General features: G+C 36.4%; 6 protein-coding genes across 8 annotated transcripts; 2 read left to right on the plus strand and 4 right to left on the minus strand.

The window, feature by feature from the left end:
- Window positions 1-5,856: 5,856 nt before the first annotated feature.
- Window positions 5,857-8,711, minus strand: LOC104732423 (uncharacterized). The gene is made up of 9 exons (XM_010451964.3): window positions 8,333-8,711; window positions 8,183-8,243; window positions 7,941-8,087; window positions 7,661-7,830; window positions 7,391-7,574; window positions 7,106-7,293; window positions 6,886-7,011; window positions 6,688-6,800; window positions 5,857-6,485 (listed from the first exon to the last, which is right to left on the minus strand). The coding sequence occupies exons 1-9, from the start codon at window positions 8,355-8,357 to the stop codon at window positions 6,036-6,038; spliced, it is 1,464 nt and encodes a 487-aa protein (XP_010450266.2). The 5' UTR covers window positions 8,358-8,711; the 3' UTR covers window positions 5,857-6,035.
- Window positions 8,712-8,845: 134 nt separating this feature from the next.
- Window positions 8,846-13,255, minus strand: LOC104732422 (serine/threonine-protein kinase MHK). Of its 3 annotated transcripts, XM_087478273.1 has the most exons (19): window positions 12,827-13,255; window positions 12,224-12,301; window positions 11,993-12,138; window positions 11,817-11,895; window positions 11,658-11,726; window positions 11,468-11,557; window positions 11,229-11,367; window positions 11,034-11,136; window positions 10,874-10,926; window positions 10,669-10,735; window positions 10,346-10,454; window positions 10,193-10,258; window positions 10,043-10,111; window positions 9,888-9,945; window positions 9,689-9,793; window positions 9,566-9,600; window positions 9,432-9,477; window positions 9,261-9,339; window positions 8,846-9,171 (listed from the first exon to the last, which is right to left on the minus strand). In XM_087478273.1, the coding sequence occupies exons 3-19, from the start codon at window positions 11,998-12,000 to the stop codon at window positions 9,030-9,032; spliced, it is 1,317 nt and encodes a 438-aa protein (XP_087334399.1). In that variant the 5' UTR covers window positions 12,001-12,138; window positions 12,224-12,301; window positions 12,827-13,255; the 3' UTR covers window positions 8,846-9,029. The 3 variants fall into 3 exon arrangements, with proteins under 3 accessions (XP_087334399.1, XP_087334398.1, XP_087334400.1); XM_087478272.1 differs by having other exon boundaries at window positions 11,993-12,301; XM_087478274.1 differs by lacking the exon at window positions 12,224-12,301 and having other exon boundaries at window positions 11,993-12,157; window positions 12,827-13,246.
- A 462-nt stretch (window positions 13,256-13,717) lies between these two features.
- LOC147930888 (uncharacterized) lies at window positions 13,718-14,904 on the plus strand. The gene is made up of 4 exons (XM_087477832.1): window positions 13,718-13,929; window positions 14,016-14,289; window positions 14,367-14,513; window positions 14,592-14,904. The coding sequence occupies exons 2-4, from the start codon at window positions 14,246-14,248 to the stop codon at window positions 14,782-14,784; spliced, it is 384 nt and encodes a 127-aa protein (XP_087333958.1). The 5' UTR covers window positions 13,718-13,929; window positions 14,016-14,245; the 3' UTR covers window positions 14,785-14,904.
- An 880-nt stretch (window positions 14,905-15,784) lies between these two features.
- Window positions 15,785-17,998, minus strand: LOC104732421 (chloroplast envelope quinone oxidoreductase homolog). Its single transcript, XM_010451961.3, has 4 exons — window positions 17,659-17,998; window positions 16,976-17,117; window positions 16,710-16,801; window positions 15,785-16,614 (listed from the first exon to the last, which is right to left on the minus strand). The coding sequence occupies exons 1-4, from the start codon at window positions 17,722-17,724 to the stop codon at window positions 15,925-15,927; spliced, it is 990 nt and encodes a 329-aa protein (XP_010450263.2). The 5' UTR covers window positions 17,725-17,998; the 3' UTR covers window positions 15,785-15,924.
- A 14,972-nt stretch (window positions 17,999-32,970) lies between these two features.
- LOC104732420 (serine/threonine-protein kinase OXI1) lies at window positions 32,971-34,303 on the plus strand. Its single transcript, XM_010451960.3, has one exon. The coding sequence runs from the start codon at window positions 33,072-33,074 to the stop codon at window positions 34,215-34,217; it is 1,146 nt and encodes a 381-aa protein (XP_010450262.2). The 5' UTR covers window positions 32,971-33,071; the 3' UTR covers window positions 34,218-34,303.
- Window positions 34,304-59,626: 25,323 nt separating this feature from the next.
- Window positions 59,627-60,427, minus strand: LOC147930889 (uncharacterized). The gene has a single exon (XM_087477076.1). It carries the CDS (start codon window positions 60,416-60,418, stop codon window positions 59,627-59,629), a length of 792 nt encoding a protein of 263 aa, XP_087333202.1. The 5' UTR covers window positions 60,419-60,427.
- Between the last annotated feature and the right edge of the window lie 11,662 nt (window positions 60,428-72,089).

Genomic DNA, 72,089 nt, shown 5'->3' on the forward strand with positions numbered 1-72,089 from the left:
CTCAAAGATGAAACCCTAAAATGAAAACCAACCGTTAACTACCAAATCGCTCCGGTGAAAAGCTATCCCTAGACATCACCAAGCTTCCCACAAAGTTTCAGCACGATCAGGAACCAGACGAGACCACGATCTCAATTACAATCCCCGATGGTTCCAACTCGCGTCTGAGAAAACGTGACTCACAAAACTGCCAATAACTCATCGAGTTTAAATCCAAAACTATTTCTGTAAAAAGGAGAATGACGATGAAAGACTTGAGAATAAACCTACCAAATTTCATTATCTCATAGATTTTATATGCCAAAACTATTTCCTCCCAAACCCTAACGATTCTGCTCTTTCTCCTTTAATCTCCTTCACACCACAATAGGCTCTCTCCTCTCTCTCTATCTCTGCAAACGGCGACCAGACACTCTAGAACCCTTAATTTTTCGCTTCTCCACTTATATACTCGGTTTAGATAACTAAACCAAACCAACCAAACCAAAATCAAGAATTAAAACAAACCCGACAAACCCATAAATAGTGGTGTCGATCGATGCCACAAGGGTGTCGATCGACACTCCTACCAAAACCGCATAATCCGGTTCGCGGATGTTACAATTCTCCCCCACCAATAAGGATTTGTCCTCGAATCCCGCAACACCGTCCATCCATCAAGGACCTTCGTGCCACCATCAACACGGCCCGCACGTCCTCCGACCGAACTAAATACCGTCAGCCAAGGTTTCCCGTGCACTATCGCAATAGCCCGCACACCTCCGACTGAACCATGAGGTCTCCCTCTAGTCAATATACTCACATCCTAGACATTATTTGCTCACAACTCAGTGCTTCCCCCGTCCGTGGTCGCAACCAACGAATCATGCCGGCTTGCTATCAGGCTAACCACCTTAAGCTACAGCATCCAGGAAGTCACTCACACTCCTCCCGCTCTCAGGTTGCAACCTTCGAGTCATACCGGCTCACTGCCAGGCCATAGCCTACAGCTACGGTATCCAGGGAGTCTCACATGCCCACTCCCCCCGCTCTCGGGTCGCAACCCTCGAGACATACCGGCTCACTGCCGAGCCGCGGCTCACAGCTACGGTATCCAAGGAGTCTCAAAATCCCGCTCTTGGGTCGTCACCCTAAAGCGTGCTCTCGGATCGTCATCCAAAGCAAACATACCACTTCCACTCTCTGGCCACAAAGTCCATCGAGCTATCGGTATCACATGAGTTGGGCCCACACACTCTTGAGCAAACAAGTCTGATGTCATCATGTATCTCCCGACTAGATCTACCTCAACTCTTCCCATTAATAGGCAAGATTTAACTATTCATAAAACTTCCCATTTCTAGAAACTTTCCTTTTTTGACATTCTATTTATGGAAACTTTCCATTTACAGCAACCTTCTATTTCTGGAAACTTTCCATTTATAGCAACCTTCTATTTATGGAAACTTTCCATTTAAAGAATTCCCGAGCTATTTCCTTTCTACATGATACACGAGTCAAAAATCCAAATGAACTCCATATGCAATACATCCACTTCCACAAGTCACCGCCAACGGTATTTCCCGATACCGGCTTGATCCACGACTTTCTAACAACTTCCAATAGCCAACTGCACCTTCCGCACAGAAACTAAAAACACTAAACAACTAACAACATATAAAAAAACAACTTACCGTGGAATCTCATTGAAGGCTCGAAGAGGATGATACTAGGACTCAATACCACATGCAAATTGACTAACTACTCATAATCAATTCCATCACACAACATCATGCATCCAACAATAAGAAAATAATTCAACCAATTAAATTTCCTTAAACCACTCTAAACAATCCTAGAACCGTAAAGGCTCTGATACCAAAATGAAACAACTCGATCTTTATTTTTTTTTTTTAACAATTAAATACAATGTAAACAATTATGCAGCCTATACTACTAAATTAAACCAACCCAAACCACAACTCCTCATTAAACCAATAACAACCAGTACACACAGCGGAAACATACCAACCATACAAAACCATTACAACATCAATACAATAACAATCCTAAGCATTATATCCATCAACCTAGCATATCTCTATCCAAGGTTCCAACAACATATCCAACAATCCAAAAACACACAAACGAGACCCTAGATCATCATCCTCCTCCTCATCGCCATGATTCCACAACACAAACCTGCACACCACAAACAATTGAGATGCGTAAGTATTATCACAAATACTTAGTGAGGCAATCCTCCCATCTACTGGGCTATACACACAAGCAACTGAGAAACCAATGATTAACAAACGACAACCAAACACAAACAAACCAGGAAAAATCACAAAACAAGCAACTTGGTGTCGACCGACACCAGAGAGGTGTCGATCGACACTGGCCAAACATGGTGTCGACCGACACCTAACTGGTGTCGATCGACATTCCCTTCGCAGACGCGAACTGCACGAATCCGAATGACGAACCTCCATTTCAATCCGCCTACAATCTGTCCCAAACTCTCCCAAAAGCCTCAGGAACCTATAATAACCATAAGACAACCACCACAAGCAAGAACAACACCACAAAACACAATAAATCAAGCAAACAAAGGATTCTCAGGCTTAGATAAGCCATGGTCATGCACTCACCTTATCAACTGATTATAACAACCAATACAACCAGTTGAGACCCTCCTAATGTCTGAAACAGCCCAGAAACGCCCTACAACAAGCCACATAACCAAAAACGACTTATAGCAAAACTGGACAGAAACATTAGAAAAGAACAGTCTCAAAGACGAAACCCTAAAATTAAAACCAACCGTTAACTACCAAATCGCTCCGCTGAAAAGCTATCCCTAGACGTCACAAAGCTTCCCACAAAATTTCAGCACGATCAGGAATCAGACGAGACCACGATCTCAATTACAATCCCCAATGGTTCCAACTCGCGTCTGAGAAAACGTGACTCACGAAACTGCCAATAACTCATCGAGTTTAAATCCAAAACTACTTTTGTAAAAAGGATAATGACGATGAAAGACTTGGGAATAAACCTACCAAATTTCATTACCTTTGAGAACGATTTGATATGCCGAAATTATTTCCTCCCAAACCCTAACGATTCTGCTCTTTCTCCTTTAATCTCCTTCACACCACAATAGACTCTCTCCTCTCTCTCTCTATCTCTGCAAACGGCGACCAGACACCCTAAAACCCTTAATTTTTCGCTTCTCCACTTATATACTCGGTTTAGATAACTAAACCAAACCAACCAAACCAAAATCGCGAATTAAAACAAACCCGACGACCCCAGAAATAGTGGTGTCGATCGATGCCACAAGTGTGTCGATCGACACTCCTACCAAAACCGCATAATCCGGTTCGCGGATGTTACAATGATAATCATGTTTATTTTTGGTACTGGTTGGAGTATTCTACTTATACACTAAACTATTGACAAAACACCGTAAAAGAGTGGCCAACTAATTTTTATGGAAAAATACTACTATTATACAATTAAAAATTTACGACCTAAAAGGTTTATTATTTTATTGAATATATGTTTTACCATTGTATTTTTGAAGTAATTTAATTTACTAATAAAGTATATATACTTTAAAAACAATAATTAAATTTTGAGAAAATTTAAGTTTATTTATGGTATTAAGACGAGAAATTGTATATGTAAACTGAAACGGGTAAATTCGAATAATGAAAAACAATATATTAAATATATTTTTTTAAAAGAGGGACATAAATTTTAGATAAAAGTACGAAATCAAAAAATATAGGTAGATAAATTCAAGTGTCAAGCTTTCACTAATATGGATAAGAATTGATTATGCGACATGTAATTAACGACTTTGGAACGGACACTTTGAAAATTTTGGTATTTTTGAAAAATAATTATATAATTTTTGGATAATTTAAACTAATTAAAAAAGTATTCAACGGAGAAATCTGGTATCCCGACTAAATTTCTTACCTAATCTTTTTTAGTAAATATAGTTTAACGAGTAATTATTTAAAAGAGAACGAACATAAGATAAAAAATTCTGATGTATACGGGATGAGAGGGACAAAAGGGGATGGGTTAGGACATGAGGGGTTGTGACAGGACTTGACGTATTTTCCTTTCCAAAGTAAATACGTGTTGGTTTAAATGTTTTAAAATTTACATAAAAAAATAACGCACCTATGCTTAGCACCTGGGTTAATATAAGTTTTAGTCATTTTACGAATTTAAAGTTTGTATGAAATATATTGTCTCGTGCTTTGGAACGGATTACTACCTTGAGACGGGTAATTTTAGAATTTTGGATATTTTTAAAAATATTTTGAGAGTTTTTGAGAATTTTAATTTCTACTTACTATAGAAATTATATTAAACGTACAAATGGAGAATACATGTATTTCATCTAAATTTCTTAGCCAAAATTTATTAATAACATTATTATATTGATAATTATTTAAAATAAAATGTTTATGGGACATAAAAAATCAAATGGGATGGATCAGGACGGGATATGATGAGATTGAACTGGACGAGATTTAACACCCCGTAACAATATTACTTTAACATTTTCAACAAACAAGGGCTTATCATTGATTATTATGGATGGATTGCAAAAAATTATATATTTTCTAGCTGATGAAGATGATGATCATGTTTATTTTCGGTACGGGTTGGTATTCTACATATACACCAAAATATTGACAAAACACCGTAAAAGATTTGCCAACTAATTTTTATAAAAAAGTACTACTATTATACTATTATTTCACAGAATATATGTTTTACCAGTGTTTTTTTGAAGTAATTTAATATACTAATTAAGTACATATACTTTAAAAACAATAGTTAAATTTTGAGAAAATTCCAGTATATGTAAACTGAAACAGGTAAATTTTTTACTCAATCTCTTTCAGTAAAGATTATCTAACAAGTAATTATTTACAAGGAAACGAACATAAGATAAAAAAAAATTCTGAGGAATATGGGACAAGACGGGAAGAGACCATACTCGATGAGATGATACAAGATGAGACGGGATGAGATAGGAAGAGAGGAGATGGGTTAAAACGTGAGGGGATGGGATGGGACTTTGACGTGTTTCCCGTTCCAAAGTAAACACGTCTAGGTTTAATTTTTTTTTAATTTACATAAAAATAATGCACATATACTATAGCACCCGGGTTAATATAAAATTTAGTTATTTTACAAAAAAATAATGCACATATACTATAGCACCCGGGTTAATATAAAATTTAGTTATTTTACAAATTTAAAATTTATATGTAAATATTTTTCCCCGTGCTACAGCATGGCTTACTACTTAGGGGGTGTATTCAAACCATGATTTTGGAGAATTTGATGGGATTTAGGAAATTTAGAATTTTGATAGATTTTAGAGAAGTTCATATGATTTTCTGTAAAATTCTTCCAAATCTCACCTAAAACCATGAGATTTGGATTTATGTATTTTTAACTAAACAAATCCTTCAGAATCCTCCAGAATCCTAAAAATTATTAAAATCCTAATCCACAAAACTGTTTTGAATAACAGTAGATTTTAAAGTAGATTTTTAAATCATCAGTTCAATAACAAGAGATTTTAATGGATTTTAAAGTAGATTTATAAATCATCAGTTCAATAACAGTGGATTTTAATAGACTTTTTAAAATCTATGATTGAATAACATAGAATTTGTAAATTTCAGACAAATCACTTAAAATGTCAAGTTGAATACACCTCCTTTAGTTTTAATGGTATTAATGAGAATTACCCTTATTAGTTATTATTATATGTCCAAATTCTTAAACTTTTCTCAATGCATCTTTTTAATTAATTATTTTGCTGAGATTTGCTTTTCCAAAACTCCATTTATTACCATATACTACAGTTTACTAAAACAAAATAAGAGAATCCGATCGAACCGGTGAGAACTGAGAACAGGTCAAGTTTTCTAAACATCCTGTTTTATATTAGTTTATCACACCGTCAACTTTATTTTTAACATATAAGATGTTTGACGCTTGCATACTTTTCACTCTACATACCACAAGCGTCGAGTGGTTCGCCAATCTAAGCTTGGTTTCGCCTCGGCCACTTTCCCCTCGTCAAACCACAAGCGTCGAGTGGTTCGCCAATCTAAGCTTGGTTTCGCCTCGGCCACTTTCCCCTCTTCTAACCACAAGCGTCGAGCTATGTGCAAATCAATGCTAGGCTCACTTTCAGTCACAGACTCAGACTCAGGATTTGGAACACGCGCAAGTTTTGGCCCTCCAATGAACTTCTGAGGCCCAATGCAACGCTTCGGCGAGACCTTATGCGTGAGGTTGTTTAACCGGGGACTTGGGAACGTACGCAGTTTGTGCTGAGCCTCATTCGCTACATTTTGGCTGACTACGGAAATATGTTTAACAACCCATATTGAAGCCAAGGTCATGAATACAACAATCAGAGCAACTGATATTATGTCTAATCCTCCTCCCACCTGAAATTATTTCATTAACCACAAATTAAGCACTAATAATAATAATGGATTCCCCAAAATCTAAACCGGTATGCGATATATGGTCCTAAAATGTATTCAATGTGGATCAATTAAACCGATCCAAAACAAACCGGAAACAAAAAGATCTAACCGGCTGTCACATCGATCATGTTTTAAAATCAAAGAGGTACTAAGCACAAACCTTGGGTAGTGTGAAGTTCCTTTTAGGCAGAAATACAAGATTCTTATCAGCATGGTCAAGACTATAGCATAGCAAGTTGCAGATTGTTAGCGCCGTAGCTGGGTCCCGGCTTGCTATAAAACAAAACACATACGCAATTCATTTTCATAACCAAGAAAGATGCATAACCATCTGAAAAAAAAATGTGCTTGTTGTTACCTGGAATGTCGAATATCTGTTTGTCAGGTGGGATACCAAGAAGCTCTCCAAGGAATACTCGGGCTCGGGCACGTTCCTCCCGAGAAAGCAAATCTCCATGAGTCATAACTACTGCTGGCTTGTCATCTAGAAACCATATTCAAGTTCTTTGTTGAGATCAAAACAAAGTAAAAAAGACTGTTTTGAAGCTTACAGTTAATATAAAAACTGACTAACCAACCTTTAAACGATAGTAACGGACAGTTAAAGGCAGTGGATACCATATGAGCATAGCTCGTTTCACTCTCCATCGATTTCAAGATTTCGACCGCATCAACAACAAAGATAACAGAGTTCACTTTCCTTATCTCAGAACCGGTACCACTATCTCGGATCAGTCTATCCTTTAAATCCGAGCTATCCGATGCCCTGAACATATGAAAAAGCTCACCAAGTTAACAAAAAAGAAGTAATTAAAGCCTACAAGGTTTAAGAATAGTCAAAATAGTAGAATAAGAATCAAAACCAGATGACAGGTTCGCCGTGATGCACGCCTCTTGTCATCCACTGCTCAATCATACTAGTGTTATCAGATGATGATGAGATATGGCTCAAGCCACGCGTGTCATATAAGCAAAAAGAAGCAGAACCTCCTCTTGGCATCTCATATTCCTCAAGAAAATATGTGCCTCCTTTAGACTGCTTACCAACTGCGATTCGAGAGCACAGAAAAAAAAACATGATTTAATCAATCTCACCTCTAAAATAGAAACTAAATCAAACATATATACTTTACATGATTCTTGAGCTCTATCTGGAGAAAACTCATCATCTTCAATCACTCTTGTGATCCGATTAACAAGGCTACTCTTCCCGGCCCCTTTCGGACCAACAAGGATGATCGATGTCGTCTTTTGAACATCGTAATCGCTCACTTTCCCATCAGACCATGATCCAGGAGTATAGCTATATCAACCATAACAGCCAAAAAAAACATCACCAAGTAGAACTAACACAGAATCTTTCCCTAAATAAAATGAATTAATTAGAAGAAAAAGAAAAGAAAAGAAAAAAACCTCAAAATATCGTTTCTGGCTTGTCTAAGTCTCCGTTTGCTGCTTTTGAGCAACAGATCATGACTTTGTAGAATCTCCTGGTAAGCCTTATCTCTCCTTCTCAAATCAGCAACATGATTCGAGAAATCCTTAAACCCTAAATCATCACTGCCACATAAAAAGAAAGCACATAATCATCACTTTCTTGATTATATATGATCATCCTCAATAAAAAAACAGTGATAAAAGAGTATTACTAATACCTGAAACAACAAGAACAAGGAGATGATGATGATGATCTTGAAGATCCTTCCTCTACAACATCTTTTAAAACAAAAATCCCTTTTATCTTTTCAGTTAAATCAAACATGCAAACCAATTTTAGAAACAATGAAAAGATCCGTGAAATTTACCATCTTTGATAGTATCACCACCCATGGCTTGCCTACAAGGGTTCTTATTTTGTACTTCGTTGCAGAGTTTTCTCAGACTTACAACTTCAGAATCTTGTTTTGATAGAAATTCATTTTTCAATATCTATCCGTATTGTTGGACTTGTTCGCTTTACTATTTAGGGAATATTAATATTCACATCAAAATCAAAATAAAAAAGAGATATTAACGAATCTAAATTTCTTGAAATTTTCGTCTAGATAAGCCAAGATAAATATAACTAAAAATATCGAAAAGACGAAAAATCCAACATTAATTATAAACGAACTCAAAGATTACATATTAATATTTTTATGGTGAAGTACCACATCAAGATTTAAATGATTGATTCGTTTGGTTGATTCAAATGATTGGATTAGTTTGGTTTTTATGATGAGTCCAAGGAAAAAATTGTGAACTTTTTTTAATTTGTTTAATATTATGATTTTTAACACAAAAGCTCAGAGGGGAAATTTGTATCACCCAAAACCCAATTTTTACAAATTAAAAAGGGGATTTAAGAAGAATAAAATTGGTGACAAAAAAAATTTAACAATCTTCCTCTGTTATGTTTTGTTTTGTGTTTTGCTATCTTCTGACAAACCTCTGTTATTTACTCTCTTTTTTTTTTTTTTTTTACTAAACAGAGTATGGGGGTGGGGGGGGAATTAATTAGATTCAGAGGTAATGACTTTGTTGAAACGGCGCAGACACAGCCATCCACGGGCGGTCCAACATATTCGGTTGCATTGATGATGTCATTGTGAACCCTGTCGTCGACTGTGGAGGTACCCCCACTGTTGTGTGTTGCTGCATTGGACTGCTCACAACAACAATAAAAAAAACCTGATTAGCCCTTTTGTTTTTTCACATACAATGGAACCGTAGTGACAACTTCAGTAATCTGACCTGAACGACAGGGATAAAGGAGATGATTCAATGGGCGCGTGGAGGCCATTATTATCAGGAGAGAGCAGAGACCAGAAAACTGCAAGTGTTCAAAACAGAGAGAGATTCAACAACAACCTTTCTCAGAGAAGAATAACCACCAAATCTGATCATATGCTCAAGTTTCATTACCTGATGGTTCCCGATCATTATTGACACCAGGGCAAAAGAGAAAATTCTGCATATGTAAACCACTTATTCAGTTAGATTCAACAAGAGGTTTAACAATGCTAATTAAGAGATGTTCATTGGCGTCTAAGCTTTACTTCGCTCATGTCCTGAGATACACTGCGGACCATTTCTGCAAAAGTAAAGATTTGAACCCTTGCTCAATGTCGATTTGTGTCAAATATTATAACCCACTGTGTACACGAAGGAATGATACTTACCCACTTTGGGAGCACTTGGTTTTACAGCCAGTGTCAAGCCAAGAAAACACTCTTCAGGTTCAGTGTTAAAGTCCCAGAGATTTAGCTCAAGATTAGGCATGGCCGCTGCAAGAATACGACAAAATTTAATTGAAATTACTCTTTAACGGTCATGAAAGCAGCACATACATGAAGCAGAAACGAAGAAAAAAAGCCTCACCCATGTTATTAAGCCTCAGCTCAAGGTCATGAAGAGGATAAGAAGCCTGTGTAGCCATCTGTTCAGAATAATAGATCATTACATTTTCAACTGTACTGAGAGGAGGACAGTGTGTGAGATAGAATCAAAAGAAGCAAAGGGAATATTCAACTTACACTGAAAAACGGATGATTTAGTGCCTGATCAGCAGTTGGTCTTTTCAATGGATCCCATGAACAAAGTCGCTGTTGATATACAAAATCAAGATTAACGAAAAATAATAACTTTCTGAAGAGTGGTAAGAAAGAGTGAACACAAGAACTCACATTGATCAAATCAATAGCTTCGGGAGCAGCATTCGGGAGTAGATCACCAATTCGTGTCTGCGGAAACTGTCACAAGATATTCAAAGACCAAAGTGAATATTTACGTACAAATAATTATATTAAGCAACTTATCTTTTCTTTAAGAACTCTTACTTCTGTGTGACTAAAACTCATAATTCGAGATATGCTTTTCGCTTCAGGGAACGTGGTCCAGTCCGGCTTGCCAAGAACACAGCAGATCTTGTATAATTGATCTATCTCACTGCTCATAAGCAAATCATTTATATCAGTTTTCACTGAATATTCTATCTTCAAGTGTGTATACACAGATTTGACAATACAAGCAAAAATGGACAATTTTAATTCATTGTTCTGATAGAATCACTTCAGGTTAGAACATTAGGCAGCAATAAACAAATTATGGACGAAAGAAAACTACGCAGAGATTAAGTTTGGTCAAAGGGAAAAAAATTCACCTTTCACCAGGAAATAACGGGGATAAAGCGTAAAGCTCAGCTAATATTGCCCCCACTGCCCACATGTCTGCAGTTTTTAAAAATGTTAATATACAATGGAAGACAAAAAGAAAGAAAGAAAAGTTTTGAACTATTAGCGATGGTTCAGCTTTTGATATGATACAACTGAGATGTGATTAAGTACAAAAAGTTTTTGCAAACGTACCAACTGCAGGAGTGTATGATGAAGACTGTAGCAAAACTTCTGGAGCTCGATACCTGTTGCAATCAGAGCCAATTTACAAATTATTAGTCTATCTATATCACCTTAGACTACATACATTTATGCATAAATGCAAAGACAATATCAAAGAGAAATCATTTACCAACGTGTGGACACATATTCAGTGTAAGGAGGCATAGATGCAACTTCTCTAGCCAACCCAAAGTCAGCAATTTTCAGGATATTGTTGGTCACCAGCAAATTCTCTTGCGAAACAGAACAAAACTTAATATTTAAGATGTACTCAAAGAGAGGAAACCATTTCATTTAGTATAATATAAAGTAGCAAAAGACATACCGGGTTTTAGATCACGATGGAAATACCCGTTTTTATGCATGTGGGCAAGCCCTTGCAGCATCTGAGACATAAAACTTCTTATTTCTCCTTCGGAAAAGTTTCGTTCCCTTTCTTTCATTATATGGTACAGATTGTGGTCCTAGTCAAATCATTTATCCAAGATCAATGAGAACATATTCTCTAGTATAAGAGAGTATAGTATCCTAGAGAGGAAAAGAAAGCGAAGAGATCGCCTTTACCATGCACTCGAAGATGAAAAACAGCTCATTATGTTCCCTCACGATCTCCTTCAACTTTATGATATGAGGATGATTTAGCTTACGAAGAGCCTGTAAAAGTAAAACTATATATCATCATCCTTGAACACAAAACATAGAGATCATAGACCATATATACTGTCTGCATAGCCTCAGAGGATTCAATAATCACCTTTACTTCTCGCAGATTGACACACTCTTCCCAGTAATAAAATTTTCTCTTCATCTTCTTAACAGCAACCTGAGGAAACATGAGGGTATATGTCGAATAAGCCGACACAATCGCTACATGAGTGAAAAAAAAAAAAAACATTTACATTCAACAACTTACAACTTCATATGTTTCCAAATTTACGGCTTTATATACACTACCACAAGTACCATCACCAAGCTCTTCTAAAATCTTATACCTACACAGAAGCAAAACCACAAAGCTCATCACTTTCTCCCAACTGCGCAAGTCCAATATATATATATATATGCAACAATAAAGAGAAAGAAACAAACCTTTCCATTATTCCGTTATTCAGGCGATACGAGACAATGTTAAAAAAACAAAATCGTCAATTAACCTCTGAGAACCTCCAGTAAGTAGTATCTACTCTTTGAACACAAGAAGCGTGACAAGATTGCATAAACGGTTTACTTCTTGGCTGTAGCATGAAACATAGACTGTAAACAAGAACCAACTTCTCATCATAACACTGATTAGTTATAGTAATCTGAAAAGTTATCAACATTGTTCAAGGAGGAGCAGCTTCTACAAGCTGCAATCAACAAGCTTCATCCACAACAAATCTCCAACTACAAAGTTATCTGCCAACAAAAATCTTTCATTTTAATAAGAATGATTTAATCTAGATCGGTTATATTGAATAAGGAACTCTAAAAGCCATATAGCTAGATTCTACATTTACAAAGTCTCAAACTTTATTAATTTTTGAGTCAATCTCGAGAAGAACAAATCAGAAGAATTAGCGCAGAGAACGGAATAATCAGAAGAATTTGCAGAGTTATTAAAAAATAAAATCGATTTTTACAGAAATTGAGAAATATAAACAAACAAAAACAATCAAATCGGATTTATTAAAACACAAAAACCCAAAAAAAAAAAAAAAAAAAAAAAAGTTTTTTCCTGACCTATGCTCCATTAATGGAAGAAACAAAAAAGCTTATATGAACACAACAGATGAAAAAAAAAAAAACATAATCTTTACAATTAGTTCTTCTTTGTAAATATTTTTATAGATTAAATTTAATTAATTTTATCAAAACCTAAAGCATTCAAGAAAGAAAAAAGTGAAGAAAAATCTAAGAAGATCGAGTAGAGTTGTTCCTCACCATTGATGGGTTGATAATCAGAATTGGAGACGAATTAAAGGATCTGATGAAGAAATTACAAGAAACATCAATGTCGTTTATGTTTTAGAGAAGATGAAATTAAGAGAAGCTAAAAAAAAAAAAATAGAGATAATTCTATAGGTGAAGAGAGAGACAGAGAGAGAGGGAAAAAAAAAACAGATTGCTTAGGAAGCCATGGGAGAAGAAAGAAAAAGAAGAAAAAATATTGAAGAAGAAGATGAAGGAGGAAAACAAAAGAAAATTGATTAATTAATTGAAATTAAATTATTAGTTTTAAGGAAATAAAATATTAACGAAAAAAGATAATTAATTGATTTTTTTTGGTTTTTGGATATATTATTTTAGAAAAATAAAAAAATAAGGGAAAAAGAGAAACGGAGGAAAATGCTTGGTTGTGGTGGGGAAGGCAACGGTGGTCCCCTTCAAGAGCGATATTAATATTTTGTGGATTTTCTTGAAATGACGAAAAGGTCCTTGAACTACTCGTGTATTACGGGAAGGTTCCACTTGCTAAGTCTTTCAAGATAAGAATTGACGTGGTCGCAGATAGTCTAATGGGCTTTTTGTCATCAAGGAGTAATTGGGCTTTAGAAGTTGTTAGGTCTGTTTTATCCTCACAAGTTTGGCTCATGGCAAAACGACAAGGCAGTAAGCTGTGGAACTTCGGTTTCTTTCGTTCGGTTTTCTGGTTTTTTTTATTTAACAATTATACCACATTGGATACTCAATGTTTTCCAATGTACCATATTGGGAATTCCTTTTTTAGTGTACCACGTCACAGTTTCTCAAATGACGATTATACCCTCCTTTCTTTTGATATTGAAAAACAATTGAAAATTTTTTTTTGGTCCAGCTTTATTCTCTCTCTCCGGTCTCTCCGCTTTCTTTCCGATTTCAACTTTTCTTCTTCTCAATTTCCTTTCGATCTCTCTCTTCGACTCGGTCAGTTTTATAACAGTTCTAACCTCTTTATCCGAAGATCTCCGCATGCAAATCTGAAACTCTTCAATGGATGCAAGAAACGAATCAATCTCGGCTAACCAGAAAGTGGCTTCGCTCGATTTCGTGGTCGCAAATCAACTGTAAGTACAACACACAACAGTTTCTACCAATTTTACCCTAATCGTTTCAACCCTAATCGTTTTTACCAATTTCGTGGTTCCCATAGGTTTAACAGACAGGATTTGGGAACAAACACGGTCGCGGTTGGGATGGAGAGAGAGAACCAAACGTTTGGACCTACTCCCAACTTCGTCCTCATTCCAGAAAGTCAAGATGAGGATATTCTATAAGTTTTTTCCACTTTTAATAAGTGGTTTCTTTTTGACATTTATGGAAGAATAGATTCTGAAACTTTGGTTTTGTCCACACAGTGAAAACAGTTGTCCTGTCAATGTAATGGGAACAAACTCTCTGGAAGTGGATAAAGAGGACAATATTATGTAAGATTTCTCGGTTTGGCGTCTTATTGACCAATTGTTGTGGACATGTTTTAAAAGTTTTGTTGTTGTCCACACAGTAACGACTCCATAAGCAATTTTGGTCTTCCCAATGATATCCCTGTCCCAGCTGGTGTTTGTGAAGTTCAACAAGCAGATTCATCTCTAAACACCGATAACACTGCCACCAACACAATTCAAAAACAGCAGTCGGAGGACAATATCATGTAAGTTTTCTCTGTTTGGCGTCTTATTGACAAATTACTGTGGACATTTTTTATACGTTTTTGTTGTTGTCCACACAGTGACGACTCCAGAAACAATTGTGGTCTTCCTAATGATATCCCTGTCCCAACTGGTGTTTGTGAAGTTCAACAAGATATCCCATCTACAGAGCATGGACCACTGCTTTCAAGAGTGAAATGCTTACTGTTACGTTCTCCATGCCTTCAGAGCAGAATCTCAAAGGAGAGTTTCGTAGATAGTAGACACAAATAAACACTGCTTCTCACAATAACTTTGTCCATCAAACGGATAGACAAAAAAAAAGTCTACGGGAGCAACACAATTTTGAAAGGGACATTGTCCACCGTCATTAATCATTGTCTACGCATAATTAGTCTAAACAAAATGGCCCAAAATGAAAGTCTATTAACAGACAAAAAAAAACAGACAATTGAAACTCTATTAACTTTTTCCGTCACGTAACATGTCCCTCTATCCTAACATCCCAAAAAAAAAAAAAAAATTGGATCAGGTTTTTGTCCACAATAAATGTCAAGACATTGCTTTTTGACCTTCTACCACCGAAAAAGATCAGAAAAAGGCTGTCCCATTTTATGAAACAACATAAAATAATAAAAGACAGATTCTCTTTATCATATTAGCGGAAGGGTAAAAATGTCATTATATGTAACATTTGTGGTAAATCGAAAAAGACATTTCAATTGTGGCAGATTGGAAAATTTTTATGGAAAATGTGGTACATTGAATTAAATTCCTTTTTTAAGTATCGAAAATTTTGCCAAAATTAAAAACCAAAGAAATTTAAAACCAATACTAACCGAATTTTGAAATATATTTTTGTTTCCGTTTTTCGGTTAGGTTTTGAAATTCAAAAAAACCCAATATTAACCGAATTTTTGAATTTTGTTTAAAAAATACTGTTTTTCGGTTATTGTGGAATAATCTTGGTTTGATTGGAATAGTTTGGTTAGTTCGGTTATTAAGAAAAATGGTCTAACTTTCCGTACAAACAGTAAATCCTGTAATCAAACAAAATTTAAAAAATTGGTTAATTGAGAACCGAACCAGACTAACCAAAGTTCTCGGTTAACCAAACTAAATTTCACAGATTGTTGATCCAGTTAATAAATAACCCATAACCAAAACCGAACTGGAACAATCAAAATCTTGGATCGGTTTGGATCATTATCCCAGCCCAATAGGTCCATAAGGTTTGATACAATTCGATCCAAACTCAACCATTTCAACGATGTGGTAGAACAAATAATACCTATTTCATCCAAAGTGTCTTGTTATATCAAACAAAACAACATAAAGCAATATGTGTAAACTGGAAACAAACTTTGAACTTCTATTATCACAGACAGTTAAAAGATGGGGAAAAAAAAACTATTACGGCTCGACAATGATCTTCCCAGTAGCATGTCCATCGATACTTTTGGCCCAAGCATCCTCCGCTTTGCTCAGAGGGTGCTTCGAGTCGATCACTGTCTTCAATTTCCCTTCTTTCACTAGATTGACCATATACTCCAGATTCTCAGCTTTTGGGATCAACAAGAGCGGCACCAATTGCTTCTTTGACATGGTTATTTTCTTAACCGCATAAGTCCACATAGCACTAGGCCCAGGCGTGATATCTATCACCTTCCCGTTTTCCGACAAGTTTGGTTCGAAAGTCGAAAACGGTATCCCGTTTGCACAATGGACTACAGCATCATATTTCTTACCCGACGGACTCTTGAGAGCTGCTCCCTCAGGAGTCTTGTAGTCGAGAACCTCATCCGCTCCTAAAGATTTGACAAAGTCAATGTTACGAGCACCACATGTGGCGGTTACATGAGCGTTCCCAAGTTTTGCTAGCTGGACTGCATAGTGGCCAACCCCACCAGATGCTGCTGTGATCAAGATGTTTGCCTGCTTGCCTGTACCATCCAGCTTCAGCCCCGCAGGCTGAGTTAGAGCCTGGAGTGCGGTTAGACCTGCCACAGGCAAAGCGGCTGCTTCAGCTGCTCCCACTTCTTGGGGTCTTTTGACTGTCAGTTTCTCGCTTGCAACGGCAAACTCAGCAAGTCCACCTCCAGTCTGAAAACAACCAAAAAGAACAGTTACTATTTCTTGTTTTTAACTAGTAAGAGTAATTGCTACAACATTAATAACTGCAATAGCTTGTCCCTTACTAGATGGTTGAGAACCGCTACAACTTTGTCACCAGCCTTAAAATTCTTGACTCCTGATCCAACCTCAACGACCTCTCCAGCAACATCAGTAGCTGTTTAAAAAACACAATATATCAAAGGTTGTTCCATCGACATTTAGAAAGCCTATATATATATATATGTCTTCTTTAAAATAAGTACAAAACCCCAAACAAAGCCCTCTACGCAAAATAACCAATTTTTTTTTTTTAATACAGAAACTAAAACCTTGAAAGCAATTAGAATACCAGGAATGCAGGGGAACTTGCGGGGCAGAAAAGGCCTGATCAATCCTTTTTGAATTTTCCAATCAACAGGGTTTAGACTAGTAGCTTCTAATTTCAGGAAAACCTCATTGCTCTTGGGTGATGGAACCGGAACTTGGACATGCTGAAAACATAACTCAGACAGACAAGCACACGTATTAATCATCAAATACGAGAATGCCTCACAAAAAAAAAAAAAAAAAAAAAAAAAAAAAAAAGACTACTAGCAGAAAAATGTCACCTTTAAATCAGAAAACATATCTACCACATATGAGAAGAGGGCTAACTAACTTCACACCATAATCTTAATCATTAACACTTAAACACTTTTTACCAAATGTAATCCAAATCACAGCCTGATGATTAAAACTATGACTAATAATAATATAACAAATCACAGCTCTGTATGAAATTAGAGTTCAAAGTAAGATGTCAAATACGAAGACATGATTCTTAATACAATACATCATGTAATCTAGTAGTAAGCTCTGCAATCCAATCCAATCCAATCGACGATTCAAAATCACCGAAGATTCTCCAAAATCAACGAATCGTACGCACATGCGACACTAATATACATCGGCGGAGGGAATCGAATCGCAATTACCCAGCAGGTTATAATGGAACACTTGGAAAAGAGAGAGAGAGAGAGGGAGAATAAAAACCTTCAAACCAGCGGCGCCACCGCCGTAAGAATCGTACTGAAGAGCCTGCATGAGTTTCCCGGCCATTGGTAAACGATGACGACGATCTCTGAATCCGAAACAACAACAAGGGTGTGCTTCGAAAGTTTTTGATCTTTCTAATTAAAAAAAAAAAATTGGCTGCAGTGTTGCCACATCACCTCAAGTATGTAAAGGTGGTGCGAAATTGATGACATGTAGCAATCTGGATCACAGACTCACAGGTGGATCCTTGTGATGAGTTTGATTAATTTTACTGACCATTGATTTTAATTATTCAAATTGTTTTTAACATATTTGATAGATTGTTTTTCTAAAAGGTGAAAAAAAAAAAATTCTAGTTTTCTCTATGAAATTATAAACCAAAAAAATCTTTAACATAAAATGAAATTTAACCAAAAAAATATAAAGTAAATATTTTTAGTAAGTAAAAACTATTATAAAAAGTAAATAGATACACGAAATTTTCCAATGTGGTATTTGGTGTAAAATGTACTATTCTACAGTTGATACTATTAATCCGTTTTCTTTGAAAGTTCTTGCTCTTGTGAAGTTTGGGATTTATCTCTCACTCCGGTCTCGTCAAAGGGTTTCCATATGAGTCTGGTGTACTCGAATTTGAATTTTGTTTTCTGGAGGGGTGCCTCTCAACAGGGTGATCTAGATCAACTTTTTCACTTACCATAGATTTGATGGACAATCTAAAAGGCCATAAATAAAAAAGTTTTTTAATGTTTAGAGATCGAGGCGAATAATATAATTGCTCAGGATTTGGGCGATAAGTTAGCCTGCAAAGAGGCGCTCTCTTTTACGGCGGTCATGTCAGCTCCATTTTGTCTTCGGATGTCCAGGTTTCTCCACCTATTTTTCAGATTGATGGTTCTTGGAAAGCAACTAATGTGCATTCAGGATTGGGTTGGTGGTGTTACGTTGGTGAGGAGTGAACCTTGTTGTTTGGGGCCAAGTGTCTAAGACGGAGCCTCTCCCCACTACATTCAAATTTAGAAGTGTTGTTGTGGGCCATAGAGCGGATGTGTACTGCAGGGATCCCTTGTCAACATTTCGATACTGATTGTTCTGAGTTACTCACTATGGTGCAATCCCCTTAAGATTGGTCGTCCTTCTCCAACTTGCTCGATGAGTTTAACTCGCTAGAGTCCTTCCCACTATTCACCATCTCTTGGATCCCGTGTGCGTCAAATATGAAGGCAAATTGTCTTGTCCGTGCTTCGCGTTCTCTTATCTCTCAAGTTTCTTTTGTAAACTCCTTCCCTCTAGCTTGGACAACTAACCGAGGAATTTCCTTTTAATTTATTGTTTGGTTAAAAAAAAGTAAATAGATACACTTTTAGTTAAAGAAAATAGTTGTAAATAAGTTCAAATTTATTAAAATAAAAATTAATTTAACAAAGAATATATATTTAGTTCTTTTCATAAGTAAAAACAATGTATAAAAAATAAAGAGATAAACATTTAGTTATAGAAAATAGTTGTTTTTTTCTTTTTTCACTAAATATATTGTACTGTTAAAATATACTATTTAGTTTTTACTACTACCAATAAATTGTCTTTAGAACACATTAAATAACATATTATATGTCTCTTCACTTTAACATTTGTTTTTGTTTTTTTGTCAACCATTGGGCCACAACAGGCCGGTCCATTAACCTAATCCCTACATTTGTAGGGAGAGGGACAATTTAACATTTTTATAGTTACAAAAACATATACGTTAACCTTTACATACTCCTATCTAATATATTACAATAGCAGTCTTTTTGAATTAATTATATGATTGGTAAAAAATATGAGAGGGTCTCTTTTTTTAACTTCAATAATCTTTTCTTTATGTAAAGGTGAGTATTTACATTTTTTTAGAAACAGGAATTAATTGTATATTTTCACAATCATTTTTTTATCTTATATATAAAGTAATCCTATTTCTTATAAAATTAGCAACTTAAAATTAAAATAAATAAATAATATTACAATTTCGAATTTTATGATATATATATATATATATATATAATTTTTTTATAATGATCTTTTTAAAATTTTAAAGCTGTTTAAATTTTAGAGTTTTCTTATAATTGCCTTTTAATATTTTGAAAATTGTTAATAGTTTTGTTTTACATTTGGAAGTTTATAGAATTTTTTCTTTAAAGATTTAAATAAAATAAGGTTTCTTTTTCTCTATTTTACTTTTATATAAAACCTTTTTATGGTAGATTTTGAATTTTTATATTTTATTTATTTTAATTTTAATAAATTTAGAATTTACATGTGTAAATAATATTATAATATCAAATTTTATGATATATATATATAATATTTTTATAAGGGTGAGTTACTAGAATATTACATAAAAGCTTCCTTTTTACAAAAGTAACACATAATTGTTTGTAATTACTAGAATAAACTTTGTACCCATACTACCCTTGAAACTAGTGTTGAGAAAAAACGTAATTACGGCTAATACCATTAGTGGAAAAAAAAAATATTGGGAACTGGGAGAAAGTCTACCGATTCTTTGATGGTACATTTATATAGGTGGCTGATTAAAGGTGTACGTCAGATATTTTTGGTACACTTATCGGTCAACGTAGATGGTACACTTAGTTGTAGTGTTGGTACACTTATCGGTGGACGTATATGTCTATCAAAAACTAAGTGTACCAAAAATATCTGACGTACACTTTCAACAGTCAATATGACCCAAAAGATATTTATGGTAGACTAATGGTCTGTTGCGACAGATTTATGCGACAGACCTCACTTTTTACAGATATTTTTAGTATACTTTGTTTGTTTTTCTCAATAGTTTTCGTAGTGTATTGGTAGACTTCTAGTCTGTGGTAGATTTAATAGGCATTTTTGACAGATGTAAAGTCTTACCAGAATAATACGAATTTGTTTGAGCTGGCAAAGACAGTCTAGCGTTGCGATAGACTTATTGGGGATAGATCTAAACACGTTTGCTGTTCTTCCGATTAATGGTGTTCATGTAATAAAGTTTGTAGCAGATTCATCAATCGTGTTCTGTTTATCGGCCGGAGCAAACGTCTTTTTCCTACTCAGTTTCGGAAATCTTTAAAACTCACTTTTTATAGGTTTTTAATTTAGAAATCAGATGTTGAGACGAAAATCTATATAGTTGAGTAAAAACCCCACAAGTGAAACCAAAAAAAGTAGACATAAGTCGTGAAACAATAAAGTGAGGCAGGGGAAATTAGGGTTTTCAGTCGTATGTTAGAGGTAGAAGACGAGGATATTATGGTAATTTCGGGTTTATTAAACCTAAAATCGAACGTGTACGTACATATAAATGTGTACGTACATATGAACTTATACATACATAATTTTATTGAGATTAGTGTATGTACATAACGTTCTTTTGCTTAGTGTAGGTCCATAAATCCGTTTTAATGAACAATATTATTGTAATTTTGTAGTCATCTTCAACATATCTTCTTCTATAACCCTAGCTAAAATTGTCGTTGTTGTTCACCGAAAATGGAACAAGTAAGAGATTTTACTAGAAAAAGTAAGAGATGTTACTAGAACAACCTATGTAATTCGTAATTGTTTATTTGTTTATTATATTTATGAGAGGTAATGAATAATAACCACACAAAATTACATTTTAACTATAGAGGGTAATATTTAGATAACATAAATATATAATACTCAGTTCAACTAGGTACAACTAAATATATATTTATATTTGTATTTATATTTAAAATATGAAAATGATAATTAAGGTTTATACGAATTTCTTTACATATTAAACTATTAAAAAACCATGTTTAATCAACAATACAAGAATTAATCACTTTCTAATACATACTATCGTTTTTACATAAAACACTCTTTATAGTATAAGAAAAACTTAGTAAGTGATCACCTCAAATGAAGCAAAAGAGGTGAAAACCAAGTTTTTATGAACATTGTGTTATGAAACCTTGTATATGCTAATTAATACTGATAAATCTTGTGGCCAACTGCTAATTAATCATTTATATTATAGTCTAACCGGAAATACGAAAAAATGCAAAAGTTGAACTATGAATATAAGAGTACAACTGGACAACTATGTATAATTATGTGTATACCAAATAATTTTTTAATAATATCCTGTTGTCTTTGGCTACCTCCTCCTCCAGACAGACCTATCTACCAGCACGAAAAAGAAGGATGGTATGGTTGGCTTACGGAGATTGACACAGAACCAAGCCCTTCACCGATGGATCTTAGGAATCAAGCACAAAAGTTACTGTGGGATGCCCTTGATTTTGTTGTTTCTGTAGAAGCTGATGTGTTCTTCTCCGGTTTCAACAACGATGGTAGTGGGTGGCCAGATTTTTCAAGTTTGGTGATGGGTCAGAGGCTCTATGAAAGGCCCTCTTCCTGAACATATAGACTAGACAAGTAAGAAAGGCTATTGTTAATGACTGCATTTAGCTTTTTTCCATTGTTAGGTTTTATGTAATATTCTAGGTAATTTCCTTATAATATTAGTACTTTTATGATCTTTTTAAAATTTTAAAGCTGTTTAAATTTTATAATTTTCTTATAATTTTCTTTTAATATTTTTAAAACTGTTAATAGTTTTGTTTTACATTTGGAAGTTTACAGAAGTTTTTTTTAAGAAGATTTTAAATAAAATTAGGTTTTTTTCTCTATTTTACTTTTATATAAAACTCTTTTATGGTAAGTTTTGAATTTTTACATTTTTATTTTTTTTATTTTTAATAAACTTAGAATTTACATGTGTCAACATCTTACAATTGACACATGTCACGATCTTGTTAATGAGTAATTTTGACATTAATCTTTATATAATAAGATTTTATGGTAGGTTTTAAATTTTTACATATTTATTTTTTTAGTTTTAATAAACTTAGAATTAACATGTTCAACATCTTCCAATTGACACATGTCACGATCTTGTTAATGAGTAATTTTGACATCAAACTTTATATAATAAGATAATCACATCATATTTCCATTAAATTTTCAAAACTATCTTAAATTCTTAATAGTATTGAATACCACTAGCATTTAATATAATCTACAACCAATAAATTGAATTACAGTAGAACTTTAAAAAAAAAACTATAATATTTATAATTGAACAACACTAGATTTTATGTAAAATTCTTTTTCTCTTCAAATTCAATAAAAATCCAAGATTTAGTACTTAAACTGTTACAAGTTGAACAAAGTCAATTCACTCCTCATCCACGAAAATGACAAGTTGGATCGGACTTCCTCTTAGTAATTTGGCAGATCCTGTAACACCCAATTTTCATGGCATGTCACAGGTTAACTTATACCACAAGTAAACCATAATTAACCGAAAATAACCAAAAATCCATTAATTCAACTTAAACGTCCTTTAAACGTTAAACCGAAACTAACAACCAGTTCGATAAATCCAACAACGGAAAATAAAAGAATAAACTCCAACTCCTAACACCAACTCCATCATTATCAACTACTCCTCATGGTTACCTGCAAGAGAGAGAGAGAGGGGTGAGCAATCTAGGATTACTCAGCGAGGGCAAGCCTTAGGGCTCACGAAGTCTTCATACACAAACATGCTTAGACCATCACAAAGTCTAAACCTAAGACATGCAATCAATCACGTGTCAACGACACTCAAACATCAAACAAATGAGACTACGTCCCATAGACAACGCTGTGCATTACGGGATTCCTCATGCTTTCGCACTTCTTCCTGCACATTTCCGTCGCCGTGCATTACGGGATTCCTCATGCTTTCGCACTTCTTCCTGCACATTTTCATTACCATGCATTACGGGATTCCTCATGCTTTCACACTTCTTCCTGTACTTTTTCACTTGCGTATCCGGATTCCTCATGCTTCTCGCACTTCTTCCACGCACAACACGTTGGCTCGTCAGCCAATCCTGATCTACCCGCATTATGTGCCCGTAGACCACCACACAACTACAAGGAGAATTCCTTGTAGGACTCTCTGTGGCTCACCCACTTCTTCGTGCCTCTTGGCACATTTTCTCCCCACACTCAAACAATTTATTTTATCATACAAACATGCATATCACACACCACGCAATCCGTTTTAAATATCTAGTTCTTTTAATTTTCAAATCCTATTACTAGTTCTTTTTCCTTATCTTTTATTTAATAAATATATTATATATATTATTATATACTCAACAATCAACTACGATTATATATATATATAATTTATAGGTATACTTGGCTTAACCTTAAACTAAGTAACTATCTAAACATATTGGTATATGAAAAAGACACCAACTAGTCCTCACCTTAGCCAAACAGGTCAAATCCTCGGCTCAGAAATAACAACAACGCAAACCCGGTTCATCAACAATTCTCAATCTGCAACAGTTTATAATAGCCGATCAAAGACCATATCCATGATATTAATCCAATAGAACAACCCTAACCAAAGTCTCATAACTTATACTTATGGTGTTTCCTTTAATTAAATTAATTAGATCAAATTCTAATAATTTAATACACCACAGTTTAGTCCACGTACGATCACATGCTCCCACAATACCAATTCCTCAACCAGCCACAATACACGATTCATCAATATTATATTAACCAACGTCATCGACAACGTACGTAACCACTAACCATGCATGACACCACAAATCAACTCATGCACGTTCGATAAAGAAGTTTCGGTTCTGGACTCAAATCCTCTGGTTTAGTTGGTTAAGCTTCTCGGTTCAATAATCAATGCAACACAACACAACGACAGACACGAGAAAGAGTTTCGCCGTTTACCTTTCTCGGCGTTTACACTCAACGATTCTTGACGGATCAGCAACGCCGATCAACAAAGCTTCAAGTCCACAGTTGTCACGTCCTCATCTCTCAACAATCAAACAACAACAAATCAACAGATCCACCAAGACAATATCAGAAACTTATTCCGCAAGCTACATAATAAAATAGGGTTTCCTTACCCTTAACGACTGCTTCGATGAAAGCGGCGGTCATCCGGTGACTTACGGTGGCTAACTGACCAATGATGGTGTTCGACGGTGACTAGCGAGAACCACGGGTCCGTACGGTAAGCTTCTCCTCCACGAGACTCATCACCACAACAACGTCTCTCCATCGTTTCCTTCTTACCGATAACAACACCAACAACAAGAACACAACTTAAGCTTTCCAATACTCAACGATCAAGTTGCTGGTGTGTTTTTAGGGTTCATCGGCTCTCCTCTCTTGCTGAACAAGGACGGCGGCGATATAAACGTATACACGTTAACACAATTACACAAATAAACCCTTCTCGTTGTGACTTGTTCTTGTTGGGCCTCAATGGGCTTGAAAAGAAAACAAACCGGCCCAATTCTCAATTACAAAACCGGGATGTTACAATTCTCCTCCACTTAAAATAAATTCGTCCTCGAATTCGCGATTCAGTTTCTCCCCCACTTAGTTTCCGTCCCAACTTGGAGTATCCTTCGTTTGATCTCTAATGTTTTAGATTATCCAATCCAACTTGGAGTGTCCTTCTCCTATATGTCTGTCTGGTTCCATTTCTTTTCAAACTTTTCTTGTCAACAACGAATCACAAGTTTCCACTTGGTAAAAACTAGTTTCCCTTTACTAGAAATAATTTTTTAATGCTCCTCATTTTCAGCTTTTGATAAGGTAAAACCCAACTCTTCCATTACTATGATTTAATCCAACGCAACATGGGATGTCAAGTAGTCATTATAACAAACATCTTTCAATAGTTCTTAAAGTTGAATAGAATACTCCAATTTCCAACAAAAGGTTTTTCCATTACCTCATTACCTTGACTTGTGAAAATAACCAGTTCACCAACATACAACCTTGTCTAACAATGTTCAGAAGTGTACACATTAACCGTGACCATTACGTTTTTTTTGCAACACAGAGTTACATGATCCACCAAGCTTCTGCTGCGCTCACTCTGTAAAATTGACTTCCCTCTGAAAGTTTCCCAACTTTTAAAAATAAAAATAGTGTTTTCCTAACACTCTCTTACGGTTATTGTTCCGTTTGAGTTACACACTTCCATGCATAAGTAGTACTTCCCATGTAATCCACCTTCTCCGCATAATGTCCGTTCTGCACTAATCAAACGCCAAATCGAAATAATGTCTCCTCATAATCTTTAGTGATTTTCATTTCACTAACCTTAGTGGGTTCCACTACCACATGATAAAATTAATGGTTTGTGAACATTTCACCTTATCTTAATTCTTCAAACATTTTTTTTTTCCTCCAAACAACATCCATTTTCTGAGTCTCTCTCCAAAACCCCAATATTAGAATCAACCACTTTTTTTTTTTGGTTTCTCAACATCTTTCGTCTTAACTCATCCAGCTTTACAATTACCCAAGTTGCATCCCTACTGCTAGTCGTCCGTAGCAGTCCACTATAAATCTCATTGTCACCATACCCTTTTCCACTCGGGTTAAGACAACTTCAAATTTAAACCGCCTATCTCCAGTGTCACGACACATTTTTTTAATCATCTTTAACAATGCTTACACACAATACTATGTAGAAGTCCATAATCTACATTAATGTGTGGTGTCCTCCCACACTGCTCCTTTCCACTTCCTCCGCTGCAATTCCCTTTTGTGCTCTCCCAGCACTGGAATAATATCGACTTGTGATCTTTATACAATACATCATATTTAAACTTTGTGGCCCATCTCGATAAGCGTTATTCAAAAATATTAACTTGGATATTCGTCAAATGTCCATTTGAGTTTTAGAAGCTAGTATCCCACACCTTTGTCCACTCGAACATCACGTCCATCCATGTGAGTTGAGTAATTGGTTTAACCATACTAGCAAACTCCTTACCAATTTCCCGTTGTTACATACGACTCCAAGAAAAACTACGGACCTTCGTAGCATTCTTATCCATCAACGATAACTTCTCCAAGTCAACTTATCACTTCAGCTTCTAAGCCTACACACCCCTCAGGACTGCCTCCCGGGTCGGAACCGGTTTGACATAACCTAAGGCTCTGATACCAAAATTGTAACACCCAATTTTCATGGCATGTCACAGGTTAACTTATACCACAAGTAAACCATAATTAACCGAAAATAACCAAAAATCCATTAATTCAACTTAAACGTCCTTTAAACGTTAAACCGAAACTAACAACCAGTTCGATAAATCCAACAACGGAAAATAAAAGAATAAACTCCAACTCCTAACACCAACTCCATCATTATCAACTACTCCTCATGGTTACCTGCAAGAGAGAGAGAGAGAGGGGTGAGCAATCTAGGATTACTCAGCGAGGGCAAGCCTTAGGGCTCACGAAGTCTTCATACACAAACATGCTTAAACCATCACAAAGTCTAAACCTAAGACATGCAATCAATCACGTGTCAACGACACTCAAACATCAAACAAATGAGACTACGTCCCATAGACAACGCTGTGCATTATGGGATTCCTCATGCTTTCGCACTTCTTCCTGCACATTTCCGTCGCCGTGCATTACGGGATTCCTCATGCTTTCGCACTTCTTCCTGCACATTTTCATTACCATGCATTACGGGATTCCTCATGCTTTCACACTTCTTCCTGTACTTTTTCACTTGCATATCCGGATTCCTCATGCTTCTCGCACTTCTTCCACGCACAACACGTTGGCTCGTCAGCCAATCCTGATCTACCCGCATTCTGCGCCCGTAGACCACCACACAACTACAAGGAGAATTCCTTGTAGGACTCTCTGTGGCTCACCCGCTTCTTCGTGCCTCTTGGCACATTTTCTCCCCACACTCAAACAATTTATTTTATCATACAAACATGCATATCACACACCACGCAATCCGTTTTAAATATCTAGTTCTTTTAATTTTCAAATCCTATTACTAGTTCTTTTTCCTTATCTTTTATTTAATAAATATATTATATATATTATTATATACTCAACAATCAACTACGATTATATATATATAATCCATAGGTATACTTGGCTTAACCTTAAACTAAGTAACTATCTAAACATATTGGTATATGAAAAAGACACCAACTAGTCCTCACCTTAGCCAAACAGGTCAAATCCTCGGCTCAGAAATAACAACAACGCAAATCCGGTTCATCAACAATTCTCAATCTGCAACAGTTTATAATAGCCGATCAAAGACCATATCCATGATATTAATCCAATAGAACAACCCTAACCAAAGTCTCATAACTTATACTTATGGTGTTTCCTTTAATTAAATTAATTAGATCAAATTCTAATAATTTAATACACCACAGTTTAGTCCACGTACGATCACATGCTCCCACAATACCAATTCCTCAACCAGCCACAATACACGATTCATCAATATTATATTAACCAACGTCATCGACAACGTACGTAACCACTAACCATGCATGACACCACAAATCAACTCATGCACGTTCGATAAAGAAGTTTCGGTTCTGGACTCAAATCCTCTGGTTTAGTTGGTTAAGCTTCTCGGTTCAATAATCAATGCAACACAACACAACGACAGACACGAGAAAGAGTTTCGCCGTTTACCTTTCTTGGCGTTTACACTCAACGATTCTTGACGGATCAGCAACGCCGATCAACAAAGCTTCAAGTCCACAGTTGTCACGTCCTCATCTCTCAACAATCAAACAACAACAAAGCAACAGATCCACCAAGACAATATCAGAAACTTATTCCGCAAGCTACATAATAAAATAGGGTTTCCTTACCCTTAACGACTGCTTCGATGAAAGCGGCGGTCATCCGGTGACTTACGGTGGCTAACTGACCAATGATGGTGTTCGACGGTGACTAACGAGAACCACGGGTCCATACGGTAAGCTTCTCCTCCACGAGACTCATCACCACAACAACGTCTCTCCATCGTTTCCTTCTTACCGATAACAACACCAACAACAAGAACACAACTTAAGCTTTCCAATACTCAACGATCAAGTTGCTGGTGTGTTTTTAGGGTTCATCGGCTCTCCTCTCTTGCTGAACAAGGACGGCGGCGATATAAACGTATACACGTTAACACAATTACACAAATAAACCCTTCTCGTTGTGACTTGTTCTTGTTGGGCCTCAATGGGCTTGAAAAGAAAACAAACCGGCCCAATTCTCAATTACAAAACCGGGATGTTACAGATCCCATCGTGGTCTGGCTATGGCCATGGTTGGTTTTACGAGTTTGTCATATCCTACTTTGTTTTTTGTTCGTCTTAATCCCACCTCCTAGGATCTAAACGTATGTTCCCCGATAAGATTAATTCTCGTTTGTTTTAGGTCCTTCCTTTCTCTCCTTGCATGAACCATGAACCCGATTTGATTGTCGGTGCAGCTCGTTCATTGGTAGAACCATTCGTTCCATTACTTACTTTTTTCCTTGCCGCTTTTAGAGACCTTTTTTATAATGCAACTAGGTAATTGATGAAGTTGATTTAGGCTGGGTGGGTAATGTGTTCCATTCTTAGTGTGTATTTATCTTCATCATTTTTGTAAGCTTGTTGCTAGGTTTACTTATATATTTCTTCCTAGCTCCTTGTTAATTAACTCAATATCCGTATAAACTCGATGAAAGAATAAAATCATTTTTGAGTTAACTTTTTCTTGTCTTTGTACGATACTATTGACTAGAAGTCTGGAACCGATACTACTGGATTAGGATACTTTGTCATCTATAAAAATCTACACACCATTATTTATGTCATTTTAAAAATATATATGTGCTCATAACTTATAAAACCCATTTTATTTTATTTTTTATTTTATCTTGTTTGTTAATCTCACTTCTCTCATACTCTTTAAAAAGATTAGCGTATTTTTTTATAAAAGTTATGCAAATTTTTGAAAGTCATGCATAGATTAATTAATGTGTATTTTTGTGGAATCAATACAATAAAACTTGTATGTTTTTCACCAGAGCATGACACATCAGCTTTAACATTCAAATTGGTGTTGACACATCAGTTAAAATCAATAGCCAATAAAAACATTTGAATTAATACAGCTAAGGTTTCTAAACCAGTTAAAAAACTAGGTCTGATAAAGGAGAAAAAACATAGTAACTAAAGGAAAAAGGTCATTGGGTCATTATTGTAGTAAATGCTCATATGCGTAAATGAATTTGTTTAGTATAAGAGTGAGGTTAAGACAAGACAAATATATATATATATATGTTTACGTTCCAAAGTACCATAAATCGAAAACAAGAAAACGTAAATATAACTTTACTATATGATTTCATAAAAATAATAACAAATTATATAGCAACAAAAAAGAGCAACAAGAAAAACATATATTAACAACAAACGGAAAAAAATCTAAACCAAAAATGCAATTTTAATTTCATTGGAAGATACTTTAATCTTTAAAATATACATCTAATTTTTTGGTTTAATGAAAACTTAACATTTTAGATTAACTATATTAACATCCAAAATATTCAGTATTTTTTTAGTAAGAGAAGAATATAATTTTCAAGTCAAAGAAACAAAAACTTATTTCTTATCATAATAAAATTTAAAATATATGTAAAAACTATATATAAGTATCACATGAAAATATAAATAATACTAAAAATACAAATAACCATTCAATTATCAAAAACTTATGAAGCTTGATATCAAAAAACATATAGATTACATCATGAATCAGAAAACTTGATATCTCACAAATATATGTTTTGTTATGATATGGTGATTCCTATGAACACTGGTGCTGGAGGTGTTGAAACCGCTTTGAAATTAGCAAGAAAATAGGATCATCGAAAATTTACCTAGCTAAAGAGAGAAAAATCGGGCGAGTGCACTACACGCGCGGCGATTTTTCTCTCCCAAAAACCTACTTCTTCTGACCACAACCTCGTGCGCCGACGTCGGGTCCTCCGTCAATTCCGGTGGCGTTGAGGACCCTCCGGTCCATGGTTCTTCATTCGTGACTTGTTGCATCATCCCGGCGAAGCTGTTAGACGAAATCAAGGGAGCGGTGGAGAGGAGAAGCATCTGCGGGACGCCGACGGTAAAGAGCTCTGCCGGAAGTGTTGCTACGCGGAGCAGAAGAGGGAGATCCACGGCGAAGAACGAGAGAAGAGGGTAGATAGATCTGGAGATCGGAGATCTTGGAGGTTTCGCCGGTTCGGTTATGATCGGGGAGGTAATCTCCGATCTGGTGAAGATAAGCCACCGTCGATGGTCCTCTTATCTACTCCCTGCTGCCTTTCTCTCTCTCACGACTGAGCATGGAATCCTCCACGACGAATATCAGATCGGATCTCTTCCTCCTTCTCAAAACGGTTCTACGGTGGCGAGATGGCAAACGGATCTTGGATCACCATCTTCGTTCGGCTACCGTCGTCCAGGCTTGCCGGAGGTCCTGTTCCGGTCGAGCATCCGCAATTATGGACGGCGACTACAAAACGAGTTCTTTGTTTTGTAGATTAGGGTTTCGTGTGTAGCCGGTTTAATCCGGTAGCTGTAACCTGTCGGTTTTGTTTTTCTAACGGTTTAGTCCGGTTTGATGTAAATGAGTTGGACCCTCTGGGATATATGTATGGGCCTACTCCGGAAATAGCCCACTGGGCATTATATGTTTATAATTGAAAGCCGTTTAACAAAAAAAAAAATGGGATCATAAAAAGAAAAATATTCTCAAAGATGAAGTATATACTTCTCAGGTTCTTTATTTTTTAGAATTATTATTCACATTATAGCATATTACAAATTTGGAGGACTATTTTTACAGGCTATAATTGTCACTTCTTGTGGCTTCTATTTCTATTTTATTTATTATTAGTTTGAACTTAGTTGTGGTTTGTTTTTTTGTGTGTTTCTTGCCTCTGGTTGTTTTTTAAAATCTATTTCTTGAAAAAAAATCATGTGTTATATAGTTTCTTTCTAAACTTCCATCAATATACTCAGAGGTTTGTGTAGAAAATTGCTATGTATTAACACCTAAGCGAAAGTGACTTTGTTGAAGAGGAAATAGAAATATGATTAGTAACACATGCAGCTAAACACCGAGAAGGATCTTTTAGCCTTTAACCACCATCGTTTTCCATGTATATATAGGATTTACAGTTGAATCCATTGCATAATCCATATGATTTTCGGCAAAAGGCCGAAGAAATAGATAGAAGAAAAGCAATGTTTATGTAGCCTAATTTGGTCGCCGGTAAAATTAGAAAACTAATGACTAAAGTACAGGAAGGTATATTGCTAAAAGATGCAGTTACAATAATTTTTGAATGAGAAAAATAGATAAGTTATGTGAGATTATGGAGACAAAGGTTGAGACTAAACCTAAAGTAGATCCATCAAGAACATTTACATTGTAGACATCAAAGAGTAATACCTTTCAGTTTGTGAATTGTGAGTGGAAAACAAATAAAGAACTAAGGGTGAAATCCTTTAGCTTAAGGTAAAATTAAAAATATATTCAAAAACTAAAATTTTAAAATTAAAAGCTTATGTATCATATGATGATGTAAATAATTATAACCAAAAAAAAAATTATCATTGAAATTTTTTAAAAATTATGAAAATTATTCCAAACAACATATATTAAATTATGAAATCAAAAACAAAAAAAATATATAACAAAAATAAAATAAAAAAAACCAAGCCGCAGCTTTGCGCGGGTATTAACCTAGTTATTTATTATTTTAGAATGTGTTTTTTTTTTTGCTAGAGGTTTAGAATGTGAACTCTATATATTAAGCAATAACTTATAGCAAACGCCAACAATGACGATGTTTCTAATTAAAATGAATGGAATATACACATATTTGATATTTTGACGTCAAAGTGTTTTAGGGGCTGTGTTATTGGAGAGGTGATTTCTAATTCCATATGGAATTGTAAATTTTAGAAATCAAAATACATGAATTTTGAAATAACATGTTTTATCCTTGGATTTGGATCCTTCTATTTTACACTTTCAAATCCATTCAAATCCATTTAAAACAAAATGTGGATTTTGAAATCCAAAAACAAATCATAGATTCAATAACATGGAATTTTAACAAGTATTTGTAAATCATAAATCCAATAACACATCATTTTGATAAGTATTTTAAAATCAATGAATGAATAACACATGATTTTTGTCTAGATTTTTAAATTCATTAAAATCATAGAATCAATAACCCCTTTTAATGTGTGTGATTCGAGAAGTAGTAAAATGGTAAAAGTAACGTTAAGAAAATTTTGTCTTCCCCGGCAACGAAAGAAAATATATACGAGCCGGCTTTTATAAAAGCGTAATTAAGCTTTTCTTTTTCCTATAAAAACTGCCTTAAAGAGAACCAAAGAATATTGAACCACAAAAACAATCGAAGTAAAAAAAAAAAACTCTTGAGAATCCCGGCCATGAGCAACCACATCTCACCACCGGAGAATCATCAGATCCCGACTCTAAACTTCGACCATCTCGAAGTTTTCTCAGCCCTTGGCCGTGGATCTAAAGGAGTTGTGTTCCTCGTAAAAGCCGAGAACAAACGGCTTGCTTTAAAAGTCATACTAAGAGAATCAATCGAGACAAAGGAGGTCAAAGATGATGAGTACCGACGCGTTAGTTTCGAGCAAGGAGTCCTGTCTCGGTTCGACCATCCTCTGTTTCCGCGTCTTCACGGTGTTTTATCGACTGATAAAGTTGTCGGCTACGCGATCGATTACTGTCCTGGAAGAGATCTCAATTCTTTAAGGAAGAAACAGTCGGAAGAAATGTTTTCCGACGAGATTATAAGGTTTTACGCGGCGGAGCTTGTGATCGCACTTGAGTATTTGCATAATCAAGGGATTGTGTACAGAGACTTGAAGCCAGATAATGTGATGATTCAAGAAAATGGTCATTTGATGCTTGTGGATTTCGATCTTTCCACGAATCTACCTCCGAGAACTCCGCGGTTTTCTTCTCCGTCGCCGAGACTTTCGACGCCGACAAAAAAAGAACGGTCCTTCTTCGCATTCTCGGGTTTTTGTAACTCCGGAATCTCCCCGGACGACTCAGTTTCGAGATCTTCGGAGTCTGAGTCGTCAGGTGAGAAGTCGAACTCGTTCGTCGGAACAGAGGAATATGTCGCTCCGGAGGTAATCGCCGGGAATGGACACGACTTCGCCGTAGATTGGTGGTCTTTAGGAGTGGTGTTGTATGAGATGTTGTACGGAGCGACGCCGTTTAGGGGATCGAACAGGAAAGAGACGTTTTTTAAGATATTAAGTGAACCGCCGAGTTTGGTCGGACAAACGACGCCGTTAAGAGACTTGGTAAGAAAACTGTTGGAGAAAGATCCTAGCCGTAGGATCAATGTGGAAAGAATCAAGGGACACGATTTCTTCAGAGGGTTGGATTGGGATTTGGTGGTTAAGGTATCACGACCACCTTATATTCCGGCGCCGGAAAACTATGAGATTTCCAAAATCGACGTGGAGAAATTCGTACGTGAAATATTTACTGACAATAGTAATATGAAAACTAATGATCAGATTAATAATGGTAACTTTAATGTATTTTAGTTTTAATTTATTTTAGAAATATTGATGTCGATGATGGTTTAAGGTACCACTGCCCATTACATATATAGAATATTCGGTTACATGTAGAACATTATGCCAACTCTTCTTTTTTTTTTTTCTTTTTTTTTCATTATGCCAACTCTTCATGAGAACTCTTTGTCTAAAAGAGAATTGGGTGGTTTAGAGAAGGCAGTCAAAGGAAAAGTGAAGAAACAGAAGATATAATTGAACAGTTATGGCGGTGGCATCATCAATATTCACTTGGAGTTTGATAATGGACCTACTTCCTCCTTTTGTCTACTTCTCAATTATGATGACCATGATTTAGAGCCATCTATCTGACTATTAGACTATACTATTACAATAATCACAATACTAATCTAGGTCGATGACATGCAAAAAAACCCTCTAATTAATTTTTTTTGCAAAGAAAACCCTTCACATCAAATTAATGCAAGTCAATACTACAATCTTAAAAGTCACCCGCAATATAACTCTTCTCCATATCGATGACGTGGCAATTCAAAAATCTTGCTGTTTTGAAAACAAAAAAAATGGCAAAGCATTTAATTTTTTATTTTTTTAATAAAAATTAAAGATAAAAAAAAAAATTTCCCTTCCCGGTCTTCTTCTTCTTCTCCCTTCCTCATCAACAGAATCAATGGCACTAACAGCATAAACCCAAAAACAGAGATTGACCTATGATCTCCGATCAAGGAGCTCGAATATTTGTTTTTCTTCTTCCTTTGATTATATATATGCAACAAACAAAAATTCTAATTTCAAAACCTAAGCCCCTAATCCAAATCAAATACCCAGTTCATAAAATCGAGTTTTTGTGTATATACCTTTGGCCCCAATTGTGACTTTCACAAGTTATGACTATATACCCAATTCATAAAATCGAATACTCATTTCATAAAATCGAGTTTTTGTTATTTGATCTGAATTTTGGAGTCTTGTTTGATTGATTTTTAGGGTTTGATTATGACTATATACCACTTGAAGGGGATTAATTCGATTCATGTTCATAGTTTTTTCTTTCCAGATTTGATTCCTATTCACAATTATAGAGAACTTTGAAGAATTTAAGCTCCTTGACCGGAGTTCTTGGGTCCATCACTGTTTTTGGGTTGAAGAAGAAGACGCGGAAAGGAGAAGAATTATTTTTTTCTTTTTTTAATTTTTATTAAAAAATTTTAAAAAATCAATGTTTTGCCGTTTTTTTGTTTTCAAAACTGCAAGATTTTTGAATTGCCACATCATCGATATAGAGAAGGGTTATATTGCGGGTGACTTTTGAGATTATAGTATTAACTTGCATTAATTTGATGTGGAGGGTTTTCTTGCAAAAAAAATTAATTGAAGGGTTTTTTTGCACAAAACCCTTAAGTCACTAATGTTGAAAGTTGAAACTTAAACGTGTTTAAATCGGTTTCTTTGTATCGTATATATGTGAAAGCCAATATTTTACTATTTTATTGACTAAGTTTGGCACAAAGTATTTATAAATTATTGGAATAGTATTTGATAACAAAGCATGTAACTCGTTACACATTTTTAAAAAAATAAAAGATATACAAGATTAAAGATAGCAAATATGAACACTCGAAGAGTCTAACTGATTATTCTTTATATATGTAAACTACAGGAACCATGTGATGATAGTAATTAGTAGATGACAAGAGATGAATGAAGTGTTTGGTGTGTTTAGTATTTTTGTCTATAGAATATTTCCTCAACCAAAGCTGTGTGATTTGTTTCACGATGGCATGCATTTAAGAGAGTTGTTATCATTCACATGTTTTTCTAAATGAGATTTATATTAAAATAAGTTGCAATGGAGTCTACAAGCTCATTCTTCTCAAATCAGCCCAACCGATGAATAAATGTGAAAACAAAGAAGAAATAACGTGATTGGTTTACAACCAATTTCAGAAACTAGTCGAAAAGACTCTTATTAACGGATGACTAACGAGTTGAGAATATCGTAGGTGTAGAGAACCTAGAGATACAATAAAGTACCACACGATTTGGAACATATATCAAACATAGTTATTCTACCCAAATATTTTTGTAAGATATATACTCTCGTACAGATTGTAAGATCTCGATTTTCATTATGGTTGGAGTCTTGGAGAATATAATAATTTTCATGGCAATTCTTCAAATTAAAATTGACCAAAAGAAAGAGAAAGAATTGAAGTTAATTTGCAATCTTTAAGAATATTATATTCTACAATTATCATTTTCTATTAAACGGGGCTTTCATTTTATCTTATATATATATATATATCTAAATATATATATCTCTACTATTATTTAAAAAGTCGTTTATAAATAAACATCAGTTTTGTAAAAAATTACATTAGTATGCTATTGGAAACAAGTGAAATCAATTCATTTGCATGAGGGATAAAATAATAATTTAATCACATCCTAAACGGATAAACGCGCGGATCCCGGGTCAGATCGGGAAAATTTTCAGTCTTGATGCATCTACTTCTTTGTCTTTAAAGTTTTAGTTCTAGACCTCCTCTCCAAATTGTTTAGTTGGTCTGGTGGTCCAATAAACTCTTAATGAAGAGCAAGGTCACCAGTTTGACCTACTCCAAGGTCATAACTATTTTTTTTGGTTTTTTATTGATTTCTTTTAATCCTCGTTATCGATCTCAAATAATCTCAACCGTTGATTTTTTAGGTACAATATCTTGATAAGATACAAAATTTATCGAATTGATGTAGCTACAATTTAGAAATTATGATCATAAAAATATAAATTTACTAGGATATGACCTGCACGTACGTGCAGGTTTTTTTTATAAAATTTTTTACCTTTTTCAATTTCTTTAAATCTTATAATCTGAATAAATTTAATTTTCATTTACATTGTATAAGGTCGAGCAAAAAGATATTGTATTGTAGTATAGAAGATGAAACATATATCTATACTTAGTATTTGGGAGCCATAAATTTTAATGGCCACGTAACAATGATGTATATTTGGGTTTTTATAAATCCGATCACGGCCCATGAAGACTCATACCTTCTTCTCAATCGTTTTAGGGAAACCAAAAAGACAAAAAAAAAAAACAAAAAGGCGAGATACAGAGAGAATTGTTGGTGCCAAGGTGTGTCTCGAAACTCGGCGGTTGTGATGTAGCTCTTACAATTTGCACTGTGAGGTGATGATATGCTAATCTGTGTTTCAAGTTTTAATCTTTAGATGATTAGCATTCTGGTTATTAAATGGGTAGTTCGGAGAAGCATCTATTTTACCAGTTTTGCTTCATATCTCTTGGTCGGTTTCAGTCGGACATATAGTCCGTTTTAGGTTTAGGACCAGGACAATGAAAGTCAGAGAGACCAAGCTCTTCTGTTAATGCGCCTTTGGGTGTTGAAGTTTTGGGACAAGTTCTACATGTCGATCAAGAGGTTCTCATAGCTGGGATTTGATTTTTTTTCAGTATTAGTTTTGGCTTCTCTGTGCTAGTATTTGTCTTGAGTCATTAGGTCAATTTAGGTGGTTTAAGAGATGATTTCACTCCGAGTTGTGGTGTGTTATCTATCTCGTAGTGGTTAAAAAATGCAATGGTAATCGATTAGGTAGCGTTGGTTCTGCTAGTGTTCCAGGGTTGTACTTGATCAACCATTGCATTTGCTTTTGGTCCAATTCTATAGAGGTGAATATAATGTGCCTTGGATTTGGTTGTAATCTCTTAGTTAACGAAGAGTTGTTGTTGAGCCAAAAAAAAAAAAAAAAGAGAATTGTCGGTGTTGCGAAAAAATCTCTGAAGATCGGATTTGAGCAATATAGATCGGATATATCCGAAAATCTCTGAAGCTTCTTCTATTACCAGTTTGGAATCCTACTTAAACCAACATGATCGGATTTATTGGATAATCTGTCTTTTTGCAATTCTCTGATTTCGACTTCAATGGATAAGATAATAAGTCGATCTTGTATTTATAGATTCGTCTTTTCAATTATCAAAATTCGGTGTAGATTTATAATTTATTTGTTCTATTATGTATGTAGCGTCGATCTGGTTTCCAAAAATATTGAATCTGATATAAATCTCCTTCTACAGGTTTAAATCTATTTCCAATTGTTTATTTTTCCTTTTTTTGTTAGTCAATCATTCTATATTATTGAATTTTTAAACCAAATGCTCTTTCGTTCTCTTTTGTTCTAAAAAAACAGGAAACCAAACAAAGAAGGCTAAAATAAAAGATAAGCACAAAACCCTTTCGATTCGTGTTTATACATCTACTATGATATAATCAATCATTATATTAATTCTTTTTTCATTTCTATTAGTTTGGTTTGAAAAAATCTATACTATATAATGGTGTTTTGATATATAAATTTCAATTTTGGTATTTATCCATAAATAAGATTTTTAAAATTATCACAATTATAGTAATTATTTTATGCATAAATCTAATTAATGTTTTTTGAAATTAATTGTTTTTAGCATATTCGTGTGAATCAAGAAGATAGGGGTGGCATGGTACAAAACGTAAAGCATACTAGTAGTATTTTTATTAAAAAAACAAACTATTCTAAAGTAATTCGAAAAGAAAAGGGGTAACAAAGTATAAGGTCAATGAAAAAGAAAAATATTTTGCACAAAAAAAACAAAAATCTCGGCAAATAAAAAACAAATCTGAAAAGGAAAGTGTGACTAAAAAAGCCTCTTTTGACCTAAATTTGTTTTACACCTCCGCTTTCTGAATCAATTGGGCAACAACAAAGGACTGCAAGACCTGCTGATTTTCGAGCTCTTCACCACCATAAATCCGGTGATAGTACCTTCTGATGACGATTTCACTCTACCCAAGCCCCAAGGTTACATTGTCGTCTACCTATCAAATCCCTAATCAAGAGTCTCTTCAGATTCATTGTGTCGATGTGATTATATATAATCGAGCAATTAGTGAAGTAGGTGAGAATTTTGGTGAATCCTAGTTACCCGTATCATCTTCGATTATTTCATGGGTAAGAGATTTCGTTTTCGTCTTCTTTTTCATTAAGTTTCGTGAGATAATCCCCAAGCAAGTATAGATCACTCAAGTAATTTAAATTGTAACATGAATTTTCCTTATAAGATGTGCTTTGGTTTTTGGCGAGTCTGGTCCTTCTTATTGACGATTCTGAAGTACATGCAAAACTGAAATTTGTTTCATTAATTATTGTGCTCTTTGTCCACTTGTTGATTTCGAAGCTGCATTGCCATTTTGAATTATCATTAGTATCTAGTTTGGTTATGTGATCAAGAATTACTAATTTATTGTTCATTTTGTTGGAGCTGTTGAGCACTCGGTAATGCAGAAAATTATATGAGGCTTCTGAGACCTCACTCTCTGGGTACTATGAACTAATCATCTTCAATGTTTTCAAAGTCGTCATCCCTACAAAAAAAAAGCATCAGGTGATCGTTTTCTTTCATTTTACAACATTACGTACCTGTAAAATCAAAGAACAATATTTCTATCATTCAATTTAACGGCCTACAAAAATCTTATGCCTTAATCGTAACTTTGTATTTATTTAGTATCTCAGGAACTGCAGGATAATTTTTTTGGAAACATCTTTAAGAAGGATATGGAAAGATGCTCTCCATACGATCCTAAAATTACCAAGGTCAAAAGGTACCAAAAATATACGTTTCCTATTGAAATGATTTATTAGTTTTAAGAATTTTCAGAAAAATTGAAAAGCATATGAGTAGTTTGAATTTAGTTAATAAATTAAATGGTATAAATGAGTAGTAATGAAAATTTTTTAAAAAGCAAAGTTTAATTTATAAGAGAATTGTTTCATTATGCAAACATGATAAGTTGAATGAATAGAGATCTATATATTTCTGAATCACCTTTAAGACTAAGAATTTTTGTTGATCTCGACAGGTATCTTCATCTCTGAGTGCCTGGCAAAGCAAAACATTGACGTAATATAACTGGACATATTAATTTGAACTCCATTAAAATAATCATAAGGCAGGTTAGGATAAACTTACATTAGTCTAATCTTGTAAACTCTGGAATTTCTAGATGAAAGATAAGATCAAAACAATCATCTCCATTAGTAATTTGAATGTAAAATAAATAAAAACAGAATCACTTAATATAGATGTAAAAATAAAAAGTTGAATAAGATTTATGGTACCTTATTATTAAGGTGAATAAGTATTTTTGTTGATCTTGACATTATCTTCATCTGCCTATGTTGTTAAAACTTGTAAGTTCTATGTTGTTTGAAGGAAATATTTTTAAGGTTATAAGAAAAATGAGAGAAACTTACTGTAGATCAGCCAATATAATATCTATTGTCTCTCCAATGTATGTGGTATATTGCTTCTATGTATGCACGATCTTGACTCTTATCTTCCAAGTTGTTTTGAAGGACTTGAGCTCGGAAACATGTGTGTGAAACCATCGATGGCCGCCATGACTTATTCTAAGGTAAATTGCTATTCTGTATATTCGTAGTTTGATGTGTTTAAAAATTACGTTTTATGCTATGCTTTTTATAGCAGTTGAAGTAGGGTTTGTGGGAAAGAAAGAATATTCGATGCAATCAATATAAGATTTTCTGTTATACGATATACCATAGTAAAATTAGGGATTGGATACAACTGTTTCCATTTCTAGCTGTGATTATTGATATTCATAATCAAGTTGTTTTAAATGGAACTAGGATATATCCCGTGCTTAAAGCACGGGTCAACATTTAAAAAAAAAATTATAATATAATAATTAAAATTATTATTTTTTAAGTTATTTTGTTTGAGATAATATTTATTTAAAGTTGTTATGTAAATCTATTAGTCTATTTGAATACTAATTATTTTAGAATATTATAGTATTTTATTTTTGATGTATTATTACAGTTTTATATTATTTGTTGTTATATTTGCATCATTATTATGTGAAATATAAAATAGTAATTTTAATATTATAATTGTGAGTAAATAAAAATTATTAATTTATTATTTATATAAATTTAGTTTTACCAACCTGCCAATGTGGAAATTAAAACACACATTTCATACAATAAATAATACATCTTCGTTTAAAAAAAAATCAAATCACAACATATGCAGAAAAAAATATGCATTTTAAATTATAAGTATTATATGAAAATTTCAAACAATTTGTAAATAAAATAAAATAAAGATGATAGGAGAACCATAATTTGAAAACTTAACAAAATCTTCGAATTTAGTTATTAAAAATAATTGTATTATATACTTGGATATAAATTCTTAGTTTTTAAAATTCTGATTGGTTTATATATTAAAAAAAAAAAATAATTAGTAATTTCGTCCATAATTTATTAGAGAGAGAAAATTATTTTTTAGATTTTTTAATATTTGATCCGTAAGTGTTTTTTATTTTTAATTAATTATATTTATTTAAATTAATTAATTAAACTTAATTATTTTTTTCTAATGGCAATTGAATGTAATTTTTTACACATTTTAAGATTAGTTTTATATTTGTACTTCTCAATTAATATAGTAGGATATTTTGTCGGTTGGTTCAATATATAGGCTATTTATTTACGAATAACAAATGGTAAGTATTGAGTATTGGTTGTTGTGATTGTTAGAAATGTGAATATTTGTCATTAAGTGAAAATATTTGCAATCAATTCTTTTGATATGGAAGATGATCATCAGGAATTGCATCCTAGTTGTTGCCATTTTTATAGGACGTACGTGTGGATTTTGATGTCGTTTTCCATATATTTCATTTACAGGTTTGCAAGAAAGTGACTGTTTGGATACACAGCTAATATAAGTAAGATCCGAATGAGATAGTTCCAAACAGTTAGGATCCGCGTCCCATCTATGATTTGATTTACTTTGTTGCCCTTAAATTTTTTTTTTCTTTTTCCTTGTTTTCTTCCGTAGGGGTATTATGTGGCATTTTTTGCCATGAGTTTTTTTCTTCTTTTTGTACTCCCCAATTAATAGTATAGATTATGATTAACTACAATCATTTTTCCACAAAATAATTTGATTGTAAGAATATAACCATATTTATTTTTTTAGTTTTCAAATATTTATTATTAATCTATTAAATTTTAAATTAATATTAAAAAATCGAATTTTGAATGAATTATAAAGTATTTGAACGGTTAATGGAATAATCTTGAAACCAAAAATTTTGATTTTTGAAAAGAAATATTTTTTGAAATCCTCTTTAATTCGAACTGTCTTTTCTTTTTCAAAAATCTAAAATGCGTAATTTGGTTTTCTCTTTTTTGAAAGAAAAAATAATCCTTTATCTTATAATTCACAAGTCACCTGGCCAATCATATTAAGCCATATCAGAATATATTGGCTTTTTAATTTTTTTAAAAAAACAAAACAAAAAGTAATTAAACATGAAAAAAGCACGTATCATGTTTTCGGAAAAAAAAAACGTAACCAACTTGACCCAAAGATTTGAAAATCAACTACCAAACATATCAGAGTAATTAAGCCCAAAAAAACGACCGACCTTTTTTTTTAATAATAAATAATAAATATAATATAATATAATAAAATAAACTACAACTAGTGGTTCCATACCCACTAGCCACCTAACCACAAACACATTCAACAGCGGAAATAACCAACCAATATTTAATAATAATCCAATAATAAAATATAACCATATTCCAACATAATCAATATCCAAAACAACAGGAATCATAGAACCAGCAACCTAGCAATGTTCTAATGACCCAACTCTAACAACCTAACAATGCCAGACAACATAAAACCGAGTTCCTAGAACATCCTCCTCTTCATTGCCTTGATTCCACGATCACACTTTGCCTTTACCTGCACCACAAACACATATTGCAATGCATGAGTATTTTATAAACACTCAGTAAGGCAATCCTCCCATCTACTGGGGTACACACACAAGCAATAGAGACACCTCTAACCATCAAACAACATTCAACAATCAACAATAACAAACCAGGACTCTGCATCGACCGATACCAACATGCATCGACCGACACCAGGTGGAGGTTGCGTCGACCGACGCAAGACCTACGTCGACCAATGCAAGGTTAACTTGCATCGACCGATGCAAGATATGCATCGACCGACGTATGCTCGACATAACACGAAAACCCTAGAGTTTACGCGCCGTCCTCGCATCTGCATCGACTGACGCACAAAGTGCATCGACCGATGCAATGCCGAGCATCGTTTTCCTCCAAAGCTTCTCGCCGGATCTTCGTTCCTGCAACCACGAAACTCGATCCCAAGCCACAAGAAAGCTTCCCAACGTCCCAAATAACAATCTAACCAGCCTAACAACACATAACAAGCAAATCAGAGAGATCTCTAGCTTAGATAAGCCATGGTCATGCACTTACCTTTGCCACAGAAGAATCTGAACCCCTAGCAAGCAAGAACAAGCCTCTAGGAAGCTCCTACAACGATCCCAGCTACAGATCTCACCAAGAAACGTCACCAACCTCCAAGAATCTCCCAAAACGCTCAAGAACTCTCACAAAGCTTTTTCTCTCTTTCTATTTCTCAAAAACGGCCACACCACCACGAATGAGACAAAACTCGCATCTAAGGGTTTTCCTTAACCCCAAAACGCAGCGTTTGACTTAAGTCAAAATGCACAGAATTGAACATGCATCGACCGATGCACCATCTGCATCGACCGATGCAACTCCCAAACCGGGATTCCGCTTCACGGATGTTACAATTCTCCCCCACCAAACTAGATTCGTCCTCGAATCTTGAAAAACCATCAGCCAAGGACTCCCGTGCAACCGTCTCAACGGCCCGCACTCCTCCGACTGATCCATAGAAGGTCACCTCTAGGCGATAGACTCACGCTCCAGGCGTCATTTGCTCTCGACTTTTGGACTTTCCTTTACTCATAGGCCTAACCTTGAGTTTTTATTGGCTCCTCATCAGACCTAAGTCTGCATGCCATAATGTTGGCTTCTCATCGGGCCTCGACCCGCATGCCATAATATATAAGGAAACTCCAACTCGTATCTCGGGTTGCCACCCTACAGCGCCCCCCCGGATCGTCAGCCGTAGTCGATATACCAACCATATTCCCAAGTCACAAAGTCTCTGAATATGGCAGTACTAGGAGAACCTAAGTCCCCCAAGAGTCGCGAGCAAACGATTCTGAACACGTCTAAGTCCTATCTCTATCCAGGTTTCCTTCCCGTGGCTCGCGTAAAACATCTCAATGTCCTACCAACCACATATCCCCTCACTGGAATACCACATGACCACACAAGGATCATATACATGCCACAAGGGCCGCCACAAAGGCCAAACAAATGTCCTAAAGAGGACCGCCACCAAGGCCAAACAAATGTCCTAAAGAGGACTGCCACCAAGGCCAAACAAATGTCCTAAAGAGGACCGCCACCAAGGCCAAACAAATTTCCTAAAGAGGACCGTCACAAAGACACTCTGTCTAAAAAGCCCGTCACAAAAACAATCTGTCCCAAAGGACCGTCACAAAGACCATCTGTCCCGAAGGACGGTCACAAAGACCATTTGTCCCGAAGGACCGTCACAAAGACACTCTGGCTAAACAGCCCGTAACAAAGGCCAAACAAATGTCCTAAAGAGGACCGCCACCAAGGCCAAACAAATGTCCTAAAGAGGACCGCCACCAAGGCCAAACACAAGCCCCTCCAAGGCTCTCCACCGCTAAAATGGACAAATTCCAACTCCCGTAAAACTTTCCATATTTAGCACTTTCCATTTTTGAAAACTTCTATTTCAGGAAACTTTCCTCCAAAACCCCGTCTCACGGAAACTTTGTACCCCGAACACCACCTCATCTTGTTTGAGTCGCACAACCAACCACCCCAAGCGACCGAGTAACAAGAGAGATGGGCTGGAATACTCCATTCCCGCTCCAGCCACGGATTACAGATGGGACCAGGCTAAACAAGCTCAAGTCGCGGCTTGCTTCTCATACCACTTCTTGAACCTTGCCTTCATCTTTGCCTCAGGCTTCCAAGTCTGCTCCTCAACACCATCACAGTCCCACATGACTCTCATCAAAGGAATCTTCTTCTTCCGAAGTTCCTTGATCCTCCTCTCGAGAACCCTCACTGGTCTCGCCTCCAAAGTCATGTTAGGCTGAAGATCCTCAGGAATCGTAGCCAACACCTGCTCACCCTCATGGAGACACTTCCGCAACATAGACACATGGAAAACCTTATGGAATGCACGCATCACCTCAGGTAACTCCAATCTATATGCTACTGGTCCAACCCGCTCAATCACTCTGAATGGACCCATATACCTCGGACTCAACTTAGTCTCTGACAATGACCTGTTCGGACCCTGCAACATGGCCATCTTGAGGTACACTCTGTCTCCTACCTGAAACTCAAGATCTCTCCTCCTCTTATCAGCATAACTCCTCTGCCTATCCTGAGCCTCCTTCATGTTCAGCTTGAGAACCCGAATCTTCTCTGAGGTCTCTTGAACAAAACTAGCACCAAACATGCTCCTCTCCCCCACCTGAGTCCAGCATAATGGTGTACGACATGGTCTCCCATACAAAGCCTCATAGGAGCCATCTTAATACTCGCCTGATAACTGTTGTTGTAAGCAAACTCTACCAGGTTCAGATGATCTGCCCAATGGCCACCCCAATCCAACACACACATCCTCAGCAAATTCTCCAACGTCTGGATCGTCCTCTCAGACTGTCCATCTGTCTGGGGATGATAAGCTGTACTCATATGCACCTTAGTGCCCATCTCTGCCTGAAATGCCTTCCAGAACACCGAAGTGAACTTAGAATCCCTGTCAGACACAATGCTCGCTGGCACCCCATGCAATCTGACTATCTCTCTCACATACTTCTTAGCCAAGACCGCTGCTCCATTAGTCTTCTTAATGGCCAGAAAATGTGCTGACTTAGTCAACCAGTCCACAATGACCCAAATAGCATCAAAGGTCCGTGACACTGGCAATCCTACCACAAAATCCATGGTGATTATATCCCACTTCCACTCAAGAATGGGTAAACTCTTCAGTAAACCGCCAGGAACCCGATGCTCAGCTTTCACTAGCTGACACACATCACACCTCGAAACCCAACTAGCCACGTCCTTCTTCATCCCGACCCAATGATAGTACCTCTTGAGGTCACGGTACATCTTAGTCCCTCCTGGATGAATGGACAACTTGCTCGCATGAGCCTCTCTCAGAATCTCCTGCCTCAACTCCTCATCCTTGGGCACACAAACCCGACCGTGCACCAAGATAGTACCATTATCTGAGACCTGATACTCTGAATCCACATCCTTAGAGGCATTCACCAGCCCCAAATCATTCTCCTGAGCCAACCGCACCCTACTCAGAAGATCTGCTCTATCTACTGCTTCCAAGCCCAACGGTTCCTGTGAAACAGCACATAAGCTCAAAGCACTGATCTCCCCTACCAGAGACTCCATCTCCTGCTCCTGAGCTGAAGCCACCCTCTTCCGACTCAGAGCATCTGCAACCGTGTTAGCCTTACCAGGATGATAGGCTATCTCCAAATCATAATCCGCTACAAGCTCCATCCACCGCCTCTGTCTCAAATTCAACTCAGGCTGAGTGAATATATACTTCAGGCTCTTATGATCTGTGAACACCTGTACCTTTGCACCATAAAGATAAGATCTCCAACTCTTCAGGGCAAAAACTACAGCACCCATCTCCAAATCATGAGTAGGACATTTGCCTTCATGCACCCGCAACTGCCGCGAAGCATAGGCTATCACCTTCCCATGCTGCATCAGAACACACCCCAAACCAACTCTAGATGCATCTGTATAAACCATATAGGGTTCTCCCTGCTCAGGCAAAGCCAACACTGGCGCAGTAGTCAACATCTCCTTCAGGCTTGCAAAGCCTTCCTCACACTCTTCTGACCAGACAAAAGGAACATCCTTCCCTGTCAACTTAGTCATAGGACGTGCTCTGCTTGCAAACCCCTGCACAAATCTCCTATAGTAACCTGCCAATCCAAGAAAACTCCTGATCTCTGTGGCATTCTGCGGTCTAGGCCAATCCCTGATAGCCTGAATCTTCTCTGGATCTACCGAAACCCCCTCAGCAGAAACAATGTGACCTAGGAAGCCCATCTCACGCTGCCAAAAACTGCACTTGCTCAACTTAGCAAACAACTTCTGCTCCCGCAGCTTCTCCATAACTGCCCTCGAATGCACTGCATGCTCTTCAGAACTCTTAGAATAAACCAGGATATCGTCGATGAAAATGATGACAGACACATCCAGAAACTCCTGGAAAACACTGTTCATCAATCTCATAAACGCTGCTGGCGCGTTAGTCAACCCAAAAGGCATAACCACAAACTCATAGTGCCCATACCTCGTCCTGAAAGCAGTCTTCCTCATATCTGCCTCATCTATCGGTATCTGATGATAACCCGACGCCAGATCTACCTTAGAGAACAAAGTAGCACCCCTCAACTGATCCAACAACTCACCAATCCTAGGAAGGGGATACTTGTTCTTCACAATGACCCGGTTCAAACCCCGATAATCAATGCACAACCTGAAACTCCCATCCTTCTTCTTCACAAACAACACCGGCGCTCCCCATGGTGATACACTAGGACGGATGAATCTCTTACTCAACAAATCCTCTAGCTGCTTCTTCAGCTCTGCCATCTCTGCTGGAGCCATTCTATAAGGAGCCTTGGATAACGGTGTCGTCCCCGGTTCCAGTTCAATGGTAAAAGGGTCCGACCGAGATGGTGGTAATCCCTGCAAAGACTGAAACACATCCTCAAACTCCTCCACTACCGGAATACCGCTAACCGTAGACTTCCCCACTGACTCTGGCATAGATATAGTACCCAGATAAGCCTCACGGCCCTTCTCGATCATCTTCTCAACCATTCAACAGCCTGAATGGTTGAGATCAAGAGACTCCCCAAAGTCGGTCTAATACCCTGAAAAATCAACTTCCCTCCTGAACGCTCAAACTCCACTCTACCCCGATGGCAATCCAAATGCACCCTATGCCGATGCAACCAATCCATCCGGAGAATAACATCATATAGCTCCACTGGACTGATAAGCAAATCTGCTGGCCACGACTCCCCTGCGATCTGAATATCAATTCCTCTAGCTCGTCCAATCACTCTCAGGAACTCACCTCCCGCAACCCTGACAACTCCTGCACGCTCTCCAGGATCCCCGCTGATCCCCGCACACTCTGCACACTCCGGAGTAATGAAGCTATGAGAAGCTCTAGAATCAAACATAACCTAGGACTTAAACCTGCCCACCAACAAGGTCCCTATGATCGCCCCAGCACTGGTTCCACCATTCTCTACTGTCGTGTAAGCACGTGGCGTCTGCTCAATCCGTGCCACCTGCTGACCTCCAGGCTGCACCTGCTGCAACGCTGCCACTGCTGCCGGCTGCAACTTGGGACAAAAAGGCCTGATGTGCCCTGTCTCCCTACAATGATAACATACCCGAGGTCCTGTCGTCGGAACACTCCTCTTGGGACAACAAGCAACCCTGTGATCCTTGCTCCCACAATCGAAGCAACCCGCACCACTCGGCTTCTGCGTAGCCTCCCACTTCCTCTTGGTTCCCTGAGCATGCCTACCGTCCCTGCTAGAACCACCCTGCTGCTGAGCCTTACTAGGCTGAACTGCTGGAGCTACCGCCACTAACTGTGCCCGGATATCCTCCTCAATCTCTGCTGCAGTCTCAACCAGCTCTGCACGCGTAGCATAACTCCGCCCTCTACAGTGAACTCTCAACTCATCACGTAAAGCCCTCAAAAACCTCCTGATCTGAGCCTCCTCAGACTCCAAAGCCCGACCCCCATAACAAAGAAGTCGACTGAACTCCAAGTCCAGCTCCCGCACTGACCGTGTCCCCTGAGACAACTAAAGGAACTCCACCTCCAACCGATCCAATGCATCTCTAGGAAAATACTTGCGGTTGAACTCCAAAGTCAGCCCAAGTCATCTCCCACTGCACTCTCCTAGCAGCCACTGATCTCCACCACAACTCAGCATCACCACTCAAATAGTAGACCCCTATGTCCACCCAAAACTCCTCAGGACATCTCAGAATATGGAAGTTACGTTCCACACTCGTCCTCCACGCATCCGCAACAGTAGGATCTGTACCACCCGAAAACCTCTCAGTGAACAGATCCTTCATCTCCTTGAGCATAGATAAATAACGTCTATGTGCTCCCACATCCGCAACCACTGGCTGCTACTCCTCCGCCACCACTGGTGGCACTACCTGAGCCTGAGCCGGTACCACTGGTGGCAACCGCTCTAACACCTGTACTAGCATAGCCGCAAAGTCAGTACCAGGGACTCCACCCGCTGGGACTCCCACACGCGGAACCCGAGCATTACGGTCACTGGAGCATCAACACCGCCCCCTCCTGCCACACTCACGGAATCCCCCGGAACACCCTGCGACTCACCAACACCCTCAGCTGTCACACTCTGGTCCTCGGTCTCACTAACCACTGGGACTCTGCCCCTACCACGACCACGTCCGCGTCCACGACCACATCCGCGTCCACGACCTCGACCAGCCACAGCATCCTCTCTAACCATCTGCACTACCATGAACAGAAGGCTAAGCAAACTATTTCTATTATAACACATAAACATAAACTCACCGTGGAATCACACACTCAGCTCGAAGAGGATGTTCTAGGACTCCATGCCACACACAATTGACTAACTCACATAATCAATCAAGACATGCAATCCCAAACATCTACAACAGAAACCTAGTGAACCCAAACCTAGAACCGTAAGGGCTCTAATACCAAAATGAAACGACCGACCTTTTTTTTTTAATAATAAATAATAAATATAATATAATATAATAAAATAAACTACAACTAGTGATCCCATATCCACTAGCCACCTAACCACAAACACATTCAACAGCGGAAATAACCAACCAATATTTAATAATAATCCAATAATAAAATATAACCATATTCCAACATAATCAATATCCAAAACAACAGGAATCATAGAACTAGCAACCTAGCAATGTTCTAATGACCCAACTCTAACAACCTAGCAATGCTAGACAACATAAAACCGAGTCCCTAGAACATCCTCCTCTTTATTGCCTTGATTCCACGATCACACTTTGCCTTTACCTGCACCACAAACACATATTGCAATGCATGAGTATTTTATAAACACTCAGTAAGGCAATCCTCCCATCTACTGGGCTATACACACAAGCAATAGAGACATCTCTAACCATCAAACAACATTCAACAATCAACAATAACAAACCAGGACTCTGCATCGACCGATACCAACATGCATCGACCGACACCAGGTGGAGGTTGCGTCGACCGACGCAAGATCTGCGTCGACCGATGCAAGGTTAACTTGCATCGACCGATGCAAGATATGCATCGACCGACGCATGCTCGACATAACACGAAAACCCTAGAGTTTACGCGCCGTCCTCGCATCTGCATCGACCGACGCACAAAGTGCATCGCCCGATGCAATGCCAAGCATCGTTTTCCTCCAAAGCTTCTCGCCGGATCTTCGTTCGTGCAACCACGAAACTCAATCCCAAGCTACAAGAAAGCTTCCCAACGTCCCAAATAACAATCTAACCAGCCTAACAACACATAACAAGCAAATCAGAGAGATCTCTAGCTTAGATAAGCCATGGTCATGCACTTACCTTTGCCACAGAAGAATCTGAACCCCTAGCAAGCAAGAACAAGCCTCTAGGAAGCTCCTACAATGATCCCAGCTACAGATCTCACCAAGAAACGTCACCAACCTCCAAGAATCTCCCAAAAACGCTCAAGAACTCTCACAAAGCTTTTTCTCTCTTTCTATTTCTCAAAAATGGCCACACCACCACGAATGAGACAAAACTCGCATCTAAGAGTTTTCCTTAACCCCAAAATGCAGCGTTTGACTTAAGTCAAAACGCACAGAATTGAACATGCATTAACCGATACACCATCTGCATCGACCGATGCAACTCCCAAACCAGGATTCCGGTTCACGGATGTTACAAAAAGGAGCCCATTCATCCAACATTTGTGTAAAACCCTAGAAGCTGAAGTTTGAATCACATTTCTTCTACCTTCATCCTTTTCAACTTCCTCTGTTAAGACAAACACAACTGCTTCCTAATTTTATTCCCACTAACAGCTCCACGTTCATGGTGGTTTCCACAAATCCATTTTCTATATAAATTCTATTTCAGTTTATTTTCTCTTCAACTTTTTTTCTGGGAAAAATCTAAATACAAAAAAAAAACAAAGCACCACAACAGCACTTTTATCTCTGATTACCAATTTACCGTCACCACCAGTGTATTGATGGTTAGCCACCAGATCTATACCCTATGTTCGATCACCACAACCTCCTCTATATACACCCCCATGAAAACCTCTTTCAAGTTCACAAAGAAAAATCTCTTTTATCCACAATTTAAATTTATTATGTCTTCAATTCTCTCTATATTTATCTCCTCCTTTCGTTTGGTTGCTATATTATAAACTACAATTCTTATAGAGGTAAATCCTTTAGCTTTGTTCATATCCATAACTTTTCTCTTGAATTCTTATTAATTCTGATTTTCATAGTTTTAGGTTGAAGATGCATCTGGATTATACTCTCCACTCTCAAATCTAAATTCTTTGAAAAAAGAATGCAAGATCGGTCCTCTAATATCCATGACATGGAATTTGTATCCAAAAGATAAATTGGAATATCCATGGAGTTAGTCTCGATAACGAAGCAAAGCAATTCTTGTGGATGCAAAGGTATATCAACATTAATGTGTTTATATTTTACTACCACCACTACAAACATAGCAAACTCCAGATTACTTATAATTCTTCTTAATTCTTCTCAATTCTATCATCTTTGTACAGTTCCTTTCTTCTTTTATTTATGTGGGAACAATAGTCACCTCTGTTCAAGTGACTGTTTATAATTTCTCATATGACTTAATCATTCAGTCTCTCTTTTTTTTTTGTCGAAAAAAAAAAAAAACTTAATCATTCAGTCTCTCTTTATCATAATACTAGGTAATATCCCGCACAAATGCACGAGTTGTTATATAATAATATATATTAATTAATTTAAATTTATTTGATAATCACAAAAAGATAATACAAATTAATTTAAATACCATTAACATTTTTTACACTTTTGTTTATTCAAATCATACAATACCAAAATATATAACTTTTTTAAAATATAATCATACATACATTATACATATCTGTTAAAGTTATTTGTGTTTTTATTGTTCAACTTTGATAATAATTTTCATTAGTATTTTTGAGCATTTGAGTAATAAAATATTATTAGTAATAAAAACAAAATTTTACTATGTAATATATATATATAATTTAAGTTTTTCATACAAATTAACACATAATCTAAAGTATTTAATAATTTAAAACTAAAATATTATGAAAATTTTATATTTCCTATAAAATCATATGAAATGCAATCAAAATTTTAAAATAAGATTCCCAAAGATTTTTTTTTATAAATTTTTTTTTATATATTCTACTGAGTTTAAGATATATTGCTAGGTTTAGTTATAATTTTCAATCCTTGTAATAAAAGCTAGATAGAAAACAAAAAATCAATTTGTTTTTCTATATAGAAAAATCTTTAAAGTACATATTTGAATTAAATTAAAAAATAGTGATTTTTATATCATTATATATTGAATCACAAATTGAATATAAAGATTATTATTCTAAAATAAATGTATTACAATTTTGTTGGATGTAAGTGAGAGTTAAGAAAAATTGATTTGATAATTATATTACAATCTTTTATATTCCCCTTAAGTTATATTGCTAGGCTTAGTTTTAATTTTTCATCGGTGTAGTAAAAGATAGAAAAAAAATAAATATCAAATTGCTTTTTTTATATAGCAAAATCCTTAAAGTACATATTTGAATTAAATTTTAAAATAATGATATTTATATGTTGAATCACAAACTAAATATAATGATGAGTATTCTAAAATATATTTATTACAATTTTGTTGGAGGTAAGAAAAATTGATTTGATAATTATATTACAAAAATTTATTTCATGAGAACATTTCAAATTTGAAGAACAAAATAAATATACATGAATTTTTAAGAACTAAACAAACATCTCAAGTAAAGAATTAAGATGTTTTCTTTAGCTTGATTTCTTTGAGATGGTTATAACCAAAATATTATTATGGTCATCAAAATTTTATTATACATATTAGAATACATATGTATTTTAAATCAAAATAATATAAGAAAACAAAGAAGAAAAAAAGAAGTACATAAAAAAAAAGAAAAAAAAATCAAAACAATGTAAAATATATAGTAAACAAAAAATATAATCAACCCCTTAATTGGGTTTTCAACTTATGCAAGAACATTATAAAAAACTAAGAAAATATTTAGGATTTGGGATATGGTGGAGGAGGATGTGAGAATGATTATTTATAGGATAAAAAATGATGGAAGTTACATTTCTAAAATAATTAAATTAGAAGAGTTACAATTATATTAATAGTATGTTTAAATGAAAATGAATGGAGGAGAAAAAGTCAAATTACAATTTAAGTAATTTGAGTTAGTAATAAATAACGAATTTAAAGTATGCATTAATGTATATGATTAAATGTGTTATTTAATTAAAAGTAAATTTTAAAATTTTAAAAAATTAAATATCAAATGGACCAATAAGAAGAGAGTGAAACCTTACTTTTATGTATATGATTAATTAGTATTTTTGTTTTCTCATTTGCAAAATGTCTCTGTATTACTCCATGGTTCTCAATTTTTAGAGTGGATGAAGATGAATAGACACGACCCAGAAGCACAACAGCTGACTTACATTGAGGTTGCAGCACAATTTGTTTGGAACAATAGCACTAAAAAATGGAGCAGACGCAAAAGAAAGTCAGGTGTTACTCAGATGCATTTTGACTCACCAGCTGGTAGTGATTAGTTTTACATGAGAATCCTTCTAACAATTAGAAAAGATGCAACAAGTTTGGAGTTACGTACTGGCATGTTATATTCTATGTTTAGAGACAGTCTCAAAAGAGAATAGAATTTACAGCATAAAGGTGAAGATTATACCATTGTCAACTTCAGCTATAACTAGAGCTGTCAAAACGGGCGGGCTGTCCATGGGCGGACCATGTCCAATTCATTATGGACCGGTCATGGACAAGCCCATAATTGAAACTTGGCTGAAAGCTCAAGAGTACTCTTATGACGATGTGATTTGTGAGATGGTGAAAGAGATGAAGGATAAATTTGACAAGTATTGGGAGGATTATAGTGATGTACTTGCTTTAGCTGCGGTCTTTGATCCTAGATTGAAGTTTACTTATATATAGTATTGCTTCAATACCCTTGATGCGTCAACTAGTAAAGCAAGGGTGGATCACTTGCGTAAGAAGCTAAAGAAGCTTTTTGATGTTTATAAGAAGAACCCGACAAAAACAGTAGCTGGAAGTTCAAAGTCAAACACAACAGTTGGTGCTGGATATGATGTAAGTATTCTGTTCAAATTAGTTTGTTTTTGATGTATCGATTGTGTTTGAGATATTTCAGTTTATAGTATTGTGTTTTGAGCTGTTTCAGTTTTGAATCATAATTTCAGGGCTTTTATGCTTACATCTCCCAAACATTTGGTGCTAATGGTAAGTCAGCATTAGACAAGTACTTGGATGAACCGGTTTTGGACATGATAGCATTTAAGAGCTTGGATATTTTGAAGTATTGGAAGGACAATGCAAACCATTTTCAAGAACTGTATTCTATGGGTTGTGACATCCTTAGCATCCCTATTACAACCGTGGCTGCAGAATCATCATTCAGCATTGGAAGTCGAGTTTTAAGTAAGTATCGGAGTTCACTCCTTCCTTCTATTATCCAAGCTCTAATTTGCGCTAGAAATTGGCTTAGAGGTTTTGAAGAGATTGTTGATCCATTCGAAGAAGGCAAAGAAGGACAAGGAGAAGGAGAAGGAGTTTGAAATATGTGTGTCATTGTGCTTGAAACATTCTAGATGTTCATGTTTGCTTGTATTGTGTTTTGGATGTTGATCATTGTGTTTGGATGTTTATCATTGTGTTTGGATGTTTATCATTGCTTTTGGATCCATCTTTTATGTTTTATGTTTATGTTCTAAGCTAATTACACCATTTTTTCTCATTTTACAAAAATTGTTATATTGTTGTCCAATGGACGCCCATGGGCAGCCCATAAAAACATGGGCATAAGTGGGCTTGGTCGTTAATGGACCGGACGTTAATGGACACGGACAGCTATTTGTCCAAAATCAAATTAGACAATGTTGGACGGGTCAAAATGGACGTGGACAGCCCATTTTGACAGCTCTAGCTTTTAGTAGTAACATAAAAAATGCAATTATTCAACCAAATTATAAGTAATTAAAAATATTAATTTACTTTTAGTAGTAACATAAAAAAATTAATATTCAACCAAATGATATTGTAAATTACTTGCAATTCTATTACTTTTTTCCAAATCAATAATTAGTTATATATTGTTTGATGACAAATAATAATTCCGTGCGTATGCACGGAGCAAATACTAGTGTGGTTATAAACATAGTTTTAGTCAATACAACAATTCGGACTGACCTACAGATTTGAACAATCCAAAAATCCAAAATCTTGCAAAATTCTTAAACGGTTGGAAACAAATAAATCTATAATATTAGCCAAAAATTGGCTGTAGAGTACAAATAATAAAAATGGATATGGTAATAATAAATCAACAAGATATAGCAGAATCTTTAGCGCATTAAATTGTAGTTGTTAAAAGAAAAAATTCAATATTAAAATATAAAATGGATTTTAAGCAAATTAAAATAATTAATTATAAATATTATCAACTATCTATCTATAAACACATCTATCTATATATACATTTTTGGAGACATTTATGAAATAAATCCTGAAGTTCATACCTATTTACAGGCATGCCATTGACATTAAATTTAAAATTTAAATTCAAAATTTTGTGCAGAACAAAAATTCCTAAAATATCCCCTTAATCAATCAACGACTTATTACAATGTCTCATTAAATATTTGTTTTGTAAAATTCCTAAATATTTCCTAAAATATCTCCTTAATTCATTACAATATTTAATGCTAAGTTGCTAACAATAAAAATGTATGTGCAAATCCCAAATTAATCTTTATGTCAATACATATTTGTCCGTTTTTTCTACAAAAAAAGGAAAAATAAAAAGAATTATCATATTTCATAACTTATTTCTGAATCATATGTAAATAATTCTAAAATTAATATATGTTGAAGATATTGTATACTTGATTAGTGATATGCTCAAATTTACCCTAGAGCTACTCTCTCAAATTAAGAGGTCAATGCAGTACTTAGGGGTCGAATTCCACAAAGACTCAAGACTACACAATAAATTATAGAGTTTTATAATTTTTTTTTTTGGTGAACCACTAGGAGAAATCTCCCAGCTATTTATTGACTAAACTGAAAAAAATCACAAAGAAACAAGACGAGAGCACGCAGGCCCTGTTAAATCCTCTTGAAAAATTAAGCTCACAGCTGGTGGGAGCGTAACAAACTCATGAAATCCTAAAGGCAAAGAGAATGCATAGACCGCTAATCCATCCGCAAGGCGGTTAGCTTTCCTATACACATGTGTGACACGGACTGTCCAGTCCCTCGAGATAAAGCCATGGCACAAACGTACCAGGAAAGACAAAGGATGTGACTCACCAATCCTTGTCTGTAAAAACTCCACCACCATTGTCGAATCCACCTCCAGCTCCAACCTCTCTATTCGCCTTTCCCAAGCAATGTACAAACCATAATACACCCCCCATAATTTAGCTAACGGTGCTGAACATCTCCCCACATTCAAAACAAAACCTCCGCACCAATCTCCTCTCTCATTCTGAAGCACTCCTTCAGCAGTAGCCAAACCTGGGTTACCACGCGATGCACCATCAGTATTCAGCTTATACCAACCGTCCACTTGAGTTGACCACTTGATCACTCGTTCTACCCTTGCAGCTGTCGCGCGAGCCTGTATACTACGCATCTTTGTGTCCAAAATCTCCTTAGCGGAGTCCTTAATAAACTTCACCCTGTCTCTCCAGACTTTGTTAACCCCAAAAACGTTTCCACACCTCCACTTCCAAGCCCACCCAACAGCCACAGAAAAGGTAATAGCCCAGTACTTATCTTCGCCACCCCCTATCCAAGACAGATTCCCATACAACCATTCAAGTAAAGATGACGCAAAGAACTCTTGTCGCCGACTCAGTGGGACTAACCTGTCCCATAGTCCTTTCATTGCAGGACAATCGCGAAGAACGTGAATAACAGATTCCGTTCCTCCTTTACACACCTCGCAAACCTCAGTGTCACCCAGATGACGACGAAACCTCTCCATGTTTGTCATTATAGCTTGGTGTCCAACTAACCAGAGAAAGACCCTCACTCGTTCTGGGATCTCCAGTCTCCAAATACACGAGAAAAACTGCTTCATATTCTGTCTTGGAGAATCATCTGCAGTTAGTAACCCATATGCAGAGCCAACAGTAAACTTACCATCTGCTGTATTTCCCCAAGCAAGTCTATCCCGCGCTCCAGTAACTGTATCTACCACCACCGCAGCCAGTTCAAGCCTCTTCTCCTCGGATATGTACGGCTCAATTCGTGGGAGATCCCAACCAACCCCTTCCCTCCATAACTCGCGAACAGTTAATGTTTCAAAACCCCGAGGCAGCTCCACAACTGCCAAATCAGATAAGGAGCGGTCTGTCAACCATTTGTCTGTCCAGAAAAGAATTGTGCGACCATCACCAACAACCCAGCGTATCCCATTATATACGACCTCTCTCAGACCAACGCCAACACTCCTCCAAGTAGAAGACCAGTTACTCTTCACCGCTGACCAGCTGGTATCCTTAACTTCACCCACTTTATACTTACTCCTTACAACTCTCGCCCACAAACTATCTTTATTATGCAATAGTCTCCACCCTAACTTAGCTATGAGAGCTCTATTCATTTCTCCTGCCTTCCTAATACCTAAACCATCATCCCACTTAGGCTTAGCGACAACCTTCCAAGAAACCAAATGCATCTTTTTCTTCACTCCATCACTCCCCCATAGAAAAGCCCGGGATACAGCATCCAAACGATTCAAAACAGAGGCAGGAAGTTTAATAGTACTCATTGAATGAACCGGGATGGAAGATAAGACAGCTTTTGTCAGGGTAATATGACCTGCGAGGCTCAGCATACGGCCTTTCCAACCACTCAACCGATTAGAAAACTTCTCAAGAACCTCCCCAGAGGTATTCTTATTAATTCGCTTATGGAGAATAGGCATTCCCAAATACTTACCCAGATCCCTAGTTGATTTAATACCACTTTCGTCACTTATCCGCTGACCCAACTCCCGAGCCACATTATCTGAAAAGAATATCTTTGATTTTTTCAGGTTCACTTTCTGTCCTGAGGCCAAACAAAACTGCTCCAAGACACGCCGTATAACTCTGATCTGGCTCACTGACGCTTCCGCAAACAAGATTAAATTGTCAGCAAAGCAGATGTGAGACAACTTAGGACCACCTCGAGACAAGCTAATAGGCTTCCACTCTTTCCCCGCAATCGCCTGATCAATCAAGAGACAAAGACGTTCCATACACAGCACAAACAAATAATGCGACAATGGATCTCCTTGACGGAGCCCTCTCTCTGGTCTAAAAGCATCTGTCTTCTCCCCATTCCACAATATTTGCATAGAAGGTCCTCCAACACACTGCAAAATCCAGTTGACCCATCTATCATTCAATCCTGCGGACATCAATGTATCCTCTAGAAAATCCCAACGTATGCGATCATAAGCCTTTTCCAGATCAAGCTTTAAAAGCATCCATCCCTTTTTACCTTTTTTTCGCCGCATGGAATGGACAGCTTCTTGAACAACAACAATGTTGTCAGAACTGAGCCGCCCAGGTATGAAGCTTGACTGAGCTGGACCAACTAACTTCGACATTACAGGTTTTAACCTTCCCACCATTGTTTTTGTAATTTGTCTTAAACAAGACATTACACAGGCTTATCGGTCTAAATTGTGTTATCTTCTCAGGTCTCCCCACCTTCGGGATAAGTACAACCAAAACATCATTAAGCTCCGGGGGCAGCTGACCGGTCTGGAAAAACTCCAGGACAAAGCGTAAGACTGACTCCCCTACTACCTCCCAGCACTGATGATAAAAGATAGGTTGAAACCAATCAGGCCCGGGTGCTTTATAACCGCGCATAACTTTCAGGGCAAGTTCCACCTCTACCTCTGAGAATGGCATCCAAGAGTATCTTGTTCTGCTTGTGTAAGCGGCATAAACCCCTCACATGGTAACTTGTCTCCCATCAGATCCACATCCTCCAAGGAATACAGCTTTCGAAAGTACTCAACAGCAAGTGCCTCTAATTCAGCTCCATCAGTCACCCATCTCCCCAAATCATTCTTCAACATTTCTACCTGATTCCTCCTCCTGCGGATGATAGTGGATGTGTGAAAAAATTTTGTGTTCCTATCCCCATGGAGAACCCATTTCTCCCTTGACTTCTGATACCACAACATCTCCTCCTGCTCTAGAACCAGTTCAAACTCCTGTAACAACCTTTCCTCCTTGGACAACAACTCGTCAGTTTGTACTCGGTTGATCTCACCCTGCACTACCTGAATCTCCCTCATCAACTGTTCCTTACGGTTCTGCACATTGCCAAACACCTCCTTATTCCACACTCTCAATTCCCCCTGCAACTTCTTAAGTGGTGCACTAGTACTGATACTCTGGTCCCATGAGGAAAGAAGCAACTCTTTAAAACCCGAGTGACTAAGCCATGCAGCCTCAAACCTGAATGGACGTCTCCCAGCATTCCCAACAATACCCAGAGAAAGTTGTACATATAGAGGAGCGTGATCAGATGCCAAGAAGGGAAGATGAGTAACTCGAGCTTCTTGCCAAGACAACCGAGCATGCGGGCAACAGAGCACCCGATCCAAGCGTTTAGCGACAAACGAGCTCCCTGCTGTACCTCTACGCCAGGTAAACTGACTACCCCGGAAGCCCATGTCAATTAAAGAAAGATCACCAATCCAGTCTCCAAAGGCGACTGAATCCGACGAGAGACTTCCATTACCTCCAGTTCTCTCATCAAGACGGACAATTGTGTTAAAGTCCCATCCCATCACTACCGGTCCCACGGCATTCCGTACAACCTCACTCAGCTTCTCCCAAAGCCCACTCCGCCGACTAGCAGTCGGAGCCACGTAAACTACAATCAAATTCAAAGTTTCAGCTCCGCTCACCACCCTAGCATGAATGAATTGGTCCGAAGACTTTAATATCTCAACATCACCAAAGCCCGTCCGCTACAACAACCATAGACCCCCACTTTGGCCTACTGCGTCAACACGAAATACATTCTCGAACCCCAAAATTTGACAAATCTGACCCGCTCTATCCCCTCCAGCATGGGTCTCAAAGACTGCTAAAACAAATTGATTTAAATAAAGAAAAGCAATGCAAAATATTAAATAAAGCTGTTGTAAATTCAGAAAATCAAAAAGCTAGGTCTAGGGAATTTCTCAGGAAATTATGAAATATTAAATCAATCAATTAATTAGGATTCAAGCAATTAAGAACAGATCTAGAACTCTAAACACTTTTGTAAATTAAATCAGTTCTCACTGCAAATAATATCTAAATTTAAAACCAGAAAATCCAAATCTCTTTGCAAAATTCTAGGTAATAAATCAGCTTTAAAAACAAGTTTAGATTGTTCACAAAATTATTAAATCAAATCTCTTTGCAAGAAATAATTTTGCTCATCAAAAGGTTTTATCAGGAAAATCAATTATATTCTCATATCAATTTATTTTCCTAAAGTATTAATTCTAGGTGATCAATCAAGAATTAATATGAAGAACAACCTAAGATGAAGATCTAGATAGATAAAGAATCCTAAATAAACAGATCTAATAATTCATAAAATCCCTGTGAAAAACCCTAAACCTAACAAGCAAATTACTCAGACATATTCAAAGAAGAACAAGACATAATTATGAATAATAAGCAATAGAGATTAAAAGAGTAAGAAAGGAGTTTAAGAATTCTTCTCTCAAAGCAGATCTCTCTCTCCAAAGCTCTCAAAATCTCTCAGGGTTGCAGGAAAAATAAAACTTGATAGAATACAACTTAAGGGTTTGGAAAACCTAAAAACTATATATATATGTCCTAAAACACGTTAGGGACTAGTCTTGCAAATATGGAAAACTTCGGGCAACTTTGTAAAACTTCTAAATTTGGCTCTCTCGTTGGTTTGGACTGGGTGTCGATCAATGCTAAGGCAGTGTCGATCGACACCATCTCCTCTGATCGATTCCAAGTTGATTTCTTGCTCCAAACTGATCCAAATTGCTCCACTTTGCTCCTTCCATGCTAAAAACCTGTAAAGACTCAAAAACAATCTAGAAACAAATGAAAAGACACTAAAAGACTCTTTATATCATGGTTAAAAACCACAAAAACCATGATATATCAACTCCCCCAGACTTAGCCTTTGCTTGCCCTCAAGCAAAACATACTTAGACATGTGAAAGAGGTTTGAAAACAGGGAACTCACTCAACTGCAGATTATTCTTATTCACACTCTTCATTTACCTGACGCAAGAACTTACTTCTTATACTCAACCATGATAAGCATCAACATTCCTTACTCAAATCCCACAATCCCTTGGAATATCTGAAATCTCCATTGTCATCTCATTAGTCAATATTAAAGCATAAATAAGGTGAATTCTTACCTTGGGTGTATTGATCAGTGGCATGTGGACTCTCTTCAGGCCAAGACATTCTTCTTACATCTCCTTTCCTCTCCCTTTTCTCACTTCCATTCTTTTTTTTTTCTTTGAATATTTTGTTCTTCTAATCAAAGGTGTAAGCGAATACTGGGGTCATCGGTAATTTACCTACCCCTCACTTCCAAGCTTTGTGTGATCATTTGACTCAAGAGTAGAATAATGAGGTCACTGGTAATTTACCTACCCCTCTAAACTGATCAAAATCATCTCATCTTTTATTCTTTATTTTTTTTCTTAAAGCACTGAAGGGAAGAGAGAGGGGAGACATACTTTGAAAAATTGCACTGTCTTGTATGGCCTGAAGAAGAAGTCTAGTCCACTGATTTCCAACCCCAAAGTAAGCGATTAAGTCCGGTTAAAATCCTGATAAAAGTTGAGACAACGTTAGATCAATCAGATATCCATTGAATAAGGGCTTTCAGGATTGTTGATAAGGCTCATAGTCTTTCTAAGCTTCAGTTCTGAGATCAAGCATAAACAAATAATCATTAGAGTGTTAGCCAAATAAGAGAAATCATTAGTCAAGATCATAATTTCCAAAGACAAAAAGAAAAATTTTGAAAAATTTGACTCAAAGTTTATGGTTTTGATTGACACAACTGAAACTCAAAAACAGAAACCATAGTTAGTAACTAACCTCCCCCAGACTTAAACAACACTGTCCCCAGTGTTATCAAGTAAGAGGAAATCAAAAATAGAAATAAAATAAACAAAAATCAAAATCAAAAGAAAAAGAAAAACCTACCAGTGGGTTGCCTCCCACTAAGCGCTTGTTTTCAGCCATTAGCTTGACTGTGGTGGAGTTCAGGCATCCGTAGGATCAGAACATGGCATTGAGATCCTCTTCATCCAAGGTGGTGTATAAGCTTTAGGTGCATGAGGTTTTCCAAGGATGTGAGGAACAGGACCATGGCGGAACTTAGGTATGGGAGGGTATCTCTTCTGTCCTGCAAAATCATCAACAGAAGAAACAAGCGCTCTACGATAATCTCGTGGCTTGGTTAACTGCAAAACAGTTTTTATCTCTTTGAAATTCTTGTTGATGATAGGAGGAAGTTTAGGTGCAGAAGATGCATACCTTGGCCTTACCTGAGGGCTCTGGAGTGTGGATTGATGACTCTTCTGTTTGGGAACAGGTTTCTGACTTGGAGCATCAGTTTTGGACAAGCTTTGTCGCGGTCATGGAGTGGTATCGATCGATACCCACTTGGTGGCATCGATTGACACTGAGCCTGATTCATGTGTTGCAGAAACTTTTTCAACAGAAAAAGTCTGTCCATCAATAGTAGGAGCTCTCCTCAGCTTATCCATCTCAAAGTTCATACTCAAACCATCCACATTCAGTTCTATTTGTCCCTTCTGCACATCAATGACTGCACCAGCTGTAGCCAAGAAAGATCTTCCTAAGATGAGAGGATCTTTAGGCTCTTGATCATACTTCAGCACCACAAAGTCAGTGGGAATCATGAAGTTGCCAACCTTAACTGGAATATCCTCTAAAACACCTTCAGGAATTCTTCGAGAGCGATCAGCCAAGATAAGAGAAATCTGAGTTGGCTTGAATTCTGTCATCCCAAGTCTCACAGCAACATAATGTGGCATCAAGTTGATGCTAGAGCCAAGGTCACAAAGTGAGTGAGAAAACCTTCCTGCAGAGATTGAGCAATCAAGAACAAAGCTTCCAGGATCTGGTAACTTCTTAGCAGTCCTACATTGAATGATTTCACTCACTTCCTTAGAGACAACCACCTCCTGCTTTCTCTCCTTATTCCTCTGAACAGGCTGGTTCAACAGAATTGCACTAACATCCTTAGTTAGCAAGGCTCCTTCTTCAGGGCTCAAACCATTGAATACCATTCTCTTCACATAGCGTTTAAGAGGTGGTGAAAGCTTTACTGCATCAATTAAAGGCATCTCAATCATCACCTTGTCTATCATTGCTTTGCATCTAGCTTCCTCCATCTCTTGCTTAGACTTTCTTGGCTTGGGAAAAGGAATCTTAGGCTTGTAGACCCTTTCAACAGCTGGAACCTGAGATTTTACAGTTTCTGGGCTCATCTGGGATGAGTGTCGACCAACACCCAGGTGGTGTCGATCGACACCATCATCTGAAGTCGAGGATTTGGTCGATTTTTCACCCAGTTTGGCAGAAGCAATTTCAACAGCATCTTCATCCCTCACAGATATGGCATTGCAAGCATGTTTAGGGTTTGACTCAGTTCTTCCAGGAAGAAAACCCTCTTGTCGTTTGACAGATCCAGCAGTCTGAATAACCTGATTCTCCAACTTCTTGACATGAATGTTCAATGCTTCTATCTTCCCATTCAGCTCAGTGTAGACATTGTCTATCCTTCCATTGAATGTCACTGTCAAATGCTCCTGTCCTTGCAAAAGCTGCTCAAGCATGGCTTCCATTCTACTCTCTGAAGAATTCTTAGGAGATGGAGAATGATAAGATGAGTTCCCATAGGTCCTTGTATAGCCATTGTTCTGTTGCTGCTTCTGGTCACCATTGTAAGGCCTATTGCCTTGCTGATTTCCAAACCGCTGTCCCTGATTCCCATACACATAGTTCACATCTTCCTCTTGGTGTCCTTGATCAGGTTCTGGCTCATATGTCTCAACCTCAGCAGCAAAATGAACAGATTTCTTACCCATAAGGAGATTATGCACTGAATCCAGCTTAGCATTAACAGAAGCTAACTGGTTTGAATCAAATCCTCCATGCAATCTCTTCCTTTCAGCATCTGCTCCCTTAGTGCTATTGCTAGAAGCCAAATTCTCAATGAAAACTTCAGCATCTTCTGGAAATCTTGTTTTGAAATTCCCATGACTTGCAGCATCCAAAGCTAACTGATACTTCCAGTCACACCCTCTGAAAAAGATACTCAGCAATTGTACCTTTGAAAAACCATGGTGTGGACAATCCCTCTGATAAGCTTTGAATCTCACCCAAGCTGCCTTGAAAGCTTCATCTGGTCTTTGCTTGAAAGTGGATAGCTTGACTCTCAACTCATCTGACATTGCATGATCATAGAAATGGTTGAGGAAAGCCACTTTGACTTGTTGCCAAGATGTCAAAGATCCAGCTGGCAACTGCTTCAACCACTGAGATGCCTCTCCCGCAAGTGAGTATGGGAAGAGCTTGCAGAATATGAAGTCCTCAGTCACTCCATTAGCCTTGATACTGGTCACAAGATCCTCAAAATGCTCAATATGGTCCAGAGGCTTCTCATTGGGCAAAGCAGAGAAAGGTCTCTGTCCAACCAGTTGGAAGTAAGCAGGTTTCAACTCAAAATCATTCCTCTGGAATGGTGGAGGAACAATAGCAGACCGGTTCTCATACACCAGATCAGCCCGATTGTAGTCAGCAATGGTCCTGATCAGATCCCGGTTTTGATCCTGTCTTCGAACTGGGTTCTGGACGTGGTTGGCAGCTCCACGTCCGTCTGCAGCTGGGTGTCGATCGATGCCACCTGGTTGGTGTCGATCGACACCAAGATCCGGATCATTAAAGACACCAGCTTGCTGGTTCACGACAGCCTGCTCGTTGACAACAGGTTCAGCAATCACATTTCCTTCCGCATCAAGCTTTTGGCCCTGCTCATTGCGCAAGTGGCCCTCTTGATCCCTCAAAACACCAGCCTCATCACGCATCAGAATGATCGTATTAACCATCTTCAGAGATTTGGCTGCTTTTCTGTTCTCACGCTCAAGTTTTCCCAACTCTTGGTTTGACAAATTCACAGTAGGACCAGACTTATTGCTCCTTGTGTTAGGCTTATTAGGCATACACCTGAAACACACAAGAGAGAAGAAAACAAAAGCGTGTTAGTTTGAAAATAAAAAGAAAAATTTAGACAAAATCTAAAACTCAAATCTAATGGTAGATCAAAGAGTCCACGGCAACGGCGCCAAAATTTGATATGCTCAAATTTACCCTAGAGCTACTCTCTCAAATTAAGAGGTCAATGCAGTACTTAGGGGTCGAATTCCACAAGGACTCAAGACTACACAATAAATTATAGAGTTTTATAATTATGCTAAACAAATTGATTTAAACAAATAATTTTGCTCATCAAAAGGTTTTATCAGGAAAATCAATTATATTCTCATATCAATTTATTTTCCTAAAGTATTAATTCTAGGTGATCAATCAAGAATTAATATGAAGAACAACCTAAGATGAAGATCTAGATAGATAAAGAATCCTAAATAAACAGATCTAATAATTCATAAAATCCCTGTGAAAAACCCTAAACCTAACAAGCAAATTACTCAGACATATTCAAAGAAGAACAAGACATAATTCTGAATAATAAGCAATAGAGATTAAAAGAGTAAGAAAGGAGTTTAAGAATTCTTCTCTCAAAGTAGATCTCTCTCTCCAAAGCTCTCAAAATCTCTCAGGGTTGCAGGAAAAATAAAACTTGATAGAATACAACTTAAGGGTTTGGAAAACCTAAAAACTATATATATATGTCCTAAAACACGTTAGGGACTAGTCTTGCAAATATGGAAAACTTTGGGCAACAATGTAAAACTTCTAAATTTGGCTCTCTCGTTGGTTTGGACTGGGTGTCGATCGATGCTAAGGCAGTGTCGATCGACACCATCTCCTCTGATCGATTCCAAGTTGATTTCTTGCGGATTATTGCTCCAAACTGATCCAAATTGCTCCACTTTGCTCCTTCCATGCTAAAAACCTGTAAAGACTCAAAAACAATCTAGAAACAAATGAAAAGACACTAAAAGACTTTTTATATCATGGTTAAAAACCACAAAACCATGATATATCAATTAGCAAGATTTTCGGTACTCAGGTCCTGTTCGGTTTCCAGTCGCCGGCGACTGTTTTGAGCGACAAAAAATCAACAAAAAGGCAGTGATTACTCTATTGAAAAGCAGATAATCATTATTTCACATTGCAGCGACTCCGTTCAGCGACATCATAGAAAGGAACTAAGGTCGCTGGAAATTTGAGCGATCACAGCAACCTCTCTAAACGGTCGCCGGCGACTGCTTTCCTCTCACCATCATACTGTTTTATTTTCTCTCACCTCCATTTTTTCACTCTGTTGCCTTTTAAATATGTGTCGCTGGTCGCTATTGTAGCGATAAGAAAAAGAACAGGGCCTCACTCACCAAAAACCTAACTTTTATTCTCAAAATTATATAAATACTCTTCACTCTCATCATCTAAATTCACCAAACTCGATAAACGTTTTTTCTATATCATAAGCAAACCTAACTTTTGCATTTTCTGTTACTAGATTTCTTATCTCCCCATAGTTTACAAATCATCATTTAACAGATTTTTTTATTTTCTTTCTTTCTTAGTGAAACAAGAAGACATATATGCATAAGAATACATGTTTATTATGAATGATTTTTATGCTTAATTTTGTGATAAGATGTTTCATTTTACCTTTCAGCTCTCAGTGGTTGTTTATGTTGATGTAAAATTGTAATTGTGTGTGTCTCTTTGTAAACTGGATATATGGTGCTGAAATATATGTAGTGTGGAATTAGAATTGTAAATCTTTAGTATCTCCATCTCCACGACGAATGAACAGATTTAATCCAATCGGAAACAAACCTGAGTTGATGACTATCTCTCTTTGGCGACTGGATCTGACGTTCTCGCCAAGTAATATGCAAATTACAACCTATGTCTCTTAATTTCTCAATCACCATATGTATAATCATACAAGAAAATAATTGATTGTCGGTCACTCATTTAATCTTATCATTTCAACCCTACCCCTCTGTTTTATTGTAACTAAACAACTAAAACAGTGATTGGTTCAGATTTCTAATTGAAATGGTATTGACACCATATAATCATTAAAAATGAAGCTTAGATTAAAAAGACTCACGCATTTTCTCGAGCACTTTGTTTGCTACTAGTTTAAATTAATAATATTTTTAATTAAAATTACAATTTTCCTATCATCTTTGTTTGATTTATTTAGTTTATTTGCTTTAAATCATCATAAAATACATAAAACTAATGTAACTATATTTTTTTTTGCATTTTTCGTTATTTGGATTTTGAAAACCGTGCATGTTGTGCTTAAGTAGAGGAAAAAAATTGTGTTTGGATATCTAGCGGGATGAGTTTGGGTTTTAATATAAATTGAAAATTATATCATTAACTGTTAGTAAATCATCAGTTCATTATTTTGTTAACACCATTGACATCAGAATATTAGGCATATCTAATTGAGTTTATTAAATTACGATTATGTAAAATAAACAAACAGTACTACGGTATACCACATGTTATATTCTGAATTTAACAATTTAAACCGGTAAACCTAAATTTTTAAACCGGTAAACCTAAATAATATATAGATATAAGGGATATATATTTAAAATTTACAAAACATAATTCATATGTATAGTTAATTTACTAAAAAAATTACATTTTTATTTTACTTTTAAAAATATAGTCCCGCAGTGTACCGCGGCTTAAATCTAGTATATATGCATTTTCAAAATACATTTGGGAAAAAACCTTGGAGTTAATGCGGTTGACATTTAATATTAAGTTAAAAAAAAACTTATTATTTCTACCTAAATTCGATTTTTTAAATAAAAATAATGTTATACATAAACACTTAATTTAGTTGTTATAGAAGCAAATGCCATAAATTTCGGTTTAACTGCTTTACATAAATTTGAATTTTTTTAGAAACAAATCAACTCTACCTAAATTTCTTAGAAACTATAACATCTTAATTACACCTTCAATTCATAATCATTGGTATATTAGAAGAATATTCCCTAAAATCATTATAAATCCTCCTCATGCATTTCCACAAATTCTAAGATATTGAAGATATTCTATGCTTGGTCAACAAGATTATCTCTACTCTCACATTAAACCCTACTGTCTCATAATATTCTATAAATACGGCTCATTCAGCGCAACTCATAACATCAAAACCAACACATATTCAAAATCATATATGTATGTTAAATTTTTAACTAACATCGTTATACTAATCAAGGTTTCTTTTGTTATTTGTTTCTAGATGTGGTTGCCTAAATTATTAGCAATGGGGAGATGTAGATGCTTGAAGATAACAACAAACCAATGTATAATCATGATTTTTAATTGAGAAATGAAAAGTGAGTTTTAATAAATATTTTTTGGTATTTAAAACCATACCTTTTTTTTTTCTATAGTGATTATAGATTGACGTGTACCTTGTGGGGTTCGATAGTTGAAAGAGTTTTCAGAGCCTGCCATGCAGCTGATGGAGTAATTGTTGTCTTTTTGATCAGTTTTGCAAAAATCAAAACCTACAAAGGTAAAAATTAATTTATTTCCTTATAAAAAAAGATATGAGTAAGATTAATTACTACAAATTGATTATAATGTTTATAGTGATATAAAGTTTGTCTAATTCTTTTAATGTGTTATCCATGTCAATTGTCCTTTTCCTGAAGTTGATGCTTTTTTTTTTGTCAAACAAGTTGATGCTTTCCTAAAGTTTTAATTCTGGAGAAAAAATAGGGTTGAAGGCTCCTACATTTGACTTTGAAGATAAGAATCTAAGAGATGAAACCAATAAAGACTCGGCTGAAGAGAAAGCATCAACTGAAGGTTACAGACAATAAGGAGAACTCAAAACTGGTGGAAGTCAAAGCTTGAGAAAGAGTGAGCTGGTGATTTGTTTTATATTTGCATTATGTTTCGTTATATTTTACTTCTCAGACTTTTAACGTTCTGTCAGGGCATGGTTTTTAATTTTTGTACTCAAATAAGTTTGGATTCATGCCAACCTCTTTGGAATTCAATAAAATTTTATTTCATAAATTTTTAATCCTAATTTCGTTAATATCAAGGATTTAATAAGTTGATAGTTATTTAGTTCACAAATTTTGCTGAGGGTTTTGTTCAAACTATGATGAGTTATTAAATAAAGTTTTCCAGAATATTTGGATCCTACTTTTTGATAGGAAAAGAATGGATAAGACGTGCCGGGATGAGATGGAACGGAACATGATGGAGAATATATGTAATTGGTCGGGTGGATCATGTCCCGTTCCATCTCACTCCGTTCCATCTCGTCCCGACCAATTGCATATATTCTTTGTTTTAAGTCCACCCGACCAACTCACTCGACCATAGTCTTATTTTGCTCGATCGAGTGCTAGCAAACAACATAGTAAGACTATGGTCGAGTGAGTTGGTCGGGTGGACTTAAAACGAAGAATATATGCAATTCTAACAACCTAACAACACATAAATCAATTATAAACAATTAAATAGATAAACATAAGCAAACAATAAGCAAAATAGGTTCTAGAGATGAGAGTAATTGGTTGGTATCAAGCTAAGTTTATCTAGATTGTTTAACAAACTTCACAGAAGCTATCCCAAGACAATGATCTCATAAACTTACTAATCCACTCTCATGGCAATAACAATCAAGTCTAGTAACATCCTAACTAAACTCTCATTAATGAAACCATAATAAACATGCATTAAGATCCAAATTCATTATTTGTCAAAAACCACCCTAGACAACTAATCTCTTAGGCTAGGTACAATAATCTCCAATTATTAGTCTTATCCAACATTTTTTGGATGATAAAACACCTAAGATCTGTCCTCAAATATTCAGAACAAAGATAGCATAGAACTCTCCTAATCCATAAGGGATTTGTAAACAATCAAGCTTAAACAATCTAGATAAATATATCTCTTTATCACCCTATCCCATCTCTAAGATCCTAGTCCACTACTCAGATCTAAAACTCATGATGATGAACACAAACCTAGAAAATGATAAAATAGACAGGAACATATAGATAATGATGAGATGAACAACTTAATAAAAGAAGTAAAAGCAAATACTCAACAGATCTAGAGATATATGGATTACAAAGTGTTTAAAAGATAAGATAATGCAAAGAGAATAAAGTGGCTAAAAATAGCAAAAACTAGGTTAAAAGCTGATTCACTAGGACTCTAAAGAACTACAAAGGATTGACTGTGCGGATATAGGTACAAGGCCTATTTATAAAAAAGTAGGGAAGCCCCAGTTGGCTAGAGGACAAAAGAGTAAGTTGGCTGACAAAATGCTCAACTTGTGGTCGATTGTGTGCCATGTCGAGCAGGTGCTCGAGTGACTGCACAAACTCTTCTAAACTCCACTTTGATCTTGATTTACTTCACTATATGATTTGAGCGCCAAACATCTTAGCGGCTCGGACGGAGGTCAGAGTTGCGGGACGCTCAGGAAAACGGTAACTTTCCTATGACCAAAAGAAACACGGTAAAAGGGGGACGAGGATGGACGATGGAAAAGAGATTCGGGTGCAAACAAACGAGTGGAACGTGGATTCGGCCGAGCAGCTGCGTGATTGCGGTTGTTTGGACGAATGGACATGGTAGCGAATGGAATGATCGGTGGGAATTGAAGGCGGCTAGCGAACCAAGTAAGAAACTCGACCTTGGTTCTCTAGAGAAAGATGGAGTCGAAGTGGAATACAATGGACGATCAGAATCAGACACCATGCGGTAGAGACGGTATGGAATGAACTGGCGGTTTGTACGAGCGATGGGAAAACATCGTACGCCGACTAGAAGGAGAGCGACTTGTGTCGATCCTTCTAGGGTTTCTTTCAAGCGTAGCTCAAAGACTAGGTTGCGAGAAAGAGAGTTGAGACAAGAAAACAAAGATTCACTCTTTGGAAAATTATAATTTCATTCAAGTCTAAAGAACCTAAGCTAGCGGCTTTGGGAGCTTAAATAGTGTAATGGTTTAGAGGGAACTAGGGACATGCAGACTCGCTTTGGTCCGCACACGTTGCCCTTGACGCGTCTCCATGGTGAACATGTCGCACTATTCCAATGTTCACA

Source organism: Camelina sativa, chromosome 12 (assembly GCF_030686135.1).
Source record: "Camelina sativa cultivar CO46 ecotype springtype chromosome 12, ASM3068613v1".
NCBI classification, from domain to species: Eukaryota; Viridiplantae; Streptophyta; class Magnoliopsida; order Brassicales; family Brassicaceae; genus Camelina; species Camelina sativa.

Excerpts from the sequence above, each read along its gene's own strand:
- LOC104732423 (XM_010451964.3), bottom strand. The coding sequence starts at position 8,357 with ATGGGTGGTGATACTATCAAAGATG. Across the intron at positions 7,831-7,940 it reads GCCAGAAACGATATTTTGAG|CTATACTCCTGGATCATGGT; the intron begins GTTTTTTTCTTT and ends TGGTTGATATAG. Across the intron at positions 6,486-6,687 it reads GGAACTTCACACTACCCAAG|GTGGGAGGAGGATTAGACAT; the intron begins GTTTGTGCTTAG and ends AAATAATTTCAG.
- LOC104732420 (XM_010451960.3), top strand. The coding sequence starts at position 33,072 with ATGAGCAACCACATCTCACCACCGGAGAATCATCAGATCCCGACTCTA.
- LOC147930888 (XM_087477832.1), top strand. The coding sequence starts at position 14,246 with ATGGGAACAAACTCTCTGGAAGTGGATAAAGAGGACAATATTAT. Across the intron at positions 14,290-14,366 it reads GATAAAGAGGACAATATTAT|TAACGACTCCATAAGCAATT; the intron begins GTAAGATTTCTC and ends TTGTCCACACAG. Across the intron at positions 14,514-14,591 it reads CAGTCGGAGGACAATATCAT|TGACGACTCCAGAAACAATT; the intron begins GTAAGTTTTCTC and ends TTGTCCACACAG.
- LOC104732421 (XM_010451961.3), bottom strand. The coding sequence starts at position 17,724 with ATGGCCGGGAAACTCATGCAGGCTCTTCAGTACGATTCTTACGGCGGT. Across the intron at positions 16,802-16,975 it reads CAAGTTCCCCTGCATTCCTG|CTACTGATGTTGCTGGAGAG; the intron begins GTATTCTAATTG and ends TTTTTTAAACAG. Across the intron at positions 16,615-16,709 it reads TAGCGGTTCTCAACCATCTA|ACTGGAGGTGGACTTGCTGA; the intron begins GTAAGGGACAAG and ends GGTTGTTTTCAG.
- LOC104732422 (XM_087478273.1), bottom strand. Across the intron at positions 10,259-10,345 it reads TGAGTTTTAGTCACACAGAA|TTTCCGCAGACACGAATTGG; the intron begins GTAAGAGTTCTT and ends ATCTTGTGACAG. Across the intron at positions 9,946-10,042 it reads TAAATCATCCGTTTTTCAGT|ATGGCTACACAGGCTTCTTA; the intron begins GTAAGTTGAATA and ends TATTCTGAACAG.
- LOC147930889 (XM_087477076.1), bottom strand. The coding sequence starts at position 60,418 with ATGGGCTTCCGGGGTAGTCAGTTTACCTGGCGTAGAGGTACAGCAGGG.